At 41.9% G+C, this 72,089-nt stretch overlaps 4 protein-coding genes across 6 annotated transcripts in view; all 4 read left to right on the forward strand.

The window, feature by feature from the left end:
• Positions 1–10,516: 10,516 nt before the first annotated feature.
• Positions 10,517–12,488, forward strand: atp5mc3a (ATP synthase membrane subunit c locus 3a). Its single transcript, XM_010879903.2, has 5 exons — positions 10,517–10,605; positions 10,797–10,893; positions 11,674–11,748; positions 11,888–12,078; positions 12,197–12,488. The coding sequence occupies exons 2-5, from the start codon at positions 10,855–10,857 to the stop codon at positions 12,309–12,311; spliced, it is 420 nt and encodes a 139-aa protein (XP_010878205.1). The 5' UTR covers positions 10,517–10,605; positions 10,797–10,854; the 3' UTR covers positions 12,312–12,488.
• A 599-nt stretch (positions 12,489–13,087) lies between these two features.
• Positions 13,088–35,420, forward strand: atf2 (activating transcription factor 2). 2 transcript variants are annotated; one of them, XM_010879899.5, is made up of 12 exons: positions 13,088–13,721; positions 14,332–14,401; positions 15,067–15,163; positions 15,248–15,366; positions 15,479–15,607; positions 16,868–17,046; positions 17,399–17,510; positions 20,734–20,820; positions 22,618–22,827; positions 25,969–26,175; positions 28,569–28,674; positions 33,406–35,420. In XM_010879899.5, the coding sequence occupies exons 2-12, from the start codon at positions 14,354–14,356 to the stop codon at positions 33,624–33,626; spliced, it is 1,515 nt and encodes a 504-aa protein (XP_010878201.2). In that variant the 5' UTR covers positions 13,088–13,721; positions 14,332–14,353; the 3' UTR covers positions 33,627–35,420. The 2 variants fall into 2 exon arrangements, with proteins under 2 accessions (XP_010878201.2, XP_010878203.2); XM_010879901.3 differs by lacking the exon at positions 13,088–13,721 and adding an exon at positions 13,735–14,018.
• Positions 28,681–33,397, forward strand: si:ch1073-263o8.2 (mesocentin). Of its 2 annotated transcripts, none has more exons than XM_034286794.1 (2): positions 28,681–32,158; positions 32,215–33,397. In XM_034286794.1, the coding sequence occupies exons 1-2, from the start codon at positions 30,604–30,606 to the stop codon at positions 32,529–32,531; spliced, it is 1,872 nt and encodes a 623-aa protein (XP_034142685.1). In that variant the 5' UTR covers positions 28,681–30,603; the 3' UTR covers positions 32,532–33,397. The 2 variants fall into 2 exon arrangements, with proteins under 2 accessions (XP_034142685.1, XP_034142686.1); XM_034286795.1 differs by having other exon boundaries at positions 28,681–32,155; positions 32,212–33,397.
• A 32,143-nt stretch (positions 35,421–67,563) lies between the features above and the next one.
• The window catches only part of chn1 (chimerin 1), a 10,216-nt gene continuing 5,690 nt past the window's right edge, over positions 67,564–72,089 (forward strand). Inside the window, exons 1-2 of the mRNA XM_010879898.4 lie at positions 67,564–68,302; positions 69,639–69,723. Of these exons, the coding sequence (XP_010878200.1) occupies positions 68,048–68,302; positions 69,639–69,723 (340 nt within the window). The 5' untranslated portion in view covers positions 67,564–68,047. The remainder of the gene's footprint in view (positions 68,303–69,638; positions 69,724–72,089) is intronic.

Raw genomic sequence — 72,089 nt, forward strand, 5'->3', positions numbered from 1 at the left:
CTAATCACTTTCAGATTTCTTTTTTTTTTTACACAGCAAATTAAACCTGGATAAATGATGTTAATGACATGACCAAAACTACCTGGCGCTCTATTTTGTCACCATGCTGTAAGTGGGGCTATGTAACAAATGCCACAGATGACTGGGTGAGAAGCTATTGCCTCCAGCTATCAATTAAATCCACTTTGAGCATTCTCCTACTTGTCCGATGTCTAATGAATCATGTTGCATATCAGATATGGTGAGGATACCTCATTTTAAAACCGAACTGTATCGGAATGCATCATAAATATGAAATATGAAAGGCAATAAATAGAGACACTAAATAAAATGTAAGATGTGTTACACTACTGCATGCTATATGAGGAAAGGTGATTCTGACAATCAGAATTTATGATGATAGAAATGTACTGTGATTGCTGTTTAATTTTCTTTGGTGATCTTTCGCCACCACGATAACTCTGTAGCAGAATAGACAGCTCCCATTTGGCATGCAATTAATAACGGTGGTCTGCTGTGAGATTTGGCTATTATTTCTAATATGTTGCTTGATTGTAAAAAGCACCCTTTCCAGCAGTACGATTGCATTCATTTATATCTTGTTATTTCTTAAATGATTTCCATGCCTTTAATTTAAACAGAGTGAAAGGAGATTTCTGCTCTGCCATCAGTAACCCAGTTTAGAAAAGAAAGCAGTTATGTGAGGGCTTTGAATGCAGGGATAAGTTTCCATTTATCGCCTGCACCTATACATTACATGCTGCAGTGTTCCGTGTTGATTGTATCTCTTGTGATTGTAAACAGTCATTTATTATGTGCAGCATGCAATTAATTAGGAGCAATCATAACATCTAATCAGAACACAAAACGGGAATACTGAACAGATTCCACATCAATCAACCAAAAGGTACCAGAATTCTTTGCTCACTTGGTCTCTTGTGGGGGAAGTTCGTAAAGGACGTTGGTCAGGATTAAAGTGTCTACTGGGGAGTTGAAGTGGGAGGTCCGTGTGAGGACCCAAGCTGCAAGGACTGCCCTACCGGGAGTTCTCCACTGGTGGTCGGCCGGTAATGTGGAAACAGGTGAGGCCGCCCCCCCCCCCGTCATCCACAACAAAGAGTCATCAGAAATCCGCTGGAGGTGGAGCCGCCCTGGGTCAGCGTCACTGCGACTCCTGACAGTATGACAGATTGACAACAGTGAGTTGAGGCCCGCATTCTGAGCCGCCCACAGTCTCAATTATGCCTGTCTTAATGTACATTGAACAGCCGCGATCGGAGGGGCCATGGACGGGGTAAACACACTTGCAGGAAGCAGACTAGTGACAGGCTAATAAAGCGCCATGATTGATTCAGCTTGATCGGTGCCAGATTGGTTTATTGTGTAGGAGGAGTGGTACCAGATTGTTTGTGTTTCGGTGGTACTTATCTGTCTCCCAGTCAAAAGAGAGGCACGGAGGCAGGGTGCAAGTTTATGTCTATGGGTTGTCTGGTAGGCTTATATAGGCATGTTTGTATTTGCATCTGCACGTGATGTTGTGTGGCACTTACATGTTTGAATAGACAGACAGACAGTCAGTCAGACTGATTGACAGGATGGAAGACAGACAGTTCCCTGTACTCCATGCATTGTAGTTACTGCACATTTTCGTACTGGTGTTTGCCCTTTTGAAAACATTCTACATGTGAAAGTGAGATCACCACATGTGAAGCTTTTTTCTTTACAATATATTGTACAGGCCTGTGTATATTACTACTAGCTATTGTATTCTTTATTGACTCAGGAAAGGACATGGGACAGATAGAAAAAAGTGTGCTGAAACAGCAGAGGGTGCACCAGTGGCAGGAGCCAGACAGCTGGATCACTCAGATGTTTCAGACATGAAACTGCAAAGTTCAAATGTACAACTGGAATTCAAATGTGTATTATGGAAACATTCTCTCTCAAGTATTGTACTTCATTATGTGGCACATTTGCTTATGGATTGTCAGAGTAAACAATTAATTTCAAGAGTTCTATTGTAGAGTTGTTCTATGACTGAAAATGCCTAGCCAAGGTGTCGGCATATAAAGTATGCATATGTTGGCTTGAATTTTTTTTATTTTTTTTTGAGTTTTTCAAGAAACTGTCCCAAACAATTTAACTAAACTTAACTGATAGAAAAGTTGAATGTTGTAAATAAATTATTTTGGCTGTGACTGTCTGCTTGCACTCATATCTTGGGAAAGAAACGTAACGCGTATTATTAATGGAGCCTATAAAAGCAACTAATTGAGCATTCCGGAACTTGCCGAGTTGGGCATCTGCTGCTGATATTGTTCAGCTCCAGACCTCCACCAGACTACCTTTATTAGCCCTCTGAACTAGGCTGTAGGTCAGGCCATTAAAGGCAGGAAGAGCTTGTTCACTCAATATCAAGACACGCCTCAAAGATGACAAATGATCTAGGACCAGTGTTTAGGATCCATTTGCACGGATCTATGGTCAATAGAATTTCATAAGGAAGCATTTGATAATGGTGTGGCCCTTCAAAAGCTAATCCCAGTTTAAAACCGTATAATTGAGCACAATAAATTCCAAACATATGTGCCCTTTTAAAATGATACAGTGTTCCAAATGGGCACCTCTGCGTGTTAAGAAAACCTGTGCATGTAAAGAAAATCTCACACTTGACTTAATTACGCTGGCAATGGCTTGAATGCTAACATATGGGAAACTTTCTTCTTTTATTCCTTTTTTTAGAATTAGTTCTCAATTTTAGCACTAATGGTATACAACTGCAAGAAGACAACTGGTACAAAATAAATAATAAAATACTACTGCTAACTGCACCAATGATTTAATATCATTGGTGCAGTTAGCACAGAGTACAGACCATTGACATTACTGTTAAATACATTTTTCAATGCAACTTTCTTCAACTTGTACCCCCTACTGTATTCTGTCTATCAACACACTTCTCCATATGTCTACAGCCTGTCTGCTCCAACATTCTTCCTGCTCTCCTTCTGTTTAGGAAACTGTGTAGAACCGTTTTTTGATGTCATGTGCAGATCTGTTCGGGTACCACAATGTGGTGAACAAAAAAGGTCAAGCACCTTCCATTACGTAGGCCAACTCCTGGCATTTTACCTTAATCAGCTTCAGAGGCCCATTAATAAAGAGCCATAAGCTCTTTGATTGTAAATCTCAGTGACCTTGAAGGCACCAGAGAAAGCGCACATCTGTAAACCAATCATCGCACGGCTAGCCCTGTCAGCCACGCTCCTTCACACACACAGTCACTGAATGCCACTTGTGATGCTTAACAGAACTATTGGGATGGAGAGGCAAACAGAGAGAAAAAGCAGGGTATTGTTCGTCGTCTCTATGAGAATCCATCTATGTTTTCTTCATCTGATTTACATTTGATATTGAGTAGAATAAAAGGGAGTTGCCCATCACCTCTTTACACCATGTATTGATCCTCAATAAAAGCCTGCTCAAAAGAAAATATCAATGTTTCTGGATAGTCCAGAATTATTTTTTTCCCCACAATGATATTCAGAAGGAAACTGTGGTCATTGCCTATCTGTAAGTGCGTCACACACAATATCTCAGACACCGTTTGCACAATTCTAAGGAAATGGGGGTTAAAGAGTGGGTAAAAACATATTTAATATTGGAATTAGAATGACATTTGTGTTTGTGTATTGAACCGTGTCTTTGTCTCAATCTTGTTCATATAATGTAGCATTATACTATGCAAACTGAACGCAGTTTGTCAAATTGAGGCCTTTTAGTATTTTTTATGGTTGCGTTTTAAACTACAGCCTACCCTATGTAATAGATAGAACCCCTAAGCAAAATGGGGTCTTATCTTGTCCCCTCATCATCACATTAGCCTGTACGAGGGGGCCTGTCTACAGCCCTATCAGGAGTCAGGATTCAGAAAGAGCAATGATACTGTAGACCTCAGCACGTCTCACCTGACTCCACTGGCCCAGCTTACCAGCTGGACAGAGATGAGTGTTAATATGGATTTTAGGAGAAAATCAATGTTGTGAATAGTAATGTCTTTTAAATCTGTGCATTCTCTCAGAGAAAGCATGTCGGTAGAAAACTGTATGATTTTCAACATTATTACTGAGCTGCCAGTCACTCCCACAGTACTGTGGATTATTGGGCAAGCTGTTTGAAGGACATCCAGGAAAACAGCCTCCATGATTTAGCGGGTAGTGCACATGCCATTACAGATGAACATGAGTTTGGTGGTGAAGAAGATGATACTAACCCAGAAAAAACCCAGTTAAACTCTATTTGCATGTATTCTTAGCTGTGGCCTTGCCAGACATGTGGGTGTCTGTATCCTGAGCTAGCATGGACCTATTAGCGGCAGTGCGTTTCTCCTCTGGCCTGCTGCCTCCGCTGTCAGGCTGCCTCGCCTCCTCCCAGCTTGTCAGGAGCTCTGGCGAAAGAACTGTAAAAACCTTTTCTCTCTCCTTAACAACTGCAAAACAACACACACAACCTCGACTGAGGTGCCCACATTTCTGAGGGCTCTGACAGGACGTGCCGCAGGCACAAATTGTAATTCATAAAGGTTAAGGGGGTCAATGCCTTTTATTACGAGTCTGAGTGCATCCAGCTTGATGGGGCCCGCATGCAAATGGAAGGTCTCTGAGTGTTATAAACAGCACCACAGACAGAGAGAGAAAGAGAGAGCCATGGTGGTCAAGGGTGGGGGCGGGTGGGGGCGGGTGGAAGGGGGAGACTGGGCTGCACTTTCTTCAAATTCCGTAGCGGTGGAGGAGCCCACCACTGTAAGCCTGTTAATTAGACACTAAGACAGTGACCTCAGGTGGTTGACCACCGCTCTGATATGTCTGTCTACTGTAGTTGTAATTACTATTCCGTTAAACGTTCTTACTTCTAAATAATACGCTTCTGGCAGAACAGCATACAGAATAAGGTATGCATGGTGTAGCCTACACATGACTGGAATATTTAGTTCACAAAAAGAACATGTACATGTATTATCAATTCATTCGGCTGCCTTGCAAAGGAACCCAAGAAACATGCAGATTTTTAAAATGAAATAAATAAAATAAAAATAAGGAATATAAAATTCTATAATCATGTGAAAACATTCCTAGCATTCCAGCGAGAGCAGTATGTTTAAGAAATTGTCCAATTCTGTGAAAGTTCTGTCCTCTTTTCTACATAGACCGATAAGGAATGCAATTTTCCAGGAGAAGTTATTTGTGTGTAAACCAGCGGAAGAGTGTCATCCTTTCATCCAGAATACTACATCCTAACTAGAGAGATGGAAACAGGTCATGCCTGTGTTTCCCTTCCATTGTAACATCTGTTCCAGGATGGGCGGAGCCACTGGGACCATGTCAGTGCTAAAGTGGTCCATATGTACAAATCCATTTCCCCATGTTGAAACTGAGAAATTGTAATGTTTTTTGAAAAAAAGCATGCCCATTTTGAATTTGATTGCCAGCAATACATTTCAGAAACATTGGGGCAGGGACATGTTTACCACTGTGTTGCATCACCTCTTCTTTTAACAGATCTCTGTAACCATTTGGGAACTGAGGAGACAAATTGTAGTTTTGTAAGTGAAATGTTTTCCCATTCTTGCTTTATATAGGAGTTCAGCTGCTCAACAGTTCGGGGTCTCCTTTGTCTTATTTTTCATTTCATAATGTGCCAAATGCTTTCAGTGGGTGACAGGTCTGGACTGCAGGCAGGCCAGTTTAGCACCCAGACCCTTACTATGGAGCCATGCTGTGGTAATACATGCAGAATGTGGTTTGGCATCGTCTTGCTGAAATAAGCAGGGCCTTCCCTGTCAGTCCATCTTAAATGAGCTTGGGCCCAGACAAGGCAGCAGTGTTTCTGGATCTTGTTTATATATGGTTTCCTCTTCGCATGGTAGAGTTTTATCTTGCATTTTTGGATGCAGCGACATACTTTGTTCACAGACAATGGTTTTTGGAATTGTTCTAGAGCCCATGCAGTGATATCCATTACAGAATCGTGTCTGTTTATAATGCATCCAATATTGGTTTTCGGCTTTGTTCCTTGCATACAGAGATTTATCCAGATTCTCTGAATCTTTTAATGATATTATATACCATGATCCCTAAACCCTTTGCAATTTTAATTTGAGAAACGTTATTCTTAAATTGTTATTCGCTATTTGCCTGTGCAGTCTTACACAGTGAAAGGGATGCTCTCTGGGATGCTGTTTTTATACCCAACCATGTTACTGATCTGTTGCCGTAATAAGTTGTGAGATGTTCCAACAGGTTTTATTTTAGCATTACACTTCTCCATTCATTTCTTGCCACTGTCCCAGCTTTTTTGAAACATGTTGCTGGCATCAAATTCAAAGTGGGCATATATTTTTCAAGAAAAAAAATCGATTTGATATGTTGTCTTTGTATTATTTCCTATTGAATATAGGGTTTAAATGATTTGCCCATCATTGCATTCTGTTATTCTTTTTCTTTACATTTTACACAGCGTACCAACTTTTTTGGAAACGGGGTATAAGTATAACGCCCTGATGATTCGATTTTTAACGGGGTTGTATGTGTTAGAGAAAGGAAAAGATTTGAATGTCACTGGTCAATGAATTGAGGATCAGATAACAATCCAGAGGGTTGACCAATCACAATCAGATTGTCATGCGGTTTCATACAGTCAATTAGCTAATCATGTACGTCATTTCACAGGAATAACTGCAAGATGAAAATATTCCTTATTTTGTGCATATTGTTCATATACACTCACCTAAATGATTATTAGGAACACCTGTTCAATTTCTCATTAATGCAATTATATAATCAACCAATCACATGGCAGTTGCTTCAATGCATTTAGGGGTGTGGTCCTGGTCAAGACAATCTCTTGAACTCCAAATTGAATGTCAGAATGGGAAAGAAAGGTGATTTAAGCAATTTTGAGCGTGGCATGGTTGTTGGTGCCAGACGGGCCGGTCTGAGTATTTCACAATCTGCTCAGTTACTGGGATTTTCACGCACAACCATTTCTAGGGTTTACAAAGAATGGTGTGAAAAGGGAAAAACATCCAGTATGCAACAGTCTTGTGGGCGAAAATGACTTGTTGATGCTAGAGGTCAGAGGAGAATGGTCCGACTGATTCAAGCTGATAGAAGAGCAACTTTGACTGAAATAACCACTCATTACAACCGAGGTGTGCAGCAAAGCATTTGTGAAGCCACAACACGCACAACTTTGAGGCGGATGGGCTACAACAGCAGAAGACCTCACCGGGTACCACTCATCTCCACTTCAAATAGGAAAAAGAGGCTACAATTTGCAAGAGCTCACCAAAATTGGACAGTTGAAGACTGGAAGAATGTTGCCTGGTCTGATGAGTCTCGATTTCTGTTGAGACATTCAGATGGTAGAGTCAGAATTTGGCGTAAACAGAATGAGAACATGGATCCATCATGCCTTGTTACCACTGTGCAGGCTGGTGGTGTAATGGTGTGGGGGATGTTTTCTTGGCACACTTTAGTGCCAATTGGGCATTGTTTAAATGCCACGGCCTACCTGAGCATTGTTTCTGACCATGTCCATGCCTTTATGACCACCATGTACCCATCCTCTGATGGCTACTTCCAGCAGGATAATGCACCATGTCACAAAGCTCGAATAATTTCAAATTGGTTTTTTGAACATGACAATGAGTTCACTGTACTGAAATGGCCCCCAGAGTCACCAGATCTCAACCCAATAGAGCATCTTTGGGATGTGGTGGAACGGGAGCTTCGTGCCCTGGATGTGCATCCCACAAATCTCCATCAACTGCAAGATGCTATCCTATCAATATGGGCCAACATTTCTAAAGAATGCTTTCAGCACCTTGTTGAATCAATGCCACGTAGAATAAGGCAGTTCTGAAGGCGAAAGGGGGTCAAACACAGTATTAGTATGGTGTTCCTAATAATCCTTTAGGTGAGTGTATATTGTGCTAATGATACATTTTTGATCCAGCACCCATTTCACCTTCATTCACAGCTTGAAGTTGGACAATGTCAATCTCTGCCAGATTGACATTGTAATGAGAAGTGGTTTTGAAATCAGCCACATCCCTTTTGGATTAACTTATCTTTTTTTTTGGAGAAGAAAAGCATGTTTGTTGTTTTATTGTTTCATCAATAAAATGTCTTGCATAACTAAAGTCGTTTTACTACTTCACACATTTATTTTTAGGATCCTCCCCTAAATGTCATTTCCTTGATGACACGCATGTGGAGAAAGAGGGAGAAGGATCTAACGTCACACAAAGCGTTTATCGTGCTTGTTCAATCCACTCACTGTCTGTCCTTGATTACCCATGAACTGTCTCAATAGGAGGTTGGAGAAAACAAAGGATAAAATAAAGCTAAACCAAATAATAAAAGGACGTTTACATTCCTGTAGTGAATTGAAGTCGCACTGATCCCGCTGTCAACAAAGGGCTATGCTCACAGCCATCCCATTATTCTCAATTGCACCCTCTGCTGACATGAGACTGCAATTTAGTACAATACAGAATCACCAGGGAACGGGGAGGAATGATGTAATGATGATGACATAAAATCCCTCAAAATATAAATAAAACTTAAACTCACTATTTAGGATGACATAATTGTCTACAACAGAATCAGATGTCAACATGACATGTCAACATGACATGATACATTCCAGGTTGATATATTGATAAGAACTAATACATACCTCTGTTTGTGCTTCTATAATTGACAGAATTACGCAGGTTCAGTATACATGGAACATATCTAAATGCAATTATATCAATGCCCTATTGGTGGATTAAAATGCACTGCAGCTCAACGTCTGTAAATAAATGCATTCTATTTAATCTGCTGTCTGTAATGAGGAAAAATGAAAAGGATCCTCCAGTGACTGTTGATTCTGTCATTCCCATAGGGCGATGGAGGTTTATGTTCTATATTAGTAAGACTGATTCTTCATGGTGTTCTTGAGACCAGGAGGTCAACCCTCTGTGCACTTCAAAAGAGCTTACCTGAGGAACCAGTGTGGGATTCCTCCATTGGGGCAAATGTACAGCAGCAAAAAGGGGCTCCCCAGACTCATTACCTTTACCTACTAGCCCCAGCTGCTGGAGAGCCATTCATCAACATTACAAATCCTCCTGGTGTGCAGTTATACCTCCAAGCAAAGAGATGCATTGAAAGGGCCCTGGGACATCCCCTATGGGTACAATGTAAAATTCACACCTCAACAGGTGTACTGGATAGAATAGGGCAAGACGACATGTTGGCACTCTCCCTTCAAAGAGTTGTTTTACAGGGCAGACATTTTATATATAGGCCTACACCAAAATAAATGGATTTTATTATATATATTTTTTTTAATTAACTGGCCAGCAAATCAGGCAATAGTAGTAATAATGTATTCTATAGGGTTTTACATTGCAGAATGAATATTGAAAAAGTAAAACAAAATTTTATAAAATAAAATGGATATGATTGAGTTGGTCTGGACTACAATTTTCTTTTTTATTTAGTTGTGTTATTGACTTTTTTTGCCATCAGTCTACACACAATTCCCCATAATGACGAAGTAATTTTATTTATTTTCTTACCAATTTCTGGGAATTCATTGAAATAAAATAACTGAAATATCTTATGTACATTAAGTATTCAGACCCTTTATTTAAGTACTTTGCAGAAGCAGCTGGGCACATTCGCAGACCAAAGCCATTCCAGTGTTGGCTGTGTGCTTTGGGTCATTCTTGTGCAGAAAGATGAATTGTTGCCCCAGTCTGAGATCCTGTGCACTCAGGTTATCCTCAAGGATTTCTTTGTATTTTGCTCTGCTTATCCTTCCCTCAATCCAGTCCCTGCCACTGAGAAGCATCCCCATAGCAAGATGCTCTTTCCACCATGCGTCACCGTAGGGATTGTATCCAACTAACTTGGTAGAATCGCTAGCGAGCAACCTTAAAAGCATATTTGCCACACATCCTGGGCAGAAAAAAACAGGTGATCCAGACATAATCGATACACATTTGATAATAGAAAACTAATAGAATAATAGAAAACAATAATAGAAAAAAAAGTACATACTTACAAATTGTTAACAAAATCTACAGAAGCTCAAACTTACTGCCTCAAGTTAATGTTCAACAGTTCCATTCAATTTCTTTCTAAAACATATATATACACAAAGCCAAGCCTGAGGAAAAGAATACATTTCTTTACAATGAAGTAAATAGCTTTCTTTAGGATGTGTGTTGGTAAAATATTTAGGATTAGACAACTAGACTACACCGTCAGAATAAAAAAAAAGGCATAAAACACCTACCTATAATTGTAATTCATGGAGTTCAAACTTTCATAGTAAATCATCATAAAAAATCGCAATACGGAATGTCTTATACAGGGTTACAATTATTTATTCATGATCGGTTGGTTTAGAGTTCAATTAATTACTGATGTGGTATAATAAAGTTACAGCGAAATGACGTTACATTGTTGCTAAATCTTCATCCGGGAATCTATAAACACCGATTGGCGCGTGCGCAATACTATACTGTGGTTCGACCTTCTGCAGTCGGTAAGTGTTTAATGGAGGTCTATCGAAAACTTGTCTGTTGTAAATCCTTTTTCATCCGTTTTAAAAACCACACCTTGCACCATACAAGTCAATGCTGCATGTTGTGTGTTGTCTTGCATTCATTGTCCTTCCATTATTTTCAATGTCGTGCATTTTAAAACCCACTGACCTTATTTGTCTTGTCTTCGCAGAAAGATCCGGGCTTCAATCTAATTTGACCTACCAGGTTAAAACAGAATACATTCAAAAATGTATGCTTGTGCAAAGTTTGTCTCCACGCCGGCTCTGGTGAGTTATTTTCCTCAGTCTGTTGGAAAAGTTTTTTTACACATTAAATAATTGTTTTCCTTCCGTTGCGTTCACATGGGCCTATGTGCTGAACTTGAATTGAAGCTGACTGACAAGGGTACAGAATTCGCTAGCTAGGTAGATGGCTAACGTCAACTTGCTAGCTAGTGACTAACGTTAACTGCCAATGCCCGACCTTGCTAGTACTTTGATTGTGCGGATCATCATTTATATTTCTATTTATCTGCTCTTCTGAGACGCATTTGCGACCCTACTAAATGCTAGTGTAGCCTATCATAGAGATCCATGAATAAGGTCAACATTTAACTTTGTTTGCTTCAGCACCCTAGTCTGTAGTGTAGCTACCTATTGTAGTAGAGTTTTCTGACTAGGCAACACTCGTGCCTGCTTTCTTAGTGTTGGGTCTCCCCACCCAAGGTTGGGTTGTACTAATGAAGTGACAAATGTTCAATGCTTTTATTTTTAGGGCCATATTGCTTGTTATGGAATGTATACATCTTTACAGCTTTGACATTTGATAACTGCAATGACAATACCTAACTGCTGTCATGGGGCCTCCCGGTGGCCCCATACACTATTGTGCTGTCTTTTACAAAGGAAAGCTGTAATGCTCAGGCCTCCACATGTCTTAAACCATTGCGCAAACGTGTGCACTTCAAGTCTCATTCTCTTCTTGCCCTCAGGCTCTCCAATGTTGACCCTTGAACGAAAATACTGTTGCTTTCTTTCATTTTATTTTTGTTTTTGTCCCTGGTTCAGGTCCGTGCTGGCTCCAGGGCTCTTTGCCGACCCCTGTCTGCCTCTATGATGTCCAGGCCTGAGGTCAACGCAGAGGTGAGTCCTCTGGCAGTTAGCCTTTTGCTCTTCGCTATGTAACTGTCCAAAAGTTTTCAAACCTCCTAATGGTCATAGATGTAGGAGTGATTTCCTGTCTGTAAACGGAAGTGTTAATTTCTTAATGTTTTCTTTTTAGTGCAATGTAGCCCTGATGCCACAAAGCCCCTTCACCCAGGCAGCACTGAGAGGTTTCCAGACCAGTGCTGTGAGCAGGGACATTGACACAGCTGCTAAGTTTATTGGCGCTGGAGCCGCCACAGTCGGAGTGGCTGGATCCGGTGCTGGAATTGGGACAGTGTTCGGCAGTCTCATCATTGGATATGCTAGGTAAGTCCACTGCTACAAATATGATTAAATCTGCTGTTCTCAGTTTCGTCTTTTGGGACAACCAATTCAAAGTTGACTTGAATTAAATTGTGATCATGGACTGTGTTTTGTTTGGCAGGAACCCTTCTCTAAAGCAGCAGCTGTTTTCCTATGCCATCCTCGGATTTGCGCTGTCTGAAGCCATGGGTCTATTCTGTTTGATGGTTGCTTTCTTAATCTTGTTTGCTATGTAGAACTATGTTCATAAACTAATTACAGATGTGACTACATATTTTATCGTGGCTACAACAATTGTTCCTCATTGGTGTCATGGAAATGTACATTTTCAAGTCTGTCAGTCAAAATTACCAACATGTATTGTAAAAATGTAAGAATTTACATAATTAAAATGCATGTATTTGACTATTTAACATATGGCACTAAGTTTTCTATGTTGGAATCATATTTCACCACAATCAAGAAAACTAGCTTCTATTGAATGTCAACATGGGATAATGCAGAGGTACATCTTAGATCAGCACTGCCCAACCATGTTCCTGGAGATCTGTCTTGTAGGTTCAACCCTGCTCCTGCAGATCTACTGCCCTGTAGGTTCTCTTAAACTCAATTTGTGACTAACCCCATTAAGCTATTCATCTGGCAAAAAAATTAATCAGGTGTGCTAAATTTGAGTTGGAGACAACCTACAGGACAGTAGATCTCAAGGAACAGGGTTGGGCAGCCCTGGTTTAGATTGTCTGTAAATCAGTCTGGTGTATTTGCCATGTTTTTTTCAATGCATCATTTTTGCTTCTTGTAATACCACAGTGATGCTTCCATTGGTTCAAGTGCTGGTCAATAGCAGTATGTAAGTAGGCTGCGAGGGACTGCTTGCTTTTGTATATGGCAATGAATAAATCTAGACAATTTGATGGTGCTAAATTATGGTCACTGGTCCAGTTTATTTTGGAAGCTCTCTGAATGTGCAGTCTCAATCTGCAAGTCTTAATGATCCCCTTAATTCTACCACTAGTTATTCACTCCAACATTAATGATGGCTTTTGTGGTTGTAGTGATTTTGAGGGCACCTAAGAACACTAAAGTACTTGGTCATTATGCATATAAGTCTCCAGAATACATGAAATTTAGGATGACACTTTCAATTTTGAGACAGTCAATGCACCCTACCAACAAGACCTTTTGTCACCTAGCATTTCCTACCACAAGTCTTTGGGATGTAGACTACTGCAATCCGTCACTAGTGGGATTTATTAACCACTGCTGTCAACGTGATAGTTTTTTTTTCTTTCTACCCAAGACTAAAGAACACTGGTAACCTGGATTTGTCTGTCGTTTCCTCACGCAAATCACTTTCACTATTCTAGATGGTTTTGATGTTCTGAAGACCGCTTCATGTAATATCTCTGCTGTCATACCCAAATAATGTTGGAATTATAACAGCATCCACTTACTATCATACCTGAATAAAAACAGCGTCTTTGGTCTCTTCACGCCACTTATGAATATAAGTAGAAGCTAATCGACCATTCTGAACCGATGACTGTGTATCGTGTATGGGAGGTTCATGACGTATACGGAAGACGTTAGTCTCGCGAGAGTTTTTGGACAGACAAGGGGTTTGATATTAAGGATTGAGCCCGTGGGTAAGTGTCCTCAAACTGACAGCGATTGTACAGAAATATGTTGCACGTGTAAGAATTTCCTGCCATAGGTGCTGATTTAACCATTAAGAATGCGAACTAGTTTGTGATAAATACTCATCCTTCCTTTATTAACAGTAGTTAATAGAGCTAATATGGCGACGGTGGTATGTTGATGCTACCCTGCCTACATGGGCGTTATGGATAGGGTTAGCTAGCTAGTTGATGATGCTGAGGAGGGCTGTGTAAACAGAACCACTTAACCGCGCCGAATTTATGTCAACAGTTCTAAATAGCCAGGTTTGTTTCATATATTGCGTTTTTACTTTTGAGTTGGTACACTGTGATGTTGAGTGTCATCTATCATAATTTGAGTTTCCACTTACTATTTGACAATGATAGTTGCATATCCTTTTTCTATAACCAGCAATTTCTCACTTTTTCTCCTGGCAGAAAAAGGGCATGAATTTACATGAGAGGAAGTTGCCAACTTGACATTAATAAGCTTTCCTCCCAAATTAAATGTTTGGCACTGCCTACTGTGTGGTGATGGTTATTGATCTGTGTTGTTCTACCTGCTGTACAAGTCGTTATTTCATATTTTGTATTCCAGGGTATAAAAGGAATTTCTGAATATGAGTGATGACAAACCGTTCTTATGTACTGCTCCTGGGTGCGGGCAGGTATGTTTTGAAAGTCCCTTTACTTTGCTTTACGGATATACAGTCCTCCTATATTTGTTTGGCCAGTAAAGCAAACACTAAAGAATATTTATTGTGTGATGTTACCAACAATACAAAATGTTACCTTTAATACATGAGGGTGCCTGTTTTACCATTTAGAAATGAAAGCACTGTATGTAGTCCTCCCATGTGTACTTCTTTCAAATGTATTTTAAAAAATCTATTAAAAATAATCGGTAAAATAGTCCAGATGTTTCTAAACCCTGTGGATGTCATGAATGAATGATCAAATCAGTAATGAGAAAGTTCCAGAAGAACCAAGTTAATGCACTTCTCACCATAACCAATAATATCAGGGCCCAGTATAGGTCAGCTGGTAGAGCCTGACACTTGCAGCGCCAAGATTTAAAGGGTCCAGTATGAAGAAGTGTGAATATTCATGCACCCACTTCAAGTCTGTCTGGGAAACACATGTCTGCTAAAATGTCTGTGCCCAGTGTTTAGTTGAAGAATCTCCAGCAGAGAAAGATTCTTATTATTAATGAATATGAAGCATTTTTTAAATACGAAATGCAGAAGTATGAAGCCAATTATATCAATTGAAGTTTCACTGTCGCAATGAAGACTGTAATGGTGAAAATGATACATGTATCTTCTACTCACAGCGATTTACAAATGAAGACCATTTGGCTGTCCACAAACACAAACATGAGATGACACTAAAGTTTGGTCCAGCAAGAGACAACAGTGTCATAGTTGCTGGTAAGCATTATAAGAGACCTGATTAATTACTAAGTGATAGTATTAATTTAAGTTATGTGGGTGAGAGACTGCTTTTTGTTGCAGACCAAACTCCTACACCTACGCGCTTTTTAAAGAACTGTGAGGAAGTTGGACTCTTCAACGAGCTTACTAGTCCTTTTGAGCATGACTTCAAAAAAGCTGCTGATGATGACACCAAAAAGGTGACTATGCACTAATCAGTAGGGGTTTCAAGTCTTTATACTCTTTGTTAGTAGTACAGATTGTTCCAAATTATTTAATCTGATCTGCAGATTATTTTTTTTTGACCTCTAGATGCCCTTGGATTTGTCACCTCTTGCTACACCAATGATTATACGAAACAAAATTGAGGACCACTCAGCTGTTGAAGCACACCGAGACAGCCCGCTGCCTCACCCGGAATCTACCACAAATGATGACAAGGTGAAGAATTTGCTAGACTTCATGCAGTGATTTCCAGGTGGATGAGTTTATTTAAATGGAAGTTAGATGCTAGTCTTGAATTTTTTCTATTCCCTGTGACCCAACTATTGGAGCATATTCATATTCATTGTTCAAAAAATATTCCCTGTGACCCAAATTTAATATACAATTTTTTTTTTTTTTCTATGTAAGCTGACAGTCTGTAAAAAAAGAAGACTTTTAAACTGATTTGTAATAACATTTCAATCTGAGGGAGGTACATTTTGAAGTTCAGTGGTTTAGGAAGTTCTGTTTAACGTCAAGGAAGATCATCAGGCAGTAATTATGCATGACCTGTGCAGAAAAAAGGAATTATAATAATTGATTGTTTTTTGTGCCGTAGTCTGATTTACAGCCTGTTCCTGTCTTGTTCTAAAGGGCTCTGAGGGAAACGTGTGTATCTGAAGTCTTGTCAATCATGAATGGGGTCATAATATTTTGGAGCTTGAACGGTTTAGAGGTTACTGCCACAGTTGTATGAAGAATAGATAAACCCCACTGTTTATTACAAGCATATTCTGCCGCTACCACGGGTTACTTGCATATCCCTGTTTCTATGTACCAAGCTCATATTTCTTTCCTGTAATACTCGCAACACCATTTTCTAATCTGCCGCCACCACATGGTGTTGCAGACCCCTACTATGGGAAACACTTAAACAGTTATTTTTAAAACAGTATTACAACATTGGCTACATTCTTGTGATTACAGAAAAACAGTTTGCGTCTGTCAATGGCCATATGGTGTCTATGAAGCCCCATAAACGGCGTATCAGATTTATTGCTGAACATTGCAGTAAATAAAAAAATGACCCTCTGAAATGGGCATCCAGTTTTAATTTTAAGTTTTTTAAGATGGTTCTCCCTACTTATGCAGCATCTTTTAATAATTTACTTACAAACTGACATATAATACTGCAAGCTTTGTCTTCTGTTAAGTATTCTCACTATAAGGCTTATTCAGTTACTGCCATACTTAAACAATTCATTGATTGATGGTTACACTGCTTCCCCCAAAGTAGACAAAATAATCCTGGACCTGTAGAAATTCTAGTTATTATTTGTACTCCAATCAAAATTACGTGACTATAATCAGTTAGTAATCTGCCTATTTTAATCTGTATTACAGGAGTAACACAAAGGTAGGCCATTGTCGTAGCAGTCTAGAGAATGGTTTTCACTGAACTGTTATTTCAGCTGCGGTCTCATATGGTGTTTTCAGGAGGTATCTTTGCAGCCGACCTCACTGCCAACCTCTACTATAGTCCATCCTGCATCCCTCCAAGTCCCCAATGTACTTCTAGCGACCTCAGAGGCTAGTGTTGTTTTACAGCAAGCTCTCCCATCGCCAACATCTAGCTCTGTAATTACCCAAGTCCCATCCTCTAATAGACCAATAGTGTAAGTAATTCAAAAATGATTGCTTTTGATAAAATTATTATTCATTTTTCAATATGTTTTGTGGTATTGTGTCTTTATGATTTTGCATTTCGTGGCAGGTTGATTCATTGAAATGTTTGCTCTTTGGTTTGTTGTCAGTGACCAATACTGGTACCATAGTGTATGAGTACAAATCCATCTAATTACGCTGTCATGTTTACATTATCTTATGTTCCTTTAAGTGGCTGCTCTGTTTTTCTTTTTTGTAGTGTGGACCATAACCTTTGTAATATATTTGTTTATTTACTACATAATGGTGCTATGTTCTCATGCGGTTTGTTGTTTAACCCAGTGTCTCTTCTCTCCCCTCCAGTCCAGTCTCTGGCACTTTCCCTGTACTCCTGCAGCTTCCTAATGGACAGACCATGCCTGTCGCTATCCCAGCCACCATCGCATCCAGTGTACATATTCCTACCACCATTCCTGTAAGTATTGCATGTCTTTCCAATCTGTTGTTTCTCTTTCAAAAAGAAATGTTCCCTGTTTTTTCTCCCTGTTTGTGATAAAGACTCTGCTTCATAACAGCAGCACCCAACAGTCCTAGGTCTACTGTCTTATAAAGGAAATCTGATGCTGTCCTTATTGCATGTTTTTGCTTAGCCAGGAAGTCTAGCCCCGGAATCCTTACATGTCAGTAGGAATACATTTTCTGGCCTTTTTCCTCGATTGAGCTCCCAGGCACCCAAGCCACCACAAGGTGTCACTAGAGTGGGTTGGGGCATGGCAGCCATATTTGATTACTAACCCCTAGACACCAGACGGTGCTGGTAAATTGTACCTCTTTCAATGAGACCCCAGGGCTAATATTCAAGCAGGGTTTTGAACCATGGTCTCAACTTTACCCAATTTTACCCCTTACGCAATTCTGGTCTTGCCCTCCCAGAGTAACTCCCAGCCTGCTCGGGAGAGTCAAATGTCAGTCCATGTGTCCTCTGATGAAAGTCCCAGAAGGCCTTTGTGCTGTACAGTCATTGTGCAGTCATTATGCCGCGTTCAGAATTATAACCTGGGTCTCAGTGACACAGCTGTACTTGGAGGCAGAGGCTCAGAACGCTGCACCACTTTGGGGCCCCCGATGTGTATTTTGAATGCACGGATCGCCAATGTTCTGCTCAATGTCTCATGCCCTCTAAGCATGTTCCAGTAGTTAATGTCATGTATCAACACACGTTCACTGCTTTGGCACTAGTTTCTTTGGCATACATTGGCTAGCCAGGGGACGGTAGCTGAACTAATGGGCCTTAGAAGAGAGCAGCTGTATGTCACCATGGCAAATACACTTACTAGGCCAAAACGAAAGTGCCGGGCTGTCCAAAGAGCCTCATTGCTATTTGTCCTTGTATAGTCATTTCAATCACCACACTTGACTTCTGGCACGCTGGACAGACTACGACTAATGAATCTTGTGATATATTAACATTCCGCCCTATATATTGGGTTTCAGTGTTGTCTAAATATGGAAAGTCCAAGTGAAATGACTTGAAATCTGCCACTTTAAGTCATGCCCCACTAAGTGCTTTATTTTCCTGAATCAGTCTGTTTAAAACATACACTCACCTAAAGGATTATTAGGAACACCTGTTCAATTTCTCATTAATGCAATTATTTAATCAACCAATCACATGGCAGTTGCTTCAATGCATTTAGGGGTGTGGTCCTGGTCAAGACAATCTCCTGAACTCCAAACTGAATGTCAGAATGGGAAAGAAAGGTGATTTAAGCAATTTTGAGCGTGGCATGGTTGTTGGTGCCAGACGGGCCGGTCTGAGTATTTCACAATCTGCTCAGTTACTGGGATTTTCACGCACAACCATTTCTAGGGTTTACAAAGAATGGTGTGAAAAGGGAAAAACATCCAGTATGCGGCAGTCCTGTGGGCGAAAATGACTTGTTGATGCTAGAGGTCAGAGGAGAATGATAGAAGAGCAACTTTGACTGAAATAACCACTCGTTACAACCGAGGTGTGCAGCAAAGCATTTGTGAAGCCACAACACGCACAACCTTGAGGCGGATGGGCTACAACAGCAGAAGACCTCACCGGGTACCACTCATCTCCACTACAAATAGGAAAAAGAGGCTACAATTTGCAAGAGCTCACCAAAATTGGACAGTTGAAGACTGGAAGAATGTTGCCTGGTCTGATGAGTCTCGATTTCTGTTGAGACATTCAGATAGTAGAGTCAGAATTTGGTGTAAACAGAATGAGAACATGGATCCATCATGCCTTGTTACCACTGTGCAGGCTGGTGGTGGTGGTGTAATGGTGTGGGGGATGTTTTCTTGGCACACTTTAGTGCCAATTGGGCATTGTTTAAATGCCAGAGCCTACCTGAGCATTGTTTCTGACCATGTCCATGCCTTTATGACCACCATGTACCCATCCTCTGATGGCTACTTCCAGCAGGATAATGCACCATGTCACAAAGCTCGAATTATTTCAAATTGGTTTTTTGAACATGACAATGAGTTCACTGTACTGAAATGGCCCCCACAGTCTGCAGATCTCAACCCAATAGAGCATCTTTGGGATGTGGTGGAAAGGCAGCTTCGTGCCCTGGATGTGCATCACATCAACTGCAAGATGCTATCCTATCAATATGGGCCAACATTTCTAAAGAATGCTTTCAGCACCTTGTTGAATCAATGCCACGTGGAATGAAGGCAGTTCTGAAGGCGAAAGGGGGTCAAACACAGTATTAGTATGGTGTTCCTAATAATGCTGTAGGTGAGTGTATATGTATGAATTTAGATTTCACAAACAGAATGTATTTTTTAGAGGACTTGTCATTCTTTTCCTGGGGTGCCTCCGACAGTCACAAGCAGGTAATACGTTTGTATTTCTGTATTGTGTCATAAGTTTCCATTTTCAAATTAATCTCAATGTTGAAGAGATTAGCTCAATTTCAAAGACCCCCTTCTCCAAGAATACCCACTGTTTCATGTATTGTACTCATGTATTGCAACTGTTTTTTTTTTTTTTTACAATAGCATGTAATTATTCAATTATTAGACGTTTTTCTTGTCTGTCCATTCTGGTGTTACTGACACGAGGTAACACAGACACTTCCTGTAGAAACACCCTTGATTGGTCCGAGCCGCACGCCAACGGATGACGACAGGCATGGCCCCAGTGTTGTTCTCTCTGGCCCCCATTGTCTGTGTGGAACACTGAGCAGCGGATGATTATCTCCTGATGGCGGCGCGGCGGGGGAAACCCCTCCGCTCTCCCAGTCTGTAGGGAGTTACTGATGAGGAATGGACAAAAGGAAGACAGGGAAAACCACCGCTGGGCCTCCTCTCCCCTCCATCCACTGACTTCTCCTTCCCCAATCACTCTTTTCATCCGGCTCATTGTCAAGAGATGGTAGAGGAGACCCAGCTCCGGCCTTCCAGCTTCTCTCGCTCCTCAGCCCCTCTGTCCATATGCTCTCCACACAGGCAGGCAGGAGCTCATTAGCGTCCATGGTGAATCTCCATGTGGCGCTGCCTCCGCAAAATAACAGGCCAACCAGCCTAATGAGGCTGAGATATGAGAAAAACTCTAAGCGTACGTGTGTGTGTGTACATCATGGGGGTGGGGGCTGCCCGCCTCTCACTGGGAAATACTAATTCTCCTTGTGCTGCTCTCTGTGTGCCTATGCTGTCAGCTTGTCAGACCCGTCACCGTAGTGCCTAACGTCCCCGGGATCCCTGGCCCCCCCTCGCCACAAGCCATCCTGCCGGAAGCTAAGCTGGTAATGTCTTTCTCTCATATAGCATCAACTGTTCCTTGGATATGTGCTTCACCCTAATTCCCTCACGCCTGCAATGTAAAATATATCCTCCCAGCAACTGCGGATAGCCTGGGTAGCTGTATTGCTGTGTAGACCCTTTATGTACTAGTTACTGTAGTTCCAGGCTTCAACCAGAAGGGGGGACCACAAACAAGTGTTGACCAGTGACATTAGCGGCGTGTTTGGCTTAAATTCACTGAAGTCTGACTGTTGTGGATGCTAGTGGGCAGCTTCTGTCCCCTGTACATGCCTCAACGTGGGCAGCGCCTCCAGGCAGTTTGTTAGCACTGGCGGATGAAGGGATGTGAAGCGCTGTTGGGTAGATCAGTGGCACGTGATGAAGCACGTATCACGGAACCTGTAAGTGTTCACAGCACGCCGCGCCCCTGAAAATTAACAGGTAATGCTTTGCGAGGAGTGGGGGGGGTGAATGCCGGGGAGGGGAGGTTTGTTGGGTTCCAGGGGCTCAGGGATGACAAACGCAGAGACAGTGTTGTGCTCAGCACGCCACTGTCGTCGGGGCCAACCGGGGGGAGTGGGGGAGGCGGTGGGCTTCCGCCGAGAGCCAGCTGGGGGCGTCTTGGCACGGGCTCGGAGAGGCGCATTAAGTCAGCCCCACCCCACGCGGGAACCTTTTGTTCAGCAGAATCCTGGCTGACCTGCGCTCCCCCCCCCCCCCAACCGCACTCGGCTCATCAGCAAACACCTAATGAGCCCACGTCAAGAAGAACGACCACCGCCCGGCCTTCAACCAGCCCCCCCCACCCCGCTCCCCTCGCCTCTCCAGGGGGCGCCGAGACTGCGCTTTACAAGGACTGATGATGCTGCAAAGACCACAATAATGATAATTAACTGGCTGAATTTAGAAGATTATGCTGTTAATTAGTTGCAAAATAAAGATACGTAATATAGTAGCAGATGGCTGAATAACACCCCTGAAATGAAGGGTTATTATACTGATGAGGTTTCACATATGAAATATGAATCTGACTGGCTTCTCCCTCCTCCTATGGGCTGTTCCAGGAGAATAATATCTTGTTTCTGCCAGAAGAGCTTCTGGAAGGGTATTACACGATAAACTAATTTGGTAGATAGATTGGTCTGGCGAAAGGTAGTTGTTAGAATAATGTGCTCCTCTGTTGTGCCATGTAAATGTGTTTCCAGTCACTTTGTTACGGGCTGAGAAGGCTCGTTCACCTTCAGTGTGTTTACTCACTGTTCCCATGGTTCAGTGTTTGGGGATCCAAATGACTGGCTGTCACCGTTATGGAGTCGGGGGGGGTGGGATGGGCGAAACGTGTTGCGCTGGATTTGGTGTCAAAACATCAATAATTACAAATATGTATTGGGCTTGTGATTTAATTTCACAGTATGCAGCGTGACTAACTAGGCCCGGGTGTGGACTGATGTGGCACGTCTTGTTTGGGATCGCCTAAATACTCCGGACTTGTTTCGCATTGTTACTCTGTTAGCTGGTTTTCATGTCTGACAGATGCACGAGGACAGAGTAGGGGGTTGGGCGATGTAGATGAGGCCACTATGTCGTGTGTTCTGAACACACTTAAGAGACAACATCCCCTGACAGGTTGACATCACCAGCTTGTCAGGGGAATAGGATATTGGCCCGTGACAGCTATTAGAAGTCCTAGGGAACATTACTGGAGCGAGTCTTTGTTTGCCTGTGTAATTTCGAACCAACAGGACGACTGGTTTCATCTTTTGCGCTTTGTGCTCCATTGGGTTCTGTTCTTCCCCTAGACGTTGAAGGCGGTATTGAGCCAGGAGCTCCCTCAGGTAACCAGTGGAGAGGCTGGTGATGTTCAGAGCAGTGCCATGACCCACACTGCATCCCTGGCCCCATCCCCTGCTCCTTCCCAAGCCCCTTCCCCCGCTCCAACTCAAGCCCCAGCGGAAGAACCCCGCCCCCAGGCGCTCCAGCAGCCTGCCACCTCTACCACTGAGACACCTGTGAGTACCGCACAACAATTGGCCATTAGATGGGGCTCTGTTTAGATTGGCCATTGAAGTACCTGTGGGTCATGTAAGATTTTTACTGTACTACTGGAATAAATGACCAAAAGACATTTGCAGTTAATTTTTTAAGTTTAAATTAGTGAGTTTCTGAAATACAGTGGGGCAAAAAAGTATTTAGTCAGCCACCAATTGTGCAAGTTCTCCCACTTAAAAAGATGAGGCCTGTAATTTTCATCATAGGTACACTTCAACTATGAGAGACAAAATGAGATTTGTTTTCTTGAGAAAATCACATTGTAGGATTTTTAATGAATTTATTGGTAAATTATGGTGGAAAATAAGTATTTGGTCAATAACAAAAGTTAATCTCAATACTTTGTTATATACCCTTTGTTGGGAATGACAGAGGTCAAATGTTTTCTGTAAGTCTTCACAAGGTTTTCACACACTTGCTGGTATTTTGGCCCATTCCTCCATGCAGATCTGCTCTAGAGCAGTGATGTTTTGGGGCTGTCGCTGGGCAATACGGACTTTCAACTCCCTCCAAAGATTTTCTATGGGGTTGAGATCTGGTGACTGGCTAGGCCACTCCAGGACCTTGAAATGCTTCTTACGAAGCCACTCCTTCGTTGCCCGGGCGGTGTGTTTGGGACCATTGTCATGCTGAAAGACCCAGCCACGTTTCATCTTCAATGCCTTTGCTGATATAAGGTTTTCACTCAAAATCTCACGATACATGGCCCCATTCATTCTTTCCTTTACACGGATCAGTCGTCCTGGTCCCTTTGCAGAAAAACAGCCCCAAAGCATGATGTTTCCACCCCCATGCTTCACAGTAGGTATGGTGTTCTTCGGATGCAACTCAGCATTCTTTCTCCTCCAAACACGACGAGTTGAGTTTTTACCAAAAAGTTCTATTTTGGTTTCATCTGACCATATGACATTCTCCCAGTCCTCTTCTGGACCATCCAAATGCTCTCTAGCAAACCTCAGATGGGCCTGGACATGTACTGGCTTAAGCAGGGGGACACGTCTGGCACTGCAGGATTTGAGTCACTGGCGGCGTAGTGTGTTACTGATGGTAGCCTTTGTTACTTTGGTCCCAGCTCTCTGCTGGTCATTCACTAGGTCCACCCGTGTGGTTCTGGGATTTTTGCTCACCGTTCTTGTGATCATTTTGACCCCACGGGGTGAGATCTTGCGTGGATCGACGGATATCATCAGTGGTCTTGCATGTCTTCCATTTTCTTATAATTGCTCCCACAGTGGATTTCTTCACACCAAGCTGCTTACCTATTGCAGATTCAGTCTTCCCAGCCTATTGCAGGTCTACAATTTTGTTTCTGGTGTCCTTTGACAGCTCTTTGGTCTTGGCCATTGTGGAGTTTGGAGTGTGACTGTTTGAGGTTGTGGACAGGTGTCTTTTATACTGATAACAAGTTCAAACAGGTGCCATTAATACAGGTAACGAGTGGAGGACAGCGGAGCCTCTTAAAGAAGTTGTTACAGGTCTGTGAGAGCCAGAAATCCTGCTTGTTTGTAGGTGACCAAATACTTATTTTACAGAGGAATGTGATTTTCTGGATTTTTTTCCCCTAATTTTGTCTCATAGTTGAAGTGTATCTATGATGGAAATTACAGGCCTCTCATCTTTTTAAGTGGGAGAACTTGCACAATTGGTGGCTGACTAAATACTTTATTGCCCCACTGTATTCCCTATTTAAACTTTCACCGGTCCATCTATTTGTTTGTATTGACGCCCCTTAACATACCTGATGCTATGCTATTTCGATCTCATTAATTAAGGGAAGACAGGGAAGACAATTTCTCTCATTGCTTGAAATTTAGTCTTGTAAGCATCAGAGGCACGATTCTACACAGTTCTGTTTTGTAATCACCAAATTTGGTGATGTGAATGTTCCCTTTTCAGTTTTCAGGAAATGTTGAGTGAGTTATACTTATAGGAATTAATTTATCCAAATAAACATTTCATAGAAAAATTATTGTGCTTTTAATTCACTTAAATCTTTTTCTTGAGTGTGTCTTGTTTTGTGATGATGTTGCTATATCCCAACGGATATTGGACTCCATTTGTAGTCGTAATTGGCATTTTAATTGTGCATGGAAGGCTGTTTTTGGGACATTTACCTTTCAAGACATTAGAGACAACACCAATGAAACTGCTCTAGCAGAATGATCTAACTGCTCTGGACCTTTTTGAAGGGAAGAAGTCACACTTTAATGTATCTAAAAAAAAAAAAGAAGGAAGGTTGATTAAGAACCAATTCTTATAGCAATGAGCTGGGGGGAATGTTGCGTGGAGAGGAAGAGCAATTAACTGTCTTGCTCAGGGACAGAATGAGGTTGGGGGAATTGAACCAGGGACCTTTTGGACATTAGTCAGATGCCGCGCCAAAAACTCATCCCTCTACTTTTGTAGTACATAACTTGAACTTAATCTAAACCCTAATGAGGAATTTGTATTGAATGTGTAACTGGCGCACCTCTAACTGGACTAAATAGTGAGCTGTTCTCTCAGAAACAGCACCATCTAGCGGTCAGAACCTGGTAAAATGTGTTTTTATGATGGGACAAAACCACTTCAATAACAATTTTCTCTGAACTGGGGAAAAACACCATCTCCAGATTTGCTGAAAATACATTACAATAGATGAATAATCAGTGCTGTTAATGCAGCTCCATGCTGCTGGTCAAAAATAGATTAGTGATGCTGTGTGTCAGTATAGGGTGTGATGGGTGGGTGTGATTTCAGCCTTCGTGGGAAACTTAAATGAGTGTTAAGAAGAGATCTGATCCAAATTGGGCATTGAGTACTAAAGTTTTTGAAATAATTCTGTCCTATAAATCAAATTTTCCAAATTACAGAAATCATTTTCTATCATGGTGGTTGTACTAATCCTGTTCTTTGTGCTTTTTGAGGTGGGATAACTCATTAATTACTGGATTATCTTGTTTGTGTGCATCACATTATTTACTTCCAACTTCTTTATAACATATTATGATTGCATTTTTACATTAGCCCTGAGAGATGTTGGAGCTTATGAGAGAGTTTTAGAGCTTTGATAGTTTTGGGTCTGATAGACTTGTGCTGCTCATTCTGTTCTGTGCTGTCAGGCATCCAAAGCGGCCCCTGCACAACACACCCCAAGCACAGGGGGCCGACGGCGCAGAGCCACAAGCGAGGACCCAGACGAGAAGAGGCGCAAGTTCCTGGAACGTAACCGAGCAGCGGCGTCACGATGCAGGCAGAAGAGGAAGGTCTGGGTGTCTTCGCTGGAGAAGAAGGCAGAGGACCTCAACGCCATGAACGGACAACTCCAGGTATATAACCTTCCCTCTGTATACCATCAGGTATGAGGAGATTGTGCGTACATACATGCATAGGTATGTGTGTGAGTGTGTGTTTGTGTGTGCGTGCGGGCGTGCGCTCACGTTTGTGGCTACGTGGGCATTTCCCCCTGATGTGGTGATGAAGTCATTAAAGCCTATTAAGAGGAGTTGCGGTGTGACAGCGGTGGCGTGCGAGGCCCGCTCCCTCCGATACGTCCCTGTCAATAAAGATGTATCCTCCAGATGTCGGCCGCGCACAAGCGTGTCCTCGCTTCTGTCTCGGCAGTTTCCTGGATGGCCTCTAAAGTCTCCCAGGGAAAGGTGTCTTTTTGAACCTCCGTTTGGCAGAATGCAATTAGGATCTGACGCTGACAAGTTCTCTACAGTTCATGTAACCGTTGTCTCTGTTGATAAGTGTGAGGCGGGGGTGCGGGGCGGCGGCGTTCCACACAATTAAATGAGATGTGCTGTTTGCTGTTTATTTGCTCGCTGTCTTATTTGCCCGTGAAGGCTGAGCAAGACGGGCTGGGGAGGGGGAGGGGGGGGGGGGGGGTGTTATTAATTTTGGCTACAGGTTGTCACCGCTGACGGTTGGCTGGCGCGGGCACGTAAAGGTGGAGACGGCAGTGCGGACGGGTGACTCTGCGGGGTGCAGCTGTGAGGAACAGAAGAACTCCCAGCTGAAATGGAGTGTCAGAGGATAAAAGTGTTCTTCATTAGAAGGCATTAACCAGCTTTTTTTTTTCAATGTATTAATAACTTGTGTGCTGACACGTTGGCCCAGCTGATCGGCGGAGAAGGCCTTAATGATGCGCGATTACTTCAACATCATCCCTAACGGGCTCTTAATGAGGTGTCGGACCAGACAGCAACCCAAAAGGCCCTCTGGTCTCACAGGAAGGGCCATTTGCGCCCATTCTATTAATTCACCAAGTTAGAAACAAGTGAAACGTCTTCATACCTTTTGCTACAGTATGATCGCATGATGCGTCCGGGTATATTGGCTGGGAACCAGGAGGATCGCAGACATCCATGTTGTTCTGGGTTTAACACTAACCTGTGTCAGATGGTTCGGTTTAGTGGCTCCATCACTACAGTGGAGCAGTGCATTCCGGGCCAGATTCCTCCACGTCAAGCCAATGTAGCCACCTTTTTCCTGCGTTTGGAGTATAGCAGGCTATTGGTTTAAAGTGGAGACAGTAGCTAAGCACTGTGCACATTGAGGCTAGCTGGCATGTAGCAAGATGGCATCAACTTGTACACAGCAATGCTGAAGGATCTCTCCCTGTGAAGACCACCTGCACAGGAGAACGGATGTTTTGAACCAAAGAGTCTAGAGGGAGGGTTAGATTGGAGAAGCGTCTGTACGAACCAGCCTTAGTAGCCTACTAGGTGGAGTAACGGGATGTGGTGGAGATACATTGTGGAGAAGTAGGGGCTCCAGCAGCTGTGTTTAAATATGTCTGGCAGCAGAACGCCCAAAAGCCCAAACAGATGGATTCACATAAATTGGCAGATTAAGCCGCCGTAGTTCGTTTTAAAACGAACAGAACGTCTAACACCGCTGTAGGACGCTCGGCGAGCCTCCCGGACGCTCCAAATCCGGTTAAAGTCACCTTCAGCGTAATGCGGCCTCTCTTTACTGCATGCAGAGTCCCCGGGCCCCGAGGGAGCTGTAATGACACAGGAGTGTAAATCTCAGCAGAATCCACAAAGCTGTGCTGACAATCGGAAGAGCTCACTTTTGACAAATGTGTTGGTCGGGAGCCAGTAAAAGGCCATAATTATAGCACAGAAACAACCTAATTGAAAAAGAGCACAGTACTTTATTCCCCTGCCATCCATTATCCTGTTACCTTGTTCCCGGTATCTGTTCTTCTTCGGGGGAGATACCCACCGGTCACACAGGCCTCCTGTGCGGACAGACAAGGAGAGAGGAATTACCTGTTTTGATGAGCTCCTTCCCTTTGTCATGTAAAGCCACTGCAGTTTTAAATGATTAGCCTCGCCCCTCACAGTCTGATAGCGGTCAGTTTTCTGACCTGGGAAATGACCGTATGCCGACTGTTGGGATGTATGAGACGATGAATCCAGCGCTTGACAACTCTATATAGACACCCGCTGATGTCTGATGGTTTGTCTGGTCCTGCTCCTCGTGAATTAGGTCCAGTCTAAATATATGATGGGTTTCAATCAGAAACGTACAATACAGATGGGAGTCGGGACTTCGGTCAGCAAAGCAGACTGTCAAAATGCGTGCGCGTGTTTGTGTGTGTGTGAGTGTGTGTGTGTGTGTGTGTGTGTGTGTGTGTGGAAAGTCTGTCAGGTTTCCGTAGAGACCGTATTATGGAGTGTGTGTCGTCTTTCTCCCTCCTCTCGGGCAGAACGAAGTCACCCTGCTGAGAAGTGAAGTGGCTCAGCTGAAGCAGCTCCTCCTGGCTCATAAAGACTGCCCAGTAACCGCCATGCAGAAGAAGTCTGCCTATCACCGTGAGTAATGGTCCATTATCCTCAGCCCGGGGCGGCCCGGGAAACGCATCCCAAACGAGCCCGAGGGACACGTCTCGCTCATCGGCTAGCCACCCGAAACACCCCCAGCCATTAGGCCGTTCTCTCTTTGGAAAAACTTCAGGGAAGTTGAGCTATTCCTGTGCCTTTTTTTTGTCTCCGGCATGTGGTGTTTTCAGCTGTCACTTCAAGTTGTAATATATTGTCTAAGAAATGCCGTTTTAAATGTCTTTTACCTTCCCCATTATGGAAGCGTATCTGCGAACTAAAGGCATCAGCAGGCGTAAGATCCGTGTCTTTAGGTTTTTATTCTTTAATGATGCCTTTTGAAATGTGCAAATCTATGCATGGTGTCTGCCATATGCAGCCTCTTCATTTCAATTTGCTGGTGTCAGTAGAACGGGTGGCTGGGAGACAATGGTTGACTCACTTCGCCCAGCCCTGCCTGTTCCTCAGGTGCTCGTTGTGAAACTTGTAAATGGCTGCCAGGTTTCACCAGGAACTGTGTAAGCACTTCTGGAAGAACACGCTATACTTTTTAATTTCCACCGTTTCAGCCCCTCTCCATATTTTACGATCAAATTTTTTTTGTCAGCTCAGCTTTGGACTAATAACTCACCGTCTCGTTTAGTCGGGCCGGTACGAAGTGTGTACGCTCAGCCACGTCTCGGCAGCGCTCAGCAGACTGCCGCTGACTTGTATTGACAATGATTGCCTCCAAAATGAGTCCATTATGGCGGAGGGCTTGACAAGACCATGGAGCTTTCTGAATGAGATCGGCCGCAGACGCCGAGCTTGGATGTTCATTATACGTCTCTATTGTTAACCGTAGCAGGGCTGACACATCTCATGCATATTATGGGACTGATGGCTCCCAGGCTGGATTGGCCTGTCACAGCCAAGCCTCATTTGGCTGTCTGGATTGTTTTTGCAGATTGCAGATAAATTGGGTCGTCTTTCTCAGGTATATCGTTGAGGATTTATTCCAGCTTAGACCTCAATGAAGGATGATCGCTAGCAGCTTGTTGATACAGTGGAGGGAAAATATTGGCCCATTGAGTTATTCTATGATGTACTTCATGTTTACATTCTGGAGAAAGGTGTGCTTCAATTGAGGTAGATGACTTCTGGCTGTACTTGAGCAATAACGCAATGTTTGCAGAATGCCTGTAGACAGCACTTCACTGGGGTATATTGGCAATATACCACAAACCACTGAGATGTTTTATGTCACTTATAAATAGGTTACCAACGCAATTAGAACAGTGTCATACCTGTGATATTAACTAGATGATTTGAATACTGATTGGCTGATAGCCACATTCTATGAGACCATGGGTATGACATCACGTCTCTTTTTGTTTCTACTCTGATTTCGTTGGTAGGCGGTTTATAAGCACAGTAAGGCACAAGGGTTTGTGATATATTGCCAATGAACCAGTCCGCGATGCGTTGTGCCTCAGAACAGTACTTAGCCGTGGTATATTGGCAATGTACCACACCCCCTCGTGTCTAATTGCTGACATAAATTATATCAGCCAATCACATTCAGCAAATAATAAGGCACAATGGGTGTTGTATGTATCCTGCATACAGCAACTAACTGAGGTATAATGGCCATTTACCACAACCCCTCAAAATGCCTTATTGCTAATTTGAACCAGTTATCTACACAGTTAGAACAGTTAAAGGTATTTTAGTTTGTCATACCCATGGGTACACCACGTTCTCATTCAACAGCTTTCAGCCAATTACATTCCGGGTTTGGTTTGTAATATATAATATATACTGTCAATACTGAGACAACAAAAAACATATATGCAAAGATATATTTTTCATGGCATTGCACTTAGTTCAGAAGTATTTTAGACATTCTCACAGGCTCCAAGGATTCTCCAGCTCTTTCTAGTAATGTTTCATCCTTCAGCCCTGTCTGATAACACGTTTCATCCTTCAGCCCTGTCTGATAACACGTTTCATCCTTCAACCCTGTCTGATAACACGTTTCATCCTTCAGCCCTGTCTGGTAGCACGTTTCATCCTTCAGCCCTGTCTGATAACACGTTTCATCCTTCAACCCTGTCTGGTAACACGTTTCATCCTTCAACCCTGTCTGGTAACACGTTTCATCCTTCAACCCTGTCTGGTAACACGTTTCATCCTTCAGCCCTGTCTGGTAGCACGTTTCATCCTTCAGCCCTGTCTGGTAGCACGTTTCATCCTTCAACCCTGTCTGGTAACACGTTTCATCCTTCAACCCTGTCTGGTAACACGTTTCATCCTTCAGCCCTGTCTGGTAACACGTTTCATCCTTCAGCCCTGTCTGGTAACACGTTTCATCCTTCAGCCCTGTCTGGTAACACGTTTCATCCTTCAGCCCTGTCTGGTAACACGTTTCATCCTTCAGCCCTGTCTGGTAACACGTTTCATCCTTCAGCCCTGTCTGGTAACACGTTTCATCCTTCAGCCCTGTCTGGTAACACGTTTCATCCTTCAGCCCTGTCTGGTAGCACGTTTCATCCTTCAGACCTGTCTGGTAGCACGTTTCATCCTTCAGACCTGTCTGGTAGCACGTTTCATCCTTCAGACCTGTCTGGTAGCACGTTTCATCCTTCAGCCCTGTCTGGTAGCACGTTTCATCCTTCAGCCCTGTCTGGTAGCACGTTTCATCCTTCAGCCCTGTCTGGTAGCACGTTTCATCCTTCAGCCCTGTCTGGTAGCACGTTTCATCCTTCAGCCCTGTCTGGTAGCACGTTTCATCCTTCAACCCTGTCTGGTAACACGTTTCATCCTTCAACCCTGTCTGGTAACACGTTTCATCCTTCAACCCTGTCTGGTAACACGTTTCATCCTTCAGCCCTGTCTGGTAGCACGTTTCATCCTTCAGCCCTGTCTGGTAGCACGTTTCATCCTTCAGCCCTGTCTGGTAGCACGTTTCATCCTTCAACCCTGTCTGGTAACACGTTTCATCCTTCAACCCTGTCTGGTAACACGTTTCATCCTTCAGCCCTGTCTGGTAACACGTTTCATCCTTCAGCCCTGTCTGGTAACACGTTTCATCCTTCAGCCCTGTCTGGTAACACGTTTCATCCTTCAGCCCTGTCTGGTAACACGTTTCATCCTTCAGCCCTGTCTGGTAACACGTTTCATCCTTCAGCCCTGTCTGGTAACACGTTTCATCCTTCAGCCCTGTCTGGTAACACGTTTCATCCTTCAGCCCTGTCTGGTAGCACGTTTCATCCTTCAGACCTGTCTGGTAGCACGTTTCATCCTTCAGACCTGTCTGGTAGCACGTTTCATCCTTCAGCCCTGTCTGGTAGCACGTTTCATCCTTCAGCCCTGTCTGGTAGCACGTTTCATCCTTCAGCCCTGTCTGGTAGCACGTTTCATCCTTCAGACCTGTCTGGTAGCACGTTTCATCCTTCAGCCCTGTCTGGTAGCACGTTTCATCCTTCAGCCCTGTCTGGTAGCACGTTTCATCCTTCAGCCCTGTCTGGTAGCACGTTTCATCCTTCAGCCCTGGTAACACGTTTCATCCTTCAGCTCTGTCTGGTTATGTGTTTCCTCCTCCAGCACAGGCACAGGTCCAGGCACAAAGCTACAGCAGGTGGGTGGAAATTACCCAGGCTGCCCTACAAACAAGCCAGGCCATGCTTCCTCTTGGCACACCAAACTGTTCATCTGCTTATGAAAACCACATCAGATATTCAGAGGGAAAATGTGGAAGGCTGCTTTGGGGAACCAGTAAAGCTGGTTATGATAATATATCAGCGGACCGCTCTTGCCTTCTGCTCCTGTGCTTAATGCCATTAGGAGTAATAATACGCATTGGAATATGAAAACAAAAAGCCCAGGCTGATTTACTCTGGGATCGACCTTATGCCGTGAGAAATGGCAGAGCGATTTACGATGCTTTGACATTCACTTGCACTAAATCACTTGATCAAAATCTAGTCTATACGAAGGCAGGGGTGGCCTCACACTCAGGGCCTCTTAAATAGTGTTTTATTGCAGCTTCTGGTATTATGGAATCTATATCTCACATTCTCAAATACCAAGCCCAATCATTAATTACCTAGTGCCATTTCAACTGACTTGATATAATTTGCTATATTAATTATCATCCTGGTCCTCCTCATTTCTTTATGAGTCAGAGCATGAGAGAGGATTATTTTTTTCCATCAGGATCCAATTAATTCAATGCAACTGCCTAACAGCTGGTGGCATTTCGACTCCAAGTCTTTCATACTCTCCAGTGTGAGCATCATTAAAATCAGGTGCTGTAATCATCTGTCGCTGCAGTAGTTGGCAAGGTAGCAAAAACCCAAATGAGAAGGCATTCAGGAATGGGAAACAGTGCCCTGCAATGTATTGGCCCTTTATGATGTTGGTTTAAATTGACATTGTAACTTAACTTTAATTAAAGGCAAAAAGCAGCAAGAGGTATTTGCAGAATAGGCCTCGGATAATAACGTAGCAATCATTAAAAGATTGGCCGATGGACGTTTCTCCTGATCCTATTTAGGAACATTAGCATAACGCAATAAATGTACCGTGGGCTAGGCTGAATGGTTACTTTATGTGGCAATTGATTGTACTGTAAAACAACTGATCATCGAACAAAGCCATAGTAAGCTTTTTTAGACGTTTTTGTGTCTGTGTGTGTGTGTGTGTGTGTGTGTGTGTGTTCATTCACTGGGTGTGTTTGCGCAGCGTCTGAGAAGGAGGACAGCTGTGAGGAGATGTCGGTCCCGGGCAGCCCCCAGAACGAGGCCATCCAGCACAGCTCCGTGAGCACCTCCAATGGAGTCAACGCCTCCATGGCCTTGGCTCCGGCCCACGCGCCCACCACGGCAGACCGGAGCGTGGCGGGAGGCAGGCCCGTGAGGGGCGCTGCCCTGTCCACCACCCAGACTCCTCCCTCAGGGAGCTGATGGCCCCCAGCGCGCCCCAGGCCCTGGTCCACTAGAGGAACTCACTCGGCTTCAGTTTGGACTATACTGTCTCTGTCCATTGATTCGCTCCTTGTTCCTTTAGATTCCCTTGAAATGCTTTGTTCTTGTCGAAATGGTCTGTGGATAATTGGTAAAGGTGTAAGAGAAGGCACTTTACGAAAAGGGTTTGACAATGGAATTAATTGTTTTAGTCCAAGTCTGTTGGTATTTATTTAATTTATTGGCTGTGCGCACAGGTCCTTTTTGTGTTGGACTCCTGTGAACTATAAAGGTGAATGATTGAATCAGTGCATTTTCAATGAGACTTTTACCAAAGTGTGTTTTTTCTCACTGGGATTTTTTTTTAATGTCCTTAAGCACTATCTTTCTCTTACAGTGAGAAGACAGAAGGAGCAGTCACTTGTTTTATTTTTGCCTTTTCCATTTTGCACATGAAGAAAGATTAGGGTTTACCTTTTTAGTGTTTTGACATGAGATGTATTGGCAGCTTTTAGGGGCACAGTGGTTTTAAATACCGGTATTGTTACAAAACGTCAATCGCTGAATCCGATTTTAACGGACAACCTTTTTTGTGAGTGAATAGTGTGGCTATGTCTGCCGGTCGCACTATGTGGTGTGAATGTTCAGAGTTGCCTCCACTTGTAAAATAATCTTCAGGAGGAGCTTGTTAGAATTCTGTGAGTATTCTTTGACCAACATTCCATCTGTAGTCTGATTGTTCCATGGAGCAGTGATTGTAGGATTGCAGTACATTTTACATTACACAAACATATTGATGTTGACTTAACCATGTGCCATTAATGTTGTTTATCACACAGGTTGATTTGTGTCATTTGAATTAGGACAAATTATCCCTTAATGAGTGTTCCCAGGTACATCTTGTCTTGTTATAAAGATCATACTTCTGAGGGTTTCGGCTTTCTGAGTGACTGTCCATTGCTCTCATGTTTGACACTGAACAAATACTGCTGTGGAATAAACCCCAGTTAATACATGAGTTAAGAATAGGACATTTGAGGACATTGTAAATGACATCATTACTCTTACTTTGTGATCTTTCCATGTTAGGAAATGTTTTAAAGAGTGGTTTTAACCATCCATTAAAGTTGTAATGAGAAACTTTTTTTTATTTTTAGTAATGACAGATCAACTTGAGAAACCTTCATTGGACATCAGCCTAAAACAAAGGTTCTGTTTGTCTTACGTAGTACAAAATCTTTAAAAACACAACATGTAAATAGAATCATACTGCTGCACCCAAAACTTACTGACCAATTCAGGATGTACTATGTTTAAATTGATCTAATTCTGCTTTTAAGCATAGTGACGATTACAAAATAATAGTAGGTTGCAAATCACACCATTATTTTAAATCAAATTGCCTTTTGTCTTTATATGTATTGGCTTACTACTGTGTAGTTTAATGAGACGCAAATGCATTGTTTTTCTTCAGTAATCATCTACTGCTCTTTTTTTAACAGGTGTTTTGTACTGTCACTGTTATGTGCTCTGCATGATAAAATAATTCTCTGAGAGAATAAACTGATATTAAATAATGTCTCAGTCCAATAAGTAACAAAAAACGTTTCACCTTGAGTTGAAACTAGATGGTCTTAAGTTTATGAAAGGTTTTGTAAATTGTTTTACCTCTGCTTAACTGCTTTAAAGGGGTGTGATATTGTGTTGGCAGTATACTTGTAACTTGTGAAAGTTATGTATAATGTCTAATAAATAAGATGTTGTAATAAAACTTTTAATATCTCTTTAAACCCATTCTTGTTTCCCGAATTGTTATTATGGTTGGTAGGTAACCAGTTAGGTTGCAGTCTCTAGATTGTTTCTTTTTACGCAACATGCTTTTTTCCACCTACCATGTCACCATTTCATTAGTTGTCTATTTTTAATGAGGACGGGAGTTGCGTGTGAACAGTTTAACCTCTGAAAGAAGGCCAGGTGCATGGCTGAACACTGCTCCACCATCAGGGACCAGTTTTTCCAAAGTGATCTGGATTTTCCCTATCGGATTAGATACAATGTATAGGCAGAGATATAATAGAGAAATAATTGGCTTGAATGGAGACTCACATCCTGCATTTACGTAAAAGTCATTTGGCAGACGATCTTATCCAGAAGATGAAGTTGTGAGTGCACATGTTTCTGACCTTCTTACAGGCCTTGAGTGGTAATCAGACCTACAACCCTGGCTTTACATGCTCTTGCCACGTTAGCTACACAGAACCAATTAAATGTATTTCTATGCATCTAATCCCATTCAATAGCAGAATATCAGACAGACAACCTTTATAAAACTAGGCCCAGGAGATGCCAGGTTAGGTTATGGAGGCCAACATTGACAAGTTGTGGTTCTGGCTGATTACCCTTTTAACTGGTCTTGAGGCACCGTCGGAGGTGGAACATGCAGGGATGTCTTGCATGTACCCTTTGAAGTATCTGTAGGTAACCAGTTGTAATATAAAAGAGAGTCACTTCTTTCTGACTGATACTTTCATTCGACACCTTTTATGATGTGCTCCTGTAGTGTAAGTGCTGGCATAGGCAATTCTGTACATTTATTCTGGTTTGTTCTGCCCCCTGGTGGTTATCTGGGCAATGATTCTGGAGTAGGTCATTGAATACAAAAAATCCGTGAAAATCACCAATTGAAAGATGATATTCAAATGAAATGCATTTAATAACAATCTAATGATGTGATAATAAGTATGATAATCTGTGTGTATATACATATTTTTAACAACAAAATACTAATGTTTTAACGTAGGAAGAGTTCAGAAATCAATATTTGGTGGAATAACCCTGATTTTTAATCAGAGCTATCACTCATCTTGGCATGCTCTCTGCAAGTATGTCACATTGCTGTTGGGTGACTTAATGCCACTCCTGGCACAAAAATTAAAGTAGCTCAGTTTTGTTTGATGGCTTGTGACCATCCATCTTCCTCTTGATCAAATTCCAGAGGTTTTCAATGGGGTTCATGTCTGGAGATTGGGCTGGCCATGACAGGGTCTTGATCTGGTGGTCCTCCATCCACACCTTGACTGACCTGGCAGTGTGGTATGGAGCATTGTCCTGCTGGAATTGTCCTTCTGGAATTCTCAGAGTTGGGGGACATTGTCAGAGCAGAAGGAAGCTGGTGTTCTTCCAGGATAACTTTGTACTTGGCTTGATTCATGCATCCTTCACAAAGACAAATCTGCCCGATTCCAGCCTTGCTGAAGCATCCAATCATCACCGATCCTCCACCAAATTTCACAGTGGGTGTGAGACACTGTGGCTTGTAGGACTCTTCAGTTCTCTGTCTAACCATTAGACGACCAGGTGTTGGGCAAAGCTGAAACTTTGACTCGTCAGAGAAGATGACCTTACTCTATTCCTCTACGGTCCAATCCTTATGGTCTTTTGCAAACTTCAGCCTGGAGCCTGAAGCTTTTTTCTAGCTTTGCATGATTTCAGCCCTGCCCTTAAGGAGCCTGTTTCAAACTGTCCTCGCCGTGCACTTCACCCCAGCTGTTGTATGCCATTCTTTTTGTAGCTCACTTGATGTCATCCTATGGTTGTTGAGTGACATTCGAATGAGTTGACAGTCATCTCGGTCAGTGGACAGTCATTTTTGCCCTCTGCCAGTCTGTACCTTTGTTGTCCCCAATGTCCGTTGCTTGACCTTGTTCTTATGAACCGCTGTCTTTGACATTTTCAGGATGGAAGTAACCTGACGCTCACTGTATCCCTCTTCCAGTAAAGCCAGAATTGAACCCTTCTTTTCCTCATTCATATACAGTAAATGCAATATACAGCGCCGTAAAATAAGTCCAAAAAAGTTGAAAAGGAAGTTTTTGAGAGAGGAACAGAAGGGTTAAAATTAAGAGACCACTGCAAATAGAACACTTCTGTTCCTCACTCAAAACATTCCTTTTCAACTTTTTTGAAAAATGTGCCGCGGTCTCTTCCGGAGCTGTATATACACACATATATATATATATATATATATATATATATTTGTGTGCAGGGGGCAGATCTATGGCTTCAGACGTATTCATATTGAACCAGCCTGGGATCTGTAAGTTTATTTGCAATCAGACATCGGTATCCAAGCACCAATAGTACCTGAGATACTGTACTTCTGTTGTGAAAGTACATCAGCAGGTACACTGTCTCCTCCAGTGTCTCCTCAATATGAGCGCTGTACATCCTAAGGAAATCAGGATCTGCATAGTAAACAGGGTATTGGTCGCACTGAAGTACACTCTGACAGACTAAGGCTCTTATGATTCCTCACCCTTTGTGGAGATTTGCTCATGGGCTACACACTCCACAAAACCAAAACAGGGTGTTGCAGGATGTTAGTAACTAAGGTTACAAAATTTGCTGTTTGACACTGATAAACCGACTGAACGTAGTTTTGGTATCCAACTGGTTGTACGTGACCCTGAAATACACATTTTGATACACATTTTGTCTGTAGGCTTACATCAAACTCCATTCAATGACAGCCAAGCTGGTGGTGACGGCCTATGCGTTGGTGAGGAACACCTTGATTCGTTGCTGGAAGGCTCTTTAACAGGGGATGTTTTTGTTGTAGTTTTCAGTGGTGGTGATGAGATGGTTGTGTTTTCACAGGGCAATATCCCGGCTGCTGACTGGTTTGGGTATTGCCGTGATTCTGAAACATCTCGCTTCTGTTCATTTTTGATGATCACCACAGGAGTAGTAGTCTTGCTCTTTTCTCTTTGTGTCTGTATTTTCTCACTGTTGACAATGTTCTGCTGTGACAGCCATGTGCTGCTGGCAAAGGCGACGGCTCTGGAATTGACATGAGGAAATGCATCACTGCACATCCTGTCGTTGCTCTGGATCAATGAACTGCTTATGGCACCCAGGCACTGCCCTCTCAGGGTTTCAGGTTGAGAGCACCTCACAGAAACACTGAGAAGTCTGTTACTGCTCATCTCAAGCCATCTTTTTAGGCAAAGTATTCTACAGTTGCAGTCCCATGGGTTCTCATCCAAGTTGAAATATGACAGCTGAAAGCTGCTTTCCGATGCCCTTGGACTTAAGTGGGAGAGTCTGTTGCGGTTCAGTTTCAGAACCCTTAGATGTGTTAAACCCACAAAAGCAGAATCCTCCATTGTGGAGATTAAATTGTCACTGAGGTCAATCTGTCTGATGTGAGTACAAAGACTGGAATGCATGCTTCCCAATTTTCCAAAAATGATTTTCATTCAACCGCTTCCTGTTTTAATAACTTATTAAAAGTGTTTGAGACAATCTCAGAAAGCATGTTATGCTTAAGGATACTGTTTTCAATTCCACCAGGGATTTTAAGTGTTTTTTTTCTTGATTGAAATGAACATACAGCATGAGATCTGATAGTGATGAAAGAGGTTTAAAAGCACTGTTCTGAAATCATGGCAAATTGTTTGATAGATCCAGCATATGTAAATATCATTGAAAATAGAATTTCCTGAACATAGAATTTATTATTATTTTCGAGGTATAATGTATTAACCATTCATATAACAACATATGCGACAGCATTGCGACAGATTATTAGCCATGTTAGATTAATTAATCTTTATCAGTCCTGAGAAGGTCTGTCTGTCAAGTCAAGATCATTTGTAATTCCCCAGATGAAGCTCCATCAGGCCACTCAGAGAAGAGAATGCCCCAGGGTGAATCAAGTGGATTGAATTGAATCCAAGATTCAAACGTGTCAGTTGTGGGTACTGTAGAAAATCCTGTGATTCAACTGTGTTGATGGAGTTCCTTGTCAGAATCAAGTGTTTTTGCACACGAGTTCAAGCCGTGAACGTGCAGAATAATGGTAAATCCACTATCTGAGAAAACAATGTCATTATCACAACATCTAAATATTGCAGGGCAGAGGCTAGAAAATGTGTGTTGTAAAAAAGCCAAAAATTTAAACTGAATATCTTCAAAACATTTCTGGTTCATCAAACTGTATGTTCAAACATCTATTGTCCAACGACTTTTGGACATTTTCAGAAAAGGAAGAGACAGTAAATAAGGCAGCAAATTTCCTGTTCTATTACTGTGGATCCTTAAACCAAGCATGTGTTCCCAGTGCCCCCAGAGAAATGCTTATTTAATGTAATGATTTATGATTTTATTTGTGATACAAGACCCATTTCCCAAATTCTCATATATTCCTACAAGCAACCTACAAGCCTACATAACCCATTTTATCCAAGACAGGCAACTATGAAAATAATTAAATAATCCATGATTAACCATGAATAAAGTGAAACCAATGTACAGTGGCTCTCAAACGTAGTCACCAACCTTGGACTTGTCCACATTTTTCAAATGTGAAATGAAACAAATCCGGAATAAGGTTCTTCAAAAGCACAAATCAGGGATAGGATAAAATAACATTTCAAAGACACTGAATATCCCAGAAGGCATGTAAGAGACTCAGAGACCAACTGGAAAAAGGTTATATGGTCTGATGAAACCAAAATAACGTTTTGGCCTCAATGCTCAGCACTATGTTTAGCACAATCCTAACACTGCAGTGCCCAGGACTCAACATTAAGAAAAAAACTGATCTAAATGTGCAGTTTAGCCCCAATATTCTTACAGACTGGGTGTACATCTTCATGTCTAAACCAATTTTGATTCAACTAAAAACAGATCTTCCGGTGTTGCATACCATTAGGTGTAATAATGCATTAAGCCCAGAAATTCACACAAACCAGGTCTACAGTGAGGGAAATGATAATATTTGATCCCCTGCTGATTTTAGATTGTTTGCCCACTGACAAAGAAATGATCAGTTTATAATTTTAATGGTAGGTTTATTTGAACAGTGAGAGACAGAATAACAACAAAAAAATCAAGAAAAACGCATGTCAAAAATATTATACATTGATTTGCATTTTAATGAGTGAAGTAAGTATTTGACCCCTCTGCAAAACATGACTTCGTACTTGGTGGTAAAACCCTTGTTGGCAATCACACTGGCAGGGGTGCCGCCAGGAATTTTGGACCCCATGACAAAAAAATCTAATTGGATTGCCCTCTGTGCAGCTATTACCTATTTTTTGGGCCCTTGGAATTGTCCTAACTTTTCCCCCCTATATGGTGCCCCTGCACACAGGTCAGACATTTCTTGAAATTGGCCACCAGGTTTGCACACATCTCAGGAGGGATTTTGTCCCACTCCTCTTTGCAGATCTTCTCCAAGTCATTAAGGTTTAGAGGCTGACGTTTGGCAACTTGAACCTTCAGCTCCCTCCACAGATTTTCTATGGGACTGGATAGGGCACTCCAGGACCTTAATGTCCATCTTCTTGAGCCACTCCTTTGTTGCCTTGGCTGTGTGTTTTGGGTCTCACCCAAGATTTGACGGTACATGGCCCCGTCAATCATCCCTTTGATGCAGTGAATTTGTCCTGTCCCCTTAGCAGAAAAACACCCCCAAAGCATAATGCTTCCACCTCCATGTTTGACAGTGGTGATGGTGTTCTTGGGGTCATAGGCAGCATTCCTCATAGGCAGTATTGGGGATCAAATACTTATTTCACTCATTAAAATGCATTTTGTTATTTTGTCTCTCATTGTTCAGATAAACCTACCATTAAAATTATAGACTGTTCATTTCTTTGTCCGTGGGCAAATGAACAAAATCAGCAGGGGATCAAATAATTTTTTTCCTCACTGTACACCAATATTTAAACTCCAATTTATATACCCACAATTTCACACTGCACTTGATTCAAATTAGTCAACTAATTCTGGTCTAAATATTCGTTAATTGTAAATCATTGTAAATTTTGATTGACTCCCAATGCTAAAATAAATACAATCTACACTGGCAAATCTCAACCCAAGAAAGTCTATCATTGTGCAAGAGACTGTAGACAAACCTATTGACAATATTTGTCTAGTTATTAATACTATTTCAGTTTATGTGACTATCGCTGCCCATCTCTGGAAAATGATCTACTGTTAAATAAATCCATGTAATAATACTGAATGAATTTGTCTTGGGAAATAATTCATTCAAATAAGTTGTTTTCTCCCGAAATTGCTTTACTGTATCTATACCTATTCAAATCCTTTCTTAAATAACTGGACTATATTGTCAATGTGTATATCTGGGATAATAAAACATTTATATAATATAATTATACATTTGTAAAACATTTATTGATTATGAATGAATAATCTCAAAGTGCATAAAAATAGATAAGAATGCTATTAAAATAATACAGTAGGCCAGCTGATAAAGATGTGTCTTAAGGCCTGCTCTGAAAGCCCCACCAGTATGAACAATCCTGAGGCATTCAGGAAGAGAGTTTCAAAGGTGTGTTCCATGTAAAGAAAATGCACTCCCTTTGATTAAAGCCATGCCCTTGGTTCATGAACAGTCAGGCATAGCTTGACCATAGGGGTCATACAGAGAGATCTGATAGGTGGGCAGGTCCAATGCCATGTAGGGTTCTGTTGCCTAAGAGGATCATTTTAAAGTAAATTATTTGGGAAGGAGAAGCGAATGAAGGTCGGCAAGGAAGGGGTAGTGTGCACAGCCTTATTAGAATATGGGTATGAGGAAGTTAACACAACAGATATGAGCTGACTAACTCTGAGCAAAGGACAATAGATGGGATGTGGGGCAGGGCCTGTTTTTGATGAGCCCCACACACACTGTCCATACCTCCTGATAGGAGTTTTCCATGTGACTGTCATAGACTCTATGAATAGACCCATGGACCGTAGGTTGGCACATACCAATGTGAGGAAGCCTTTCTTTACCTGATGATACGCAGGTATTTTAGTTCTATTCTCCTGTTAGAGGAGTGGTACTTCGTTATCTTGTGCTATATGAGGTACCGTATCGCAAGCAGTTGGTATCCACTGTTGAGGGGCCCCAAACAACCTGATAAGCGTGTGGAGCCAGGAACTCAAGATGGGACACTACCAGGCCATGTATGGTTAGGATATAGAATACAAATGTGTGATTGGAAGACCGCTAGATACTACAGGGGATGTGCTGGAGAATAAACAACTGTGTTAACTTTGTAAATGTAAATTCCATACAATGTTTTATCTTGAAAGTATGTATTATTGTGTATTATGTAATATTTTCATAGATAAACGTAGATAAAAGATATATTTTTACCAGCCATCCAACCAACCAAAACCGGAGAAAATGTAACTAGTGCTTTGTCTGTCACTAATCTGGTTATTCCAGCAAACCACCTTTGCTTGCATGATGATCACACACAACTGAGAAGCAATTCTTATTTTGGTTCAAATAACAATGTTTTTAAAACATTAGATAACACATTCAAACATGCAACGTGTCGTAATTATTTCGCGCACCTATTCTTTATAAATTTAAGTAATCCAAATGTAATCACACATTTTGTCAAATGTATCTGTAATCCGATTACAATATTTTTGATGTTAATGTAATGGATTACAGTTACTGTTTTTTTTATAATTACTTGTAATCAGTTACTCCCCACCACTAAAACTCATGTTTTGATAGGAAAAGAGAGAAAAGGTAATCTGCGATTGTTTTACTGCCAGGAGTACCATGACTCCCCTTACCCAAGCCAGCAAAGATCCATTCTCCTTGCAAGACATGGGGTCACTCAAACAATGAACACTGTTAAACAAGTTCTCTACCCTCTGCATTTAATAGATAAGGCTGTAAACACTGGCTGACGGAGTATAGACCAAAAACACTTGACCACACAGACATGACTAATGCGGGCTTAAAATCGAGAGCATGGTGGAATTTTACACCCTGGTTGGTGATGACTGAGAACTGAAAAAACAGGTAAACCATGTTTTGGAAAATTGTTTCCTTTTTATCCCTCAAAAAAGATGCCATAACTCAGGAGTTTCTCCTCTCCATCTTGAGAAGTACCTTTATATTTAATTTGCATTATCACATCATACATACATGCCACAATTAGTATTTACAAGAATATTAAGATGCAGTTTTAAATTCCTGTGATAGTGAGAACTCCCCCTTCACCCATTTTGACCTACATAATCCTTGGGAGAGGAGGAAATCTACCCAAAGGGATTTATACCTGGATTGGAATTTTGCAAATTCTGATCAAATAGAAACTATTACCTGCTTAGGAATAACTTATTTAAATATCTCCAGGTCAGAGGCTAAATAATCACGTCTGTTTTAAAAAATGGTTAACCATCTTTGTTTGATAGGTGCTTCAAAATGTGGCAAACTTATATCCTGTCTATGTGATGCACAACAACCAGTCAGTCCACTGACTCCACACAATCTTTCAAAGCAAAATATGAGAATTGACTAAGCTTTGAACTCTCAGTCTCTTTCTATTTTACATGTTAAAACTAATCAATTTAACCGTATATTGATTTTTTTTTTCAGAGGATTAAGATTTGTAAAAGATCATGATCATTTATATAAAGTTTCTAATTGGTACCGTAAATTCATACTGGGGTATTTAAAAAATATATATTATTTTAACATTTTAAGGATAATGTAATTTTCTTGTATTACATCCAGTGTGAAGGTCCTGTGACAGTAACTTACGTACCAATCTCTTTAGTTTACAGACCACTGTCTTTGCAGGTCAATCAATCAATCAAATGTATTTATAAAGCCCTTTTTACATCAGCAGTCCTCTTCTGGCTGTGCCGGGTGAACATATTAAGAGTACAATTGTAATAATTAATAAATGCATGTGGGCTTAATCCAGAGTATATTTAATATTAGTCCAGGTCGGAAGCATGACCAGATGGACAAGGACAGAGACAACACCGGGGAGGGGGGAGGTGTCAGCCCAGTGGCAGCTGAAATCGTCAGGTATCGTCTTGATCTGCAACAAAACCAGGAGGACTTTGGACAGGGACAGCAACGGGTCTTTCAAGCCAGGTACTCTGCGGGTGTGGGCCCGGAACTCATGCCCTCCTAAGTTCAAAACGGGAGGAAACTGGGAAAATTCAGAAAATGCATTCCTCATATCAACAAGGATTTATAGTGGAGAAGGAGAACTTAGTGGAGAAGGAGAACTTAGTGGAGAAGGAGAACTGACCCTACTCCCCCAGCACAATAATACAGCAGCGTAAGACCTTGGGATTCCTAGGTTATCTCACTGGGAATGACAAAAGCGTGGATCTGAATGTTCGCTAAAGGGGCTGGGACTCATATAAACTGAATGAGAACCACTGTTATTACTCTCTTAAAACCACTAGTCACAAATCTGACTGGTGATAAAATAGGTTAATGTATAGTCTTATTAGACATTTTGGGTAAGTTGTTGAGCGTATATGTAAAGAGATGTTTTGTTCAATATAGCCATTTATAAGTGTCATGCTTGAGCCACGGTCCATCACATGTGGCTAGCTGCATGTTGTCTCCATAGTAACAGGTAGGGGTCCACTTGGCTATGGGAAATCATCATCATTCATCCCCATCACACAGCGTTTACGCTCTCCAGGAAATCTTTTTACCTAAATTTCGCAGTTTTGCATTTAACAGTATATTTATTTCAGTAATTTGAAGTGTATTTACAGTAGGGCTTGTCGGTTATGTTTTGAAGCAAGCAATACGTGTAGTTTTGGCAACTACATACATATCCAGAAGTTGTTGATTGCATTACATCACGAAAAAGTCAAGTTAATATTAAAACTTCAACCCAGGACATTGATTTGGAATTCAAATTTAAACATTTATATTATTATACATTTATCCTATTATTAGTTTAATTTGATATATTGGTTTCTTAAACAATATGACTTGAAGAGTTATTATAACACGGTCGATATTATTACTACTAACACTAGGCATAAGCGAGATAGGCGGCCAATTAGGGCCCCCGACCTCTAGGGGGCCCCAGTCCGCTAGTGACTCTAGGGGGCCCCTAACCAATAGGGAAAAGAGGGCCCCCAAATCAAATTTTGCTTAGTGCCCCCAAAAGCCTAGGGCCAGCCCTGCTGGACATTGCCAAGCCTTGGGCGCCCTGAATCATATCCACCTTTACCCGTGTTACGCCTAGATTTTTCTGGGCACTTCTGCTGCACGTTCCGGCTCTGACGCGGCCGCCGGAGCTGATCAAGGCCACTCTAGTCAATCCTTGTGATTCCACCTGGCAAGCCACGGTGTATTTCAGAAGCATCCAAGAAGAGTCTCGCCACTCTGCTATGCTAAAGATAGTCGTCCTTGTCTATTTTTGAAGGACACTGCATCCAAGCCGCACAGTTCAAATACAAAAAGTCAGTATTATAAGTACTATAAGTGAGTACAGTAAATTAATGCAAATGAGAGTATAACCTAATTATCTTCCTTATAATAGGTCAACGTGATTTTGAAAAGTAGCCTACTTGTATAGAGCCATTCAGTATTAATGCATCTTGAAAACCTGTTAAAATGTTCAGTAACCTTGTATTATACAGGACAGGACCTGTGAGATATTATTTGCTATTTCAAGAAATAATTACATATGGTACAAATTTATGTATGTTTTCAAAAGGCCTAGCTTATGTATGTTCTAAAAAGTTTTTGATTTTAACATTTGTTACTTGCCTCTATGTTTTACAATTCTGGAACTATAGAAGAACTTCATGGTAGAACCCCCAAAATCAAGGAAAAATATAAAAACAAAAGGAAGCCAACGTCAGACCGGCAAAGTAGTTTAATGTTGTGGGTGTGATAGATAGTCAAGATACCATGACTAAGAGTTGTTCTACACATCATGGACATCTGCTGGACAGTGTTTAGCCATGGTATATACTCTATAGACTTGAAAAGTGAGGTGCCGGAAGTAAAATATCCATTGTTTTGTGCCATAGAGATATTAAATATTAAGGATTCCTATATTACTGTACAATGTAGACATTCTGTTCTTTGTCAAGATGGTGAAACTATTCATATGTCCATGTTGTGGCAATTGGTAGTAAATGTTTCAACATCTTTGTTGAGAAATTTGTGTTTTACCTTGAGTTCTGTTTTTCAAAAACTACACTAACCACAAGCCTTAGCTATTAATTATCTTCAGAGCTAACCAAAGAGGTAGCTAATTCAGCTAATTTCATTCTGTGGTTTAGAGGATGGCCGGCTATAAGCAGCCAGTAGCCTAGTAGCTAATGTTAGGAAAGTACCTACATTTTCGTAGCTAGTGCTGAAGTATTATTATAACCTGGCACAAAACACTGAACCATGCCTATGTATGGTGTACGTATGACTATATAACTAGTTACCAGCGCTTAATTTTTAAATCATCGGGGCAAGCATGAGACATGGATACGGTTGACAAATCTACACAAATAAAGTGTGTAGGTAGCACAAATAGCAGACAACAAAAAGTTTAAACTTTCATAATCATGTCAGGCAGTGTTGAGGCCTGAGACCAGAGGCTGCAGGAATAGTCAACTTTATGAACTCTTAGATTAGATTCAACTTTATTGTCATTGAACAGTACAGATACAGTACAACGAAATGAAGTTAGCATTTATGAACTCTGATTGCTTCTAGTGGAATGTTCACAGTGCAAAGTGAACAATGATGGAAAAAGACAAGTCGTGCAGCAGACCACATCTGGGAAAACGAGGTGCCGGAACAAACACAAATCTGAGAGGTGCTGGATCCTGTTCCAGGAAGATCCAGCTAAAATTAGCTACAGATAGTTACCTAACAAAGTTAGGCCAGGTGACACGTATTTAGTTGGTGATTGGACACTACAGAACGCAGTCTTTTATTAAGTACTTTTTTTTTTCACTCACTCTCTGAAAGGTCTTATACCCTTAACGTTTTTCTAATATATCAACATTTTGCAATAGCGATTTTCGAGACTTGAAGATGATTGTTCACTTGATAGCTTTGCGGACTGATTGATCATTGCAAATGTCCATAACCAGTCCTTTTTTTAAAACGTCTGTGGTAAAAATGCATGGGTCTCATGCCAAGATGGTGAAATATGAGCGGTTTCACTTTCCATGTTGGCAATATAAGCTATCACAAAACTTTGTGCCTAATTGCTGTGATAAACCAGTTAACAACACAATTAGATCAGTAAGAAGTGATGTAATGTAATACCCCTGGAATATGATCTCTGATATACAGAGTGCTTTGAATCCTCAATGCTGATTGGCTGATAGCCATGGTGTATGAGACCGTATAACACCAGTATGTCATCACATCACCTTTTACTGCCAATAATGTTGCCAAAACCAAGCGCTCCCCCATGCATTTTGCCTAAAACAGTCCTTAGTGGTTATATACCGGCCACATTCCGCACTCCCTAGTGTTGTATTGTTTAAATATAACATTGCTTTTAACCAGTCGGCATTCAGGGTGAATCACCCAGTTCTCACGACGCAGTTCACCAGTAGCCTACAAGCTTTAATTCACACTCTTTGCCAGACAAAAAATATGTATTGGCATGCATTTTTAATGCTTCTTCATACTGACTCCTATTCTGCATTAGTCTACCATCACCAGCAGGAGGCGCCACATCCACGCATAGAAATGTACAACTGAGCATGGTAAGCAGATGTTTGTCAATGAACCCTGTTCTAAGGACATGCTCAACACAACAACAGTTACTGTACAGGTAGCTTCCTGAGCATCTTCATACGTCAATAGGTCAGACATGGCACTGTACAATTTGGATGGATGGATTCATCCACACAAAGATTGATCAGTATTTTCTGTTATGGAGTCTATATTGATTTAGCTCATGAAGCAATCAAAGTTCATATTTCCCTCCAGGCACAACAAGCGGTCACAGTGCCATCATAGCAGCTCGGATTAAAGCAAGCTTTGATAAGCTGATGATCAGAGAGGGCTGAATTGTAAATGTTAATATCTAGGTCACCGTCACGCAATGCTTATGAATTAACAATTACTCCCATTGCCTTTCTGTGGCTATTTAAAGTCGGAGAATGGTTAGCCTAGTTATTCCTCAGCATGCCTTTTTATATGCAATTATCAAGTATATCAACAAAATCAACAAAACAGTACTTGCATATCAATAAAAGCCGTTTCATTGCCAACCTTTCCTTCCCCCCAAAGTAGATGATTAATTCTTGATTGTTGCCTTAATTAAAAACCTTGAGGTAATGGTTGTGCAATATTCCCCTCTTAATGATATGAATGTAAATGCATTAAAGCATCCATGCCGAGCATTCCCTAGACAGGTTCCCATTGTGCAAGAACGAAGCCCTGGCCACAAACACGAGAACGCGAGAATGGAGAGATGCGCTTTCTGACCGTCGTGAAAGACCACAAATCCGGACAGAATGGCTTGATTGTCTGTCAAGACCCTTGGAAGTAAGCAGGCGTCACAGCGTGTATATTCATGTGTGTGTGTGTGTATGTGTGTATGTGTGTGTGTGTGTGTGTGTGTGTGTATGTGTGTGTGTGTGTGTGTGTGCACAAAGCACAGTGTTCACTGTGGATGTGTGGAAGTCAAGAGGCACAGGGAATAGAACAGCCACAAACACAGAAACAATATGGCAGTGGCAAAACAAAACCAGATCTCTTTGCGGTCTCTGTCTTTGCCCCCTGAATAATGTGAGAGGAATGCTAATACATGGCTGATCTGCTGACGGGGAGAAGGCTGCTCCTGCTGTTCCAGTAATTCGACAGGTATTACGCCACCACCCTCAGAACTCTGCCTCAGCAGATCGGGCGCTCACTTAATTAGGCAAGGATTAAGGGCCAAACGGCCCCATTTACGTGAATTGTATCATAAATACAAGCTGCCCGTCTGCTTTAGGTGGGTGAATTAAGAGTAAGTATTAAGAATCCCTGGGCTGGCCCGTGGAAAATGCTTGCCATAGGCTTCGGCCTTGAGGTTTCACACCAGGACGCCTGTTCCCCCAGGACGTGTGCTGTTTTTGTGTGCACCGACTTTAACCCCTTTTTAAATCCATAGAAACCAAGATGAAACGGCTTGATTTACATTGAATTCAGGATATGCAAATCCGTAAGCCAATAGTGTCCCAGTCCAAAGCTTCAGTACAAAACACAATGCACCCACAGCACACCCTGATCATAACCTCCATTGTCATTTAAATGGTTGGAATATGACCCCCCCCCCCCCCCACTCCCCCCAGTTTTTCCACCCCCATTCTATAATCCATATATTATAACTGGTGCTAATAAAGTGTATATTGATAGTGCATAAACCGATAGCCAGTAGTCAGTAATTATTGTCTCTTTCCTGCTCCTAGGGCATGATGTCAGGCTGGATCTGCTTCGCCATTATCTCGATCAGAGAGTGATTGGGCATGCCGTCTGGCTTTATCACCCAGGACCTGCATCTATTTAATATTATTACCCAGAGTGGATCAGCTCTGAGCTATCGGCAGGCCAACCAGCAGTAGCGACAATTCCCAGTGGGCTTGTGCACAGGCTGTGCTCATCCCTGCCAATCCCTCCCCAGGGCATACTATCCCTGGCTGGAGCTTCTGCAGACATCACATAAAGCCCCCAGTCACATACAGCCCCCACTCCATTCGTACGGAGTTCTTTTCATAAACACAGGAGAAACACCTTGACTTCTCTTATCCACACCTGAGGTTAGGTTATCATTAGGTAATAATACAACAAAAAAACGTGAAAGGATTCTTTGTTAGAAAACAGTGTTGTACTACTGAGGTAGACCTGAACGGCATAAGATATTAGTTGCCCTCAGGCATCGTTCTGTCCAGACCCTTAAGTACTTAGAAGGATCCATTATTAGACATAATTAGACCAGATGCCCATGTTCTTAGGTCTTCAGAATTTAATGATTTAGATTATGGTCAGAAAAAGAGTGCCAGGCTAATTTTAGCACGAAATTAGCTAGGCGATTGTTTTCCTTCACGCTGCTTTAACCCAAGACGGAAACAGAATAATCCCGTACATTTATTGTGCATTAGTTTAATTATACATCTTCAGATTATTGAAAACTTTAAAACCCCTTCATACCTTAAAGAGTTAGTTAATTAACCTTGCCTTAGTTCACATGCTTACAGCAGGGAATAGAGAGTTAAATGCTGATCAGTGCAAAGGCACATCGATCGTTCAGAGACTTCAGCAAACTCATGAGAATCTTTGAATCGATTTGTTGTCACATTTTAACCGACAGAGTTATTGGAGGATGAAGCTCACACATTTCTATTGGATTTAGTGGGGATAATGTCATAGCCCTGCAGTGTCAGGTTGTTATGTGTCAGGCCTACCCATGAATATGTCCTTCTGATTCTTGGGCCGTAATTAACTTCATGTTATTACCTTATCTCTGTCCCGCGTAGCACTTTCATTTTTTCTTTACTAATCTCTTCATTACCACCATGTGTCAACAATTTCCATTTCAACAGTCTTTGAATGCTATAAATATATGCATTGTTTTTGTGGTATGAGAAGGGGCTATAAGACCTCTGGTGTTATTGATATGCCTCCTGATTCTTGAGGACTGGCTTGTATTGATTCTCTGAAACAAATTCTCTGAAACTAATTTGTCAAGCGTGCATATTGTCTCCTCATTTAATTCGGTTTCAGTTTGTAATTTCATCCGTCATGCCCAGAATCCTTCAAGGTTAAAACTCAAAGAAGTCGATGCGTGTCTTCCTTTGAAGAATGCCAATGTGGTTTCGTAGCACAGCGGTAAGAAGGCGGCTTTATGCACTTTCATTAGTTGGAGGGCATTCCCTGAAGTCTTTATTTGTGATCATTTCCTACATAAAACCAAGCTTTGCTTGTACTGTATATTAGAGGCCGTAAACTCTTAGCCTGGTGTTGATATTGACATGCATTATTGTGCTGACCCTATTTCCTCCTGTGCCTTCCTGCTCCCGGCGCTGGCCGTTGTTACAGATTGCTCCTATATCATTGCAGACGCAAGTTGCTTTGATTTATTAGCCCTGTGGCAGTCTTGATTCCCCTCATTAGCTTGTTCATTACCCAGTCGGTCATTTCATCATGTGCCATAATGTATGTCTGAGGCTCTTATCAAGGTGCTGACGGTGGCCCTGCTTGTGTGTGGATGGTGATAGACGTCTCATTTTCACATTTTTATTCAGTTGGTTTTATTAACTTTTGTGATACAGAACTGCCTTGATTGGACGGTTACAAACTGTCTGACCTTTTTTTTCCCCCCTCACTGATACTATCGCCTACCCGTATCTATTGAGTACAACCAGATGGTGGTGTCTTCATTGTTTGGATGCAGCTGTTTGCTGGTTTGACTTCTGGGTTGTTTACAAACTGCAGCCCAATTCAAACTCCATTCTATTGACCATAATCAGCTCAGACAAAAAAAATCTACTCAATATTCATTGAGCTAATCGTTTACAGTAGGGCCTAGAATGGACTGGGGGAGGGTTTATGTGTATGCCGTGAATGCAAAGCAAGCAGCTTTCAATACATCTGTAAATGACCCAATGCCTCTTAATCTAGCCCTGTTCTCTATTCATAGAGTTTGCTGATTACCAAAAGCAACACCCAGTCTGCCATCTCAAGGTTAAATGCAAGGTCCTGCCTTCTTGGTTTTCACATTCTAACAGACCAGTCTTCATCCAAAACTCTTTTTTTTTTTTTTTACATGACCTCTGTTTTCTTTATTGCAGAGGGATTTTTCCACTACATTCTATTTGTTAGTTATTTAGCTGAGCCTTCTCTATTGGCCAGCACGAAGTTAATAAATTCAGCTCAGTTACATCAGCGGCTTGGGTGATCAGCTGCTCAGAGGAGTTATGTGATCACTCAGTTCTCTTTATGCCTATGTATATAGAAGGACATAAATGAGTGGTCGTATTTTGTCTTCCTCTGGTTTGATTTTATGCATAGTCATATTTTGTCTCTTTCTGAGGATTGATTACAGAACATCATTCTATTGAACTCTATAGCAATAATCTTGTAAATGTTTTTGGATACTGTTTTAGAGGGCAGCTTATTTCTTATGGTCTATCGACACACATCAACACAAGTTACACAACCCTGTTGACGTGTGAAATTATGTAAGTTTGACAATATACGCAAATGTGGAGGATGTTGAATATGTAGCGTTGTCAAAGGTTGTTGTGCAGTATGAATCATAAGTGAGTCAGTACATAACAGCATCATCCACCTCTCCTTTCTATTTTTGGTGGTCATTTGTGTTGAAAATGCAGGAGGAATATGGAAGAATGTACTGGTTATTTGCAGCAACTATATATCATTTTTTGCAGTTTTTTTGTCTCCACCTTTTATTGGTACCCTACTCCTGTCTCTTCATTTGAGGTTTCCATGAATCTGCAAAGTCTGTTAATTAAAAGCAGTATTCTCCTAATGTGGATTTTGTAAATTTGTTCAAGATGCACACAATTTGACAGAATTTGTTCTGTCTGGGTGAGCTAAGCTCTCCATCCTAAACCCAATTTCTCCAACAATTAAGCTAAGGGTTGTGCTTGGAGGACTTAATGGGATTAGAGAAATGGCTGCAAACCCAGGATTTAACTATCACATATTTAAGACTAACATTGAGTCAATGAGAGCCCCTCTCATTGTTCATGAAGGGAGAAGGACATATATGTTCCAAGGCGATGCCAGGGACTGGGAGGTCACTGATTTTGATATCTAGTAAATTCAGCCATTGAGTTGACTTTAGAGCCCAGAGTCTCCTGTTCCTGCACTGTATTGTGGGGTTGACTTTAGAGCCCAGAGTCTCCTGTTCCTGCACTGTATTGTGGGGTTGACATTAGAGCCCAGAGTCTCCTGTTCCTGCACTGTATTGTGAGGTTGACTTTAGAGCCCAGAGTCTCCTGTTCCTGCACTGTATTGTGAGGTTGACTTTAGAGCCCAGAGTTTCCTACTCCTGCAGTCTATTGTGTGGTTGACATTAGAGCCCAGAGTCTCCTGTTCCTGCATTGTATTTTGGGGTTGACTTTAGAGCCCAGAGTCTCCTGTTCCTGCACTGTATTGTGGGGTTGACATTAGAGCCCAGAGTTTCCTGTTCCTGCACTGTATTGTGAGGTTGACTTTAGAGCCCAGAGTTTCCTTCTCCTGCACTCTGTTGTGGGATTGACGTTAGAGCCAACAGTCTCCTGCTCCGGCGTTGTATTTTGGGGTTCTTCTAGGCCACACACAGGCTATGGACATGGACAGTAATCACAGAGGGCCCAGACATTCTTTCAGATTTTCTGGAGGAGTTGTTCTTCGCAAATGGAAAAGTGAGGATTGTGGTCATAAAAGATTAAACAAAATTGAATTCCTTTTTAGACAATGCTGCTCTTGGGCAGCATTAGTGCATCTGTCAAGGTTGTGCATGTCCTTGTACCCTCTGCAGTGGAACTTCCTAGTTTTACTGAGATTGAAAGCTCAGTTTATGTCTTGTCCCTGATCTCCCTCCCACTCTCTCTCTTTCTTACCAAGTTACCTAACTCTTAAGCTTCAAACTTTTTATCTCCACTATAGCAGGAAGCATATAGACATTGAATAGCGGTTAGAGTCCACTCACAAACCTACGATGGAAGGGTTCATCCCCCCTTCCTCCTGTTTCTGACAAGGGCAGCCAAGTGCATGGTTATGAAGATGACTATAAACCCTATAACCTATATACAGTGGGGAGAACAAGTATTTGATACACTGCTGATTTTGCAGGTTTTCCCACTTACAAAGCATGTAGAAGTCTAACATTTTTATCATAGGTACTCTTCAACTGTGAGTGACAGAATAAATAAAAAAAATCCAGAACATCACATTGTATGATTTTTAAGTAATTAATTTGCATTTGATTGCATGACATAAGTATTTGATACATCAGAAAAGCAGAACTAAATATTTGGTACAGAAACATTTGTTTGCAATTACAGAGATCATACGTTTCCTGTAGTTCTTGACCAGGTTTGCACACACTGCAGCAGGGATTTTGGCCCACTCCCCCATACAGACCTTCTCCAGATCCTTCAGGTTTCGGGGCTGTTGCTGGGCAATATGGACTTTCAGCTCCCTCCAAAGATTTTCTATTGGGTTCAGGTCTGGAGACTGGCTAGGCCACTCCAGGACCTTGAGATCCTTCTTACGGAGCCACTCCTTAGTTGCCCTGGCTGTGTGTTTCGTGTCGTTGTCATGCTGGAAGACCCAGCCACGACCCATCTTCAATGCTCTTACTGAGGGAAGGAGGTTGTTGGCCAAGATCTCGCGATACATGGCCCCATCCATCCTCCCCTCAATACGGTGCAGTCGTCCAGTCCCCTTTGCAGAAAAGCATCCCCAAAGAACGATGTTTCCACCTCCATGCTTCACGGTTGGGATGGTGTTCTTGGGGTTGTACTCATCCTTCTTCTTCCTCCAAACACGGCGAGTGGAGTTTAGCCCTTATCCCTGATGTCCTTACACAGCTCTCTGGTCTTGGCCATTGTGGAGAGGTTGGAGTCTGTTTGATTGAGTGTGTGGACAGGTGTCTTTTATACAGGTAACGAGTTCAAACAGGTGCAGATAATACAGGTATTGAGTGGAGAAAAGGAGGGCTTCTTAAAGATAAACTAACAGGTCTGTGAGAGCCGGAATTCTTACTGGTTGGTAGGTGATCAAATACTTATGTCATGCAATAAAATGCAAATTAATTATTTAAAAATCATACAATGTGATTTTCTGGATTTCTGTTTTAGATTCCGTCTCTCACAGTTGAAGTGTACCTATGATGAAAATTACAGACCTCTACATGCTTTGTAAGTAGGAAAACCTGCAAAATCGGCAGTGTATCAAATACTTGTTCTCCCCACTGTAGCTCTTACTTGGCTGACCAGGGAGGCTGTGCTGAAGAGACATGTGCCCGCCCTCAGAGAGCAGCCAGACGGGAGGAAGCCAGTGGGAGGTAGGCTGCCCTGGAGGAGAGGAGGGGGAGACAGTGTTTCATCTTGCAAGTACCATCTTCATTAGGATGCAGCTCTACTGTGTGTTCACCACTTACCATCCCTCATTACGTAACGCTAACTAATTCAGGAAAAGGCTAATGGCTCTTTTAAGGTCCCTTTCCTGATTTGATGATTTTGGATAATGCTTTTCAGTGTTGTTGATTTTCAAATACACCAGGTTGGTTATTCGGTATTAACTTCCTATGTGTGTTGAGTTTACTTAAATTTTATTTCCAGATGCAAAAAGAGAAGTTAACGTTTCCTGCAGAGTTGGTTTGGGTTACAGACATTGTACATTTTCAGAGTATGCTCCCAATGTGTAAATTCAATCCGGATCTGGTTGATTTGCCTTGTGATAACCTGTTCTCAGAGTAGCTCTATGCTTTGTGACATTCGACTGATTAATTGTCTTTATATACCCACTTCAGTAAGGTTCACCTGGCATCAAATGACTCTTTGAGTTGTTGACTAAAGTTAATGATATGTACTTCTTAATCTAGTCACTCTAGTGGATTTCCTTCTTTTTTCCCCAGATAGTGGCAATTTATGTTTACCATCACATTACCTGAAGAGTTTGAGATAATAACACTATTCTCAGTATTTTTGCGGTTGTGTAAATGTGCAGTTTCTAAATTGGACCTGCTCCATGCCAACCACACTTTTATTCTCCAGGTTATGGTATTGCTGTCATTGTTTCACTTGTCTAATTTACTACAAACATTTTTGAATTATTTTAGAATGAATTTTATAAAAGTGTCAATGCATTTTCTAGCAATTATTGCAAAGATATGTAGTTCCTAGATAGTTTGCAATTGTGTGACTAGATTGTATTGACTGCACCTGCAGAGTGGGATAACAGTATCAGTAAACAAGCCTTTATAAGACTACTGTTACATTGTACACACTACAAACACCTGTGTTCAAAACAGGCTATCACTGGATATACAGGGGCATTCAGCATTATTGTCCCCCTACAAAAATGCCATCTGAAAAAATAGCATTGTTAAAAGTAGAACTTTTTGTCCACAAAATGTTGGTTTTGGTGTAAAGATGGATGGACATGCAGAAAACAACCTGAAAACAGAGAGTAAAACAACCTGATCCCCAGTATAAAGTATGGTGGGGAATACGATGATGTGGTAGTGTGATAGAAGCCCTAGGACCCTGATTAGGATACATGGCCTCATGGACTCTGTCAAGTCCCAGGAGGTTTTAGGGCAAAATCTGTCTGCCTCAGCCAGGAGGCTAAAAGTGGGTTGTTGTAGTATCATCCAGCTGGACAGTGATCCAAAGCATTCCTCCAAATCCACACGAAAATGACTTACTGACCACAGAATCAAGCTTTTGCAATTGCCAACCCAGTCTTCTGCCCTAAACCTCATTGAAAAACCTGCGAGCTATAGTGCCGAGTCCTCCAGAGAGGATCACATGCTCTGAAGGGTTTGGGGAGGTTCTCCCTGGATGAATGAGCTCAGATGTTTTTTTTAGTATTGGCACCCCTTCATCAAACATTATTGGAGAATTCTCTGTGCATTTGACTTAGCAACTTGGTATTAAATGTGTGTCAATAATCATGACATAATTGACAAATATGATAATTTATTGAAAAGTAACTTGGACTTCTCTCATATTCTGAGTGTAAGATCAAGCTGATTAGAAATGTGATTATAAAAATAAATTCATTGCCTTTTTATTTCATCTTTACCAAGGGGGACAATCGCAGAATTCGCTTAGTTTAAGCTAATTCTAAATTATGTTTCCTTCGAAAAATATATTTTGTCATCCTGGATTTAGTGTGCAGTAATAATTGATTTCATTATATTGTTGTTTTTAGTTGTATATAATATGTATTTGGGATATGTATTTTATAAATTTTCCAACTATGTGATTTTTCAGGATAAAATGTAGTCATTTGTCCAGTCTATGGTGTAGTGATTTGTCCAGTCTATGGTGTAGTGATTTGTCCAGTCCATGGTGTAGTGATTTGTCCAGTCTATGGTGTAGTGATTTGTCCAGTCTATGGTGTAGTGATTTGTCCAGTCCATGGTGTAGTGATTTGTCCAGTCTATGGTGTAGTGATTTGTCCAGTCTATGGTGTCGTGATTTGTCCGGTCTATGGTGTAGTGATTTGTCCAGTCTATGGTTTAGTCTATGGTCATAATTGTAATTTAGTGTAGATTGTAGAACTGATTAGCAAACATGCAGCTGTACACATTCAGGTCTGGAGTCTTCCAGCAAATTAATTAGCGAAACAAATATTCAATAATTGCTGTTTAACATTCAACCATTACATTAAGAGATGGATAATTTGTGTTTGCTTTTAGAATACATTAGGCCTTTTGGACAAATGGAATGATTACTTTGGTGTCAGCAATATTCATTGTTTTTATTATTTAAGATGATTTTAAGATTTAAGATATTCATGTTAGATTTTGAATACATCCATTTAATAGATAACTGGTGCTTGAGTCATTATTCTTAGATGTGAAGCTTTGCTAGTTTTATTTTAACCCTTGGCAATAATTGAAAAGTAAAATAACAATATTTTGAATGCTCAGAGGTTAAATAATATTGTGATGTGATATTGTAAGGCACATGGCGAATTATGTTGGAATTTTTTTTTTAATACATTTTTGTTTCTGAATTAATTATTGTGGGTTACTAGTCTTGTGAGGAAGTCAGGGTGAACATGTGGAAGTCAGGGATGTTCTGGTGATGCGTTTGCGTAAATGACACGGCCTCTGTGGGTTGACTCGTACGGGGTGGAAATGAAAGGTGATGAGTTTCTGACAGGCCCTAACATTTTAAAGCCCCTGTAATTACAAATGAAAAGCTTTGGTCTCAGACAGTTCTGTCAGGCCACGACTGTGGCTCTGTACACACTAATATTGTCACACGGTTATTGAAAATGTAGCCCTTTGTAAACAGACCAACTATCACCACTATGCTCAGACCAGAAAAGCAATAACATGGGATTTGGTAAGTGTCCATCTATAGAAGGTCACATTTACAACACTGATTACAAATCCTAACACAGTAGAACACTTAAAGTTCTATTTTCCGCTTGCACATCAAAGTTGTGCTCGTGTCTAGCGCACATTCACTGGCAAATTAGACCTGTTGAAGCCAGTAGTCTTCTTTTTTTTTTTAATTGACTTATCCAACAGCAGTAATCACTTACGCAGATGAGAGGGATACAAATATTTGAAGTTTATTCTTTAAATGTGATCCAAAATTGCTAATTTACGCCATCATATAAAATGGCTTGCACATCAAAGTGCAAATGATTACAAAATCATTTTAGAGTAACTTAGGAGGGTCCAGCCTTCCATGAAGATTAGAAACTTGGTCTAGTTTGGTTTCAACCATTTAGGTGTCAGGTAACACATGCCAAGATCCAAACACTATATGATGCCCTCAGAATATTATTGATGCCTATGAATCTGATATGGGTTACAAAGCCATTTCCAAACATGTCTAATAAAACACTGTCAGACAGACAAATGGAGACAATTCCAGACTACTGGCAATCTATGTAGGACAGGTCATTCCACCAAGTTCAGGCTATGAGCTGACCAAAAGATGCTAATTGAAGTCTCTAAGAACACCAGGGTAACATCAAGGGATCTACAGGCATCTGGCGAAGTGCATGAGTCAACTGCCAGAAAGAGGCTAAATAAATGTGTCCTATGTGGGAGGTCGGAAAGGCAAGATGGAGTTTGGCCAGACAGAACATGCGTAAAGAACAACATTACTGGAACAGTGTGCTGTGGAGAGGTAAGTCAAAGGTTGAGTTGTTTGGTCGCAAAGCCAAGTGCTTTGTTTGGTGATAAATAATCTTTGCCTTTGAATAGAAGGACCTCATACCAACCGTAAAGCATGGAGGCGGGGGCATTATGGTTTGGAACTGGTTTGCTGCCTCAGAGCCTGGCCAACTTGCCATCATTGAGTCAACCATGAGTTCTGTTTTGTACCAGAGAATTATTGAGGAGAATGTAAGGCCATCTGTCAAAAAGCTGAGGCTGAACCAAACATGGATTTTGCAATAAGACAATCATCCAAAAAACATTAGCAGAGACAATATTAGCCATGGAGCATGTTTTGGTTGGCCAGTAAGGACTCAAGTCTTGACCCAGCTACATCCTATTTATTCATCAAAACCTTGCCTTTATTCGGCAACTTCCTGCATTCAGCCAATTATTCTTATTTGTGAATTATTTCGGACATAGCCTTGAACCTAGAGCACTAACGCGTGCCCTTAGATTTCCCTGTTGTGTTTGGTTTGTTCAAATTGAGCCCATAGTCTACTTCCGGAAACGATGCGCAGGAAAAGCCTTCAAACCTGGTCACTTTACATTTTCTCTACCCTCTTGGAATACAAGGCAACTCTGTTGTATCACATGAGTGTTTGTGTCAGTGAGGTCAAAATCATAAAGGGACAGAGTTTTGTTCTCCTTTGTGATTCCATGCTGGGGTTAAACTGCATTTTTCTCTCCCCCTGGCTTGGAGAAATGGTATTAATTGAAAAGCCTTTGTCCTTACCCATAAACTGGTAACATGTTTCAGGAAATTAGAAAAGAGAACAGCGCTGATTTATGCTAAGAATGAAAGAGTGCATTTCTGAAGCCCAGTGCAAAATGAAAACCACCCAGCCAGCTATTGTATCGCCATTACTGTAGCATGGAATACATATAGCTTACCTTGTTGTTGTTTTTTTTACTTTTCTTTTTGTTATTCTGAGCATGACAAGGTATTTACTCTGTTCCGCAAGAGAAAAAAGTTGAGTTGCCTAATGCAGGTCTTTGTGTGAACTGTTAGACAATAACCATAGTGGGGGTTCTATTGGGTCGCATCAACAAGGATTATACTGACTCCAAACCCTACTTGTTTAGATAATGTGGTGAGGTAAATCACAAGACTTCCAGGCCAAGCCTTCCATTGGTCTGTGTTTTCATTCAGCGGAGTTGAGGACAGCTAGGGGAAAACATCATCCTCTCACAATTGACCGGCAGCCAGGGAAAAGCAGTGCAACCAGATCTCACAATGAATAGATGGTCCTTGTTAAACAACCCAAGATGAGATTGATTATGTAGCAACTGACAATCATGAAATGAGAGCCGAGTTGAGTCCAGAAATTCCTTACAGCTGACTTGTCTTTATTGCAAATTGCTCACTGCATAAGTTTAGGTTTTGTTGTGTAAGCAGCCATGCAAAAGGCCTATTTGCCACCATGGGAGAAATAGTCTCAGTAAAGTCCAAGAAACCAACCAATTTGAAAAATCTTTTGTGTTAAAGCCATTGTCATTTGAAATAGATTGCTGCAGCAATGGTTTTATCCAGCTAGTATTATATTTCAGTGCCCATCCACTTGCTCTACAGTCTAGCTGGTTTCAGTGCCTGAGGGCTAATTAGGTGAGAGTAAACCAGGCTGACATTAATAGGCTATAGGGCAGAAGGGGACCAGTGTAGTTTCTCTCTGTTGTGGCCAGGAAGGCTGGGAATTCTCAAATACTTGTCTTTCTAGAAACCTTTGTCTGGATGAGTTGAACTGGAATGTCTGCGTTTTCCGTGTCATCACTTTCTCGGTCGGTAGCTTATTCTCTTTACCAGATGTTCTCATCCTGCCCTATACAGTTTGTTTTTATGAAATACCTTGGTATGCATTCTTTTTTCCTTATGGTGTGTCAACATAGCTGGTTTCTCTTCGGCCTTTGATGTGCTAACAAGCGAACAACATAGAGACATTATCACCCTGAAACATGAGCTGACCAGATGCCCACCAGCCGGTCTGGTATTTGTCAGTGAATGATTTCATATTCATGGCCTTGTGTCTGTTGGTTAGAACACTGCTTGAGCCAAACAACACATACAGTACACACATACATGTCTCCAATGTATTCTAAAAAGCAACAGGAACCACCGATTAACATAATTTCAATGCTGGTTTTTATGCCTACAGTGTTTTAATGTACATCAATAATATGATAATGGAAAACAATATGTACTGTGGCAGATCCAACTTAGAATAGGTAATGATTATGTTTATCCTTCTGGAATACTGTAGCTTAGGGAGTATTTTGCCTTGCATTGTATAAAATCACTAAAGTATTTTTGTTGCACTGTGTAATATCTGTTCAGTGTTAGGAATACACACATTTAATTATTGAAACATTAGTAGCTCTGAAGCATACATTAACTTTGTGTCCTCGCGGGACTGGCAGTCTCATTTCAGCAAATAAGATAGGCGTTGGTGTGTGTAGAAAGTAGAGAAACACCAGTGCTGTTCCCATGGGAACCTTGTACTTCTGAACAGATGTTGTTACATCCAATGTGGTAAACCACAATATGGTCAGTAAAGTATAGTACAGCAGTCCACAGGTTATGTTTGATTGTGTAAAAATTCACTTCTACATTTTCTTTTCAATCAATCTACACACAACACTGCATAATGACACAGATTTATAAAAGTGTGTCAATTTATTAAAAATAAAAAAGTTCTCAAGTGCATGAAGTGTTCAAACCCTTTGCCATGACACACCACATTTAGCTCAGATGCGTCTTGTGTTCTTTGATCATCCGTGAGATGCCTCTCAAACTTCTTTGTAATCCAGCTGTGGGAAATTCAAAGAACTTTTGGACGAACTAGAAAATAGAACTGTGTCAAGATGTAGATTTGGGGAAGGTTATAAAAATAATGCCGTAGTGTTGAAAGTTCCCAGGGGCACAGTGGGCTCCATCACTGTGAAATAGAAGATTATTGGAACCACCAAGACTCTTCCTAAAGCTGGGCATCCTGCCAAAGTAAGCAACTGGGCAAGAAAGGCCTTGGTCAGGAAGTTGACCAAGAACCAAATAGTTACTCTAGCAGAACCTCAGAGTTTCTCTGCAGAGATGGGAGAACCTTCCAGAAAGACAACCATTTCTGCAGCGCTCCATCAAACAGGCCTTTATAGCAGGCTAGACAGTAGTAGGCTAGACAGTAGTAAAAGGCACATGCCGTGGTCCCTGAAGGACACTGAGATCATGTATTCTGATGAGATCAGAATGCAATTATTAGACCTGATTGCCAACCGCTACATATGACGAAAACAAGGTAGCGCTCCTCACCTGGATAAAAGCATCTCTACGGTGAAGCATGCTGGTGGGAGAGGCATGCTATGAGGATGATAGTGGCAGGGACTGGGAGATTGGACAGGAATGAAGGGTGGATGAACAGAACATTATACAGTCCTTGAGGAAAACCTGATCCAGAGCGCACAGGACCTCAGACCGGAGTGAAGATTTTAGCACAACAATGACCTGAAGTACACAACACTGGAGTGTCTTTGGTACTAATCTGTGAATGTCCTGCTTGAGTGAACCTCTGTGGGGAGACCTGAAGATTGCAGTTCATTGACACTCCCCATCCAATCTGACAGAGTTTGCGAGGATATATAAGAAAGAATGGGAGACACTACCCCAATTAATGTGTACAAGGCTGGTAAAGGTATATACAAGAAGACTCAAAGCTGTGATCACGGCCAAAGATACTTCAGCAAAACACTGGATTGGGGATGAAGGGTTTGAATACTCATGTACACGAGATATTATTGGTGATGAAATATTGGTTATGAAATGTTCCTTGTAGCTGTAAGGCGTTGCCTTTGAGGGATCTCCTGAGAAGACTTCTCATTGGTAATGCAGGAAGTGTTGTAGAGGCAGCTTCATTGCATAACCACATGACACTGAGAGAGATGGACAGAGTGGCCTCAGCAAATACAAGAAAATAAATCTCCAGAATGTCTTGTATTGTACCGTACTGGACAGATCTCTTTAACTCTCTCAACCGTCTCACTGTAATCCCTGCTAGTCTTTGTCAGAAATGTCTAAAATAATAATAGGATATCTGATAAATAGGATTGGATAAGTTCATTTCTGTGGAGAGTAAAGCTATAGCTAGGCAAATTGCTGAAAAAGATGCCATCACTTCCATAATTTACAGACGCAATGATCAAAGATAGAAAGAGTTTTTTACTGACAGAGCTGTGGAATGGATTTGAACCCACGCTGCTGCTGGACATGTGAACTGCATGCAGCGGCTTGTATAATAAATTTTTTTGCGATTGTCGTTTTTTTATCCTTTTTTTTATCCTTTTTTTTGTCGTTTGTGGTTATTTTGTCTCTTTGTGTTGTTATTTATACTTAGAAGAAAAAATACCCAGCTTACATTTTTGTTAGATTTATTGTATTGTTCTTGTACACATTCCCAGGTTAGCTTGAATAGGCAAGTTTATTTTTAACCAAACATGTGTCATGAATTACTGTGAGGTCATCATTTGGTCAGGTAAGAGATATATCCCAAATCCCCACATACCATTGCAATGTGGAATAACACACAGTAGGTGACACAGTAGGTACAGTACATCCCATAAACAACATGGCTGTGTCCTTGAATAACCTCACTCCATGGAATCCACAGAGGATTGGCAATTGTGATAGCAATACACCATACATCACTGTCGAAGCAACAGCCGCAGTCACATCCAGCTAATCTATTTGTCTTGGCAAAATACTGTATAAATGGTTTCTCTTTGTTGCAAGGCAAGCAAATATGCAGTGATTTTCAGCCGCAGTACCATTTCTCTGAGAAAGGTTGCCTCAGCCACAGCTTAATGATATCAATATTCAGTGGCGTCGTTAGCCCTGGGCGTCCGGGGCTATAGCCCCAGATCTTTTATGAATAGCCCCGAATCTCAAATGGACCAAAAATAATAATAATAATAAAATAGCCCCTGATCTATTCATCTATAAATCCGTAGACGTGTAGGCCACTAGCGTGCACATCAAAGTTTTCCGCGTGTACATTCAAAACCCTGTACTTTCTGTCCCGGGCGGGGCGGGGGGGTGGGTTAAGCCCCGAATGTATTGTGATCCTAGCGACGCCTCAGTCAATACTGAACAGCAGCGTTGCCCTCCATGGAAGCCCTCAATGAAATGTGGCTGTATGAATAATAACTAGGTACAGTGGGGATGATTCCATTCTGCTGCCAGACTTCAGTGTTCTCATGCACAGCTTGCATTCTCATGTGCCTCGGTCCATTAGCCATTAGGCCAGAGTTGATTCCAGCCATCACACTCCCTAATGAGGACATTCATTTTCAGAGCAATTCATGACCCCTACCTCTACTGTAGCTGTTTGGTGTTTTATAGTGGCACAGCTCAAACTGTTTATTAAATACATTAGACATGGACTCTCGGACATTCAGTTTTCCCCTAGTTAGGTAGGTCCTGCCTTTTTAGGTTGAATATCCTGCTAAATAAACAGGATATTGGACGTTTGGTTAATTCTTGCCTGGTTATTACAGGATCAATCTGCTGACCACACAGAGGCCATTCTAAGAATCCAGAACTCAAGTGACCCACTTTCTGCTCTTCTGATTTCAAAGTTGATTATGAATCACAAGTGATGTAATATTATGTAACAAACTGAATGAGCCTTGGTTCCAATTGAAGGGAAGTGTAGGGCAGTGTTCTCTCAGCCTGGTATCAGCTTTCCTCTAGTTTTTATCCATTCTGCTCTGGCCAGAACGGTTTCTCTTTCCTACAGTGATACCTTTGGAAAACTCCCTTATACAGATTTAGTGGATTAACTGTAAAAATATGTTTTGCAGTATGTTAACCCCTAATCTATGCTCCCAAAGTAAAACATCTATTCCCAGTTTTATTGTCTATGTGGTTGTGCCCAGTAAGAGTTAACGACCTGAACCAGAGAGAGAAATGCTGTCTACTTTAATGGCCCATTTATGATGACGCTAGGCCAGAGAGGCACATTAAGATAGCATTACATTATATAACAACCTCGCTGTCTGCCACAGACTATGGCTAATTCTTAACCTCTATCCCAACATACAAAGGTTTAGCCTACCCTTACTTTGTGAAGGGACTATTATTATTTTAAAAAGGATGTACATTTCTATTAGAAATTCCAAATGAATGTCACTGAAACAGATGATTGCCATTTCTATCAGTCAACTAAATCTTTCCCAACGCAGAAATTGCATTGTGCTGTACACAATGGCTGTTAAAGAAATGTTGCTTACGCCAAATCAGAGACATTGTCAGAGAAACGGCAGGTACATGCAGAGGCAAATACATTCCAGACTAGGCCAGATGGACATGTGTCTAGATGGAGGAAAAGGTATTAAGTTAACTGCTTTTGCATCAATCCATTCTCTCCGAAAGGCCCAACTTGGGACATGTTTTAGAAACAAATCCAATCAATCAGCGTCAATTAGAGAGGCTCTCAAAGTAAAGCCACATCCTGGGTGTCAGATGCTCTCTCCACGCTTAGCAGCAGGCTATGTAATTACCCTACACGGCCTCTTAAAGAGCCCAGGGTGGGTGTGGGTGGACGACATGAAAGGCCTGGGCTGCATTTCATCTGTTTCTCCCAGGTAGCCTCCCCTTCGGAGGAGAGAGGGTTAGACAGCGTTGAAGAGGGACGCTCCGCTGGACGCCTTCTTTTCATGTCTTGCCCCAGTCCCTTTCAGCCACGGACAGGGCAGTTCTGGAATGCCGTCATGCCCAGCCCGGCTGGGGTGACCCACGTGACTACACAGAGCCGATGGGATCAGAATGCACCCTGCCCGCTAACAGCACTGATCTTCAAACCCACTGTCCGTGGAGCTGGTCTCCAACAGCTTGCCTGATCTCTCTGCGGTTGGAGAGGTAAAGCAGCAGTCAATAAGCTCTTCCCTCATTGATTGCATGAAGAGCGAGTCTTGTGCACAATCATACTGGGCTGCCCCACCTCATGTTTCTTGTCAGAGGTGTGAGGATGGCTTTGTTACAGCTGAGCCCGTCTCAGCCTCTGGGATGGGGGAGTATAATCACATTTGACTCGCTGTGTGGATTGTAGCAGGTTGCAGATCATTCCCAACACATCATTTTAATTGTGCTTTGTATGGGATGCAGTATTTGCATACCATCCGTGCTGGCATCAGTGATAGAGCCAAATAACACAATATAGAACACATACTGAATACTGCTGTATGAGAGGGACTTAATTCACATTCTCATCTTCTATTTTTCCCTGTAGTAATTATAAAATGTCTTTAAAATTGTCAAATTATTATTTTTTATTATAATATAATGACATTCTAGACTGCCTGTGAATGTTGTTATTAAATGTAGAAATGTTAATTTTGTGGTTTAGAAATTCTGCTCATTATAATGTTTTTGCTTTGCTAATATTCAAACAGATTGAGAGGATGGAGATAAATGAAATAATTTGCATATTACTTCAATCTGTTTGCACTGTACAGTATTTATTTGAATACAGAAAACAAAGCAAAGCTCAACTGTCCACTAAGGAGCTTGTAATTGTGTGGAATGAGCACATCTGGGTTAATTCTGTCTGGGTTGTCTGCATTGTGACTGAAATATAGGCTTACAGGAAGACTGTTACAAAGAATAAACATGGCTTGCATCGTTTCTTCATATACAAAACAAAAATTCATCTTTTTGTGAATTTAAATATCTATAAACAGTGTTTCCCCCACAATGTTGTCTAGCTGGGGGGAGTGGGGGCGAGTGGGTGGCGGGGGCACGCTGACATTAACGACACAGAAGGCAGCGGGCCACAATATTAGGCTCAAAGGGAAATGTTGTATAAATGTATGTAATAAAAGACCTCGAAAGGTTTTAACAGAAAATATGACCTTTGTTTGTGGATTTATTTATTTGTTTTTCTTTATATCCCATTGGGGAGTAAGGACAGGTCTGTGTGGCCCCGAAACAGTAAATGGTCTGTAGCTAGTTTTTGAAAATATCTCTCGTTCCAACAACCCACCACTGTCATTAGCTGTGGGCAGCAGCAGCCCAGTGATGATGCATGACTCATTCATTGCTCATTATCAACCCACGTTCCAACCGTTTCTACCCGAGCTCTCTTGCTTCGGATCTGAGAGGGGGGTTGTGGGGGCGGGGAAACGTGAATGATGAAGCGTAAGCAGCCTCCTGCCTCACTCTGATTGGCCAATGCGATGCATCTAATCCGTTGTGACTACTACTGGGTCCGCCCCCGTCCTGCTCCCCCTCACTCGGATAGAGCTGGCAGCAGCCGTCCACATCCACAGAGTGCTGTATCTGTTCCAAAGAGAATATATCTGCTCTGCACAGGGAGGATAGGATTAACACAACATCAGCTCATCTGCATATTCCCAGGAACACATGAGCACCCAGGGCTTTTGCTTTTCATCCAACTCGGAACATCACAGGACTTGATACACATCGGTGGAGCATCGTTCATTCAACTCTCTCTGCTTTGAGAGGATTTAAAGGAAGACTCTTCTTTTTGCTTTCTTTCATTCGTAATTGTTTTGGGTCTGTTTCTGTTCACTCCATTTAGGATTGTCAGATTGGGAAAATGCAATTAATATGACATAATTTTGAATTGCTGAAAGTATCCGGTTTTTATTTTCTCCCCAGGACATATAACTTTTTTGGACTGCTCTGTAGGGTATCTAGATTGTTCATCTGATTTGCTCAAAGTGAGTGTCCGAATGCCCTCCAGGGAGTCTTACGAGGTCCGGAAAGCAGAGAAGTCCCTGGTGCACAAGGCCAAGCAGGAGCCCAACCAGCAAGACATCCTGGTGGCTGCTCTGGGGATGCGAATCCCAGGTCCCCAGAAACCTCCAGCCACGATCTGGCAGCCTCTCAAATTGTTTGCCTACTCACAGCTCACGTCGCTGGTCCGCAAAGCCACGCTGAAGGACAACAGCCTACCCCCCAAGTACGAAAAAGCCCACAACTTCAAGGTGAGTCACAGACAGGCAAAGGAAGGGTCGTTTGTTTGCGCCTCTTCGTCGTGCCGTTCCACTGTAATGTTTGTACTGTAGCTTGTTTGTGGACAGGTGGCGTTCTTTTGTGTTAGGTATGGTGTGGTGGCAGGTGGCCACCAGAGTGCATTTTCAGGGGGTTGTGGAGTGAGTGGAAGCGTGAGAGGACAGGGCTGTTTAGGGTCTGTCCACTGAGCCTTTTTCAAAAGGAAATCTGTTGGGCGGTCTGTGGTCCACTGTTTTTGTTTGGGCACCAGATGGGGAGATTAGATGGTAGAACTGGGAAGAGTGGAGGAGTGGTACCCCCATTAGGCTCCAGCCACCCTACTCAGCCCCTGTACTGCTCAGCATGTTTGGCTTAGTTAATGAAGTGGGGAGCTGGAGGAGAAACGTTCCCTCAAAGGCTCAAGAACTGCTGACACTCACAGGACTCCTTGTTCCTGCTTCCCTCCTTCGTTCTTCCTCCTTTATTTATTTATTACTCCACCATACACTTCATGCCCAATGCGCTGCTTTGACATTCTAAAGGTCTGTCACGCATTTAGCTCAAATGTTTCAAGCCCCCACCACCACAGGAAGCACTCTGGGCTGAAATGGTTAGTGTGTAATAGTTATTGACAGACCATTACGAAGAATAATCATCCAGAACCTTCTGTAGACCCAAGATATGAGCAAATATGTTAAAATAATAGAAATCGTCCAAATAGCTAGACACTACAACCATTGTTAATAACATGTTTATTTCTCTTTCTACTGAAATACGCAATAGAAAAAGTTTTTTTTTTCTCCAGATAAAGCCAATGAATCACAAAGGATATTTCAAATAGTCCCTTCCTGCTTACAGTATATTCTGATGAACTCTCAGCCATATCCTTTGTATACCATGATTAATGGTTTTAATGCTAATCCTCTCATGCCCTCGCTGATCTCATCATGCATTACCAGTCTAGTGATGGCCCCAGTCCTTCTCACCTCATATGAAAGGGCCATTATTGCCACCGTCACATAGGAAACCACAGCACATCTTCCCCAGAGGTCTAGATCGACACTCCTGATTGGCTGAGCTGTTGTCAGGTTACCTGGCTGAGTGGGAGTTCCATTTCCTGCGCGAGCATCCTTTTTCTGCCGCCGCGGTGGGTCCTCATGACAATGTGCCCCCTCACACTGGCGCGACGTCAACATACACCCCCCTCCCCTCCCCCCCCGTTCGGCATCGTCGCCACGGTTTGTCCCCGGCCAGCCGTGAACGCTCAGAGCAGATCAGGATACCTGTGTGGACCATGACTACCACTCTCTCCATCCTTCCACCCTTCAGGTACACACGTTCCGGGGACCCCACTGGTGTGAATACTGTGCCAACTTCATGTGGGGGCTGACGAATCAAGGAGTCAAATGTGCAGGTATGTACTGTACCACACTTCAGAGTAGACCCACAACAGCCACTATATTCTCTAACACCCTCACCCTCTCCGACAGGATTGTTCCTCAATAACAGATGGTTCCCTTTTTACGTAATGGAACCGGGCATGTGGGTAACCTGGTTTTTGATGTGTGTCAAAGTCTGTCCCTTAATCCCGAAATACCACCATAAATTGGTGACGGATTAGAGTAGTTGTATAATGGCATGAAGTGAGGAATGAGGAAACCATACAGAGGATTTAGTCACTGTGATGTAATATATACTTCTCTCTAATGCTAATGTGTTTCTTTAGGACCAGGGTTTGTGTTATTGCATATCCCTGCTAATGACTTAGTGTCCAGTCAATGGATTAGCGTTCAGCACAGTTGCTGAAATTGCCCATGGCACAAGCATTCCACTGTTCATTTGACAAGCTTTAATGGAAATGTCCTGATGGAGACCTCGTATTCCCACCTCATTTCGAAGCAATTGTTCTCCACTCAACGCCAGACTAATAGTGTACTTATACGCACTCGATATCCTGTCATATTGATCAGACCATTATCATAATGCATAGTGGTGTCCAGACACAGACTGGCTTGTCTCAACCTCTTTTCTCTCGCTCACTCTCTGTCGCTCTCCCTCTCTCTCTGTCCCTCTGTGCTCCAGTTGCCTGGGAATTGGGGGGTTGAGAATGCCAATGTGGATTCATGCTGAAATTCTCACATGATTATCTCTGAATACGTTGGCCATGTTTTAACGTGCCTCCCTATCCAATCAGGCCTGAGACTAGTGGAGTGCTGTTGCTGCCCCGTGGACAATAGTTATTTTACCCCGTATAGCAGCCATTCATAGTGAATGTCATGCAATTTGTGATCCAATCGTAGTTGTTGTTATTCAATTCATTTAATATACAGTATTTGGCGTTTTTCATTAAATATTTTGTCACAGGATATTAAGCATGAAAGGGTTTGATAGTGTTGGAGTAACATAATTATGAGTATGGCATGGTGGTGGCATCCATGACTGCATCAAGCTTTTCATGGGATCATGTTGCTGCAGTGCAGTGTATGTTTTGCCATATTATTGATCTCTAGAAATGATTAACTGATTAGCCTGGAGAACAAAAGCTGTGCATAGAATTTGTGGCATCTTTATTTGGGCACACCAAATGTCATTTTAGTCTTTTGTAAAGCGGAGGTTCACAGGTATACCTCGTCCCCCCTATAAAAGGCAATAACATAGACTGATGTGTGTGTTTATCTATTATTGATAGGACAAAGTGAGCTACACATAATATCTTTGCGGAAGCCGAGCCGTGAATAATTTATGGGTTGCTTTAGAAAGCAGCTGACAATCGGATGAAAAGGGCCTTTTTTTTTTTTTTTCTTTGAGTTTTTCTTCCATTCCTTTAGACTAAAGCCATGGCGACCAGAATCTAGGACAGTGAAGTCTTATGCCACATTTGAATTTGCATTCCAAAAATGTGCTTCCCCTCTTTATTTTTCTCTTTTTGTATGTGTGAAGTGGTTTTGGGTGAGCGCCAGAAAGCCTGCCCTTGCCAATGCTTGTTGTGCCACATTTCCTCATCAGAGAACGTCCCCCAGCCTCATACCATCATGCCCGTGAAGAAAAACAAAGCTGGCATGTCTCTTTAATGAGGAGCGGGGCTCCAAGCGCTGGGAAGTAGCTCCGTTTCCACCCACATTAAAATTCAGCAGCCACAACTAGAGCGCTGGGTCACATAGCCCAGTCTTTATTTATCCTCATTCTGTGCATTTGTGGCAAACAATAAACAACAGCTAGCAACTGGATTATATGTTTACCTATAGGCTGATGCAATTAGAGATGGGGAGCATTGGGCGACATGATAGCACGTGGATTGGCCACCAGGGGTCAGACCCTATTAGCCAAAATCAGGGCAGGGCTTGTCCTGACTGCAGGACCTTCTGCTCACCATGCTGAAAATGCTGTTTGTGCAGTAAAGCAGTGTCTGTCTGCACTCCCGGTTTTCCTCTTGGATCCACCTGGGACCCAGGGGCCATCAGTGTGTGTGTGTGTGTGTGTGTGTGTGTGAGAGAGAGAGTGTGTGCGCTCACATGCACGGCACACAGATCAGCAGCCCAGTGCCTGGTGAGAGGCGCTACTTCACTGCCTGTCTGATGCCCTTAAGAGAATCATCTCTTAAAGGTAATTACATTTCTGCATCAATGCAAATGAATAAAGCCTGGCAACATGTATCTGGGGACCCGTTTCAGTGAAAATATGTGTAGCCATATCTGGGTATATCTGCACATCACAGTTTTCCTATGCTTATCTTAGATTTTTCAGTGATTTATATTTGAGTGGCAAACATGATGAAATATT

This window comes from Esox lucius, chromosome 16, assembly GCF_011004845.1.
Source record: "Esox lucius isolate fEsoLuc1 chromosome 16, fEsoLuc1.pri, whole genome shotgun sequence".
Taxonomy (NCBI): domain Eukaryota; kingdom Metazoa; phylum Chordata; class Actinopteri; order Esociformes; family Esocidae; genus Esox; species Esox lucius.

Coding starts and splice junctions, on each gene's coding strand:
- atp5mc3a (XM_010879903.2), top strand. CDS start 10,855: ATGTATGCTTGTGCAAAGTTTGTCTCCACGCCGGCTCTG. Junction 11,749..11,887: donor GGCCTGAGGTCAACGCAGAG/GTGAGTCCTCTG, acceptor TTTTCTTTTTAG/TGCAATGTAGCCCTGATGCC. Junction 12,079..12,196: donor CTCATCATTGGATATGCTAG/GTAAGTCCACTG, acceptor TTTGTTTGGCAG/GAACCCTTCTCTAAAGCAGC.
- atf2 (XM_010879899.5), top strand. CDS start 14,354: ATGAGTGATGACAAACCGTTCTTATGTACTGCTCCTGGGTGCGGGCAG. Junction 17,047..17,398: donor TCCTCTAATAGACCAATAGT/GTAAGTAATTCA, acceptor TCTCCCCTCCAG/TCCAGTCTCTGGCACTTTCC. Junction 28,675..33,405: donor GAAGAAGTCTGCCTATCACC/GTGAGTAATGGT, acceptor GTGTTTGCGCAG/CGTCTGAGAAGGAGGACAGC.
- si:ch1073-263o8.2 (XM_034286794.1), top strand. CDS start 30,604: ATGTTTCATCCTTCAGCCCTGTCTGATAACACGTTTCATCCTTCAGCC. Junction 32,159..32,214: donor TCATCCTTCAGCCCTGTCTG/GTAGCACGTTTC, acceptor CCTTCAGCCCTG/GTAACACGTTTCATCCTTCA.